General features: G+C 45.7%; 1 protein-coding gene across 1 annotated transcript; it reads left to right on the top strand.

The window, feature by feature from the left end:
• Positions 1-11901: 11901 nt before the first annotated feature.
• On the top strand, positions 11902-37075 carry PLPP7 (phospholipid phosphatase 7 (inactive)). Its single transcript, XM_073555944.1, has 2 exons — positions 11902-12437; positions 36602-37075. Exons 1-2 carry the CDS (start codon positions 11963-11965, stop codon positions 36964-36966), a joined length of 840 nt encoding a protein of 279 aa, XP_073412045.1. The 5' UTR covers positions 11902-11962; the 3' UTR covers positions 36967-37075.
• The last annotated feature ends 35014 nt before the right edge of the window (positions 37076-72089 follow it).

The raw sequence follows: 72089 nt of genomic DNA on the forward strand, positions 1-72089 counted from the left end.
CAGAAATTTGCCATTTGAATTGACTTTAGTTTTGTGCCATGTCTATGATCTGCTTTTTTTTCCACAAAATTAGACAACTGAATGAACATCCTCCAAGGCCGGTGATTCCATAATTTTTGCCAGAGGTTGTATACAGCACAAGACACAACTAGGAGCAGTAACAGAGCCCCTATGGGTTGTCACCTGGATTTTCAGAGCCACTAAATAAACAATACATCTAGCTATGCAGTGATACATTCCTCTGTTTAGGCTTTCCTGTAATACATCTGAGTCAACAAAAACAGACCGTAGATGAGATGGGGGACTGTAACCCCTGAATGGCTCCTGTATCCAGAGCCAAGATACGCTGGGGGCTGGGGGACACTAATGGCAGCTGAAATCCATTCAGTCACTTTTATATGCTCTGGATGGGAGATGGTAATTTGAGGACGGCAGTGAGTTGCAATGTCAAATCAAGAAAAATGGTGGCATCCTCCCGCCGCAGCAGCGTGTCGCTCCCTGGGAACGCGCATAACGGTGACAAGAATGACATTAGGTGCCTCAGCCATCTTCATAAACTTCTGCTATAATGCGCCCGATGGAATTCGTTAATGGGACACAGTTTGACATATGGCTCCCCGTGGGCTGGGACTGACAGGCAGGGAAGGAGACTTGTTCTGTAAGTTCCACCTGGAGAACAGGCTCAGTTATCACTCAAGCAGTGAGTGTCACTTTAAGAGATTGATATCACATGGCTTGTAGGGCGATTATATCATCTCATGTCTTCCAGTAAAGTCCCATTAATCTGGGATCAATGGAAGGGGCAGTTCTCAGCACCCCACCAAGGAATCAGGACTGAACTGCAGTACCAGACTTAGCCACTACCAAATGTATGGCGCTGTGCCCAGTATAAAGAAGGGTCATCTTCCAGCCGGCTGATTGGATCTTCACCAATCTGATATATCTTAAAGTAGTAACCTAAACTTTTGTTTTTTTTCTCAGTAGCTCACTGCTCCTCTCCCTCCAACATCCTGATTTTCAGTGGGCGACACACTCTTAAAGATTGACCATTTGAACCAGCGCGTGGTTGCGCCTCTGGTCTGAATTGTGCTATACCACACTGCAAGCAGAGGCAATGTTTCCTTTACACTATCGGAGGAGTGCAGGGGCACTGAAGAGCTGCGCTTACAAGCTGTAAAGCAAACAGTTTGCATAAGAGTCTGACCACCGCTGACAGACGGCAGAAGTGGCCAGTAGCATAGGCAACAAGCAGAAAGCTATAAAATTAGAAATCCCTCCAGTGTTCAGAGCGCAGATGATTTTTAACAAGAGGAAAATTGCAAAGTTGCTAATTTTTACAGGCACTTTGCAATTTACCACTGGAAGACCACGTGGGCTGTTACGTGGCCTCTAATCTTCTTTACTAACCCAAGTGGCCATACATGTGGTAGTACGTACATGTAGAATGGCACTATAGATACTCAGAGAAAGCTGTGAGAGACCAGAAGACTAACTGCATAGCTAGAGAAATGGCTGATGATGGCTGAGGGAGTAGGAGTGCAGCTCTGAAGCTTCCTGGGTGTGACCGCACCTGTTGGTTCTATGATCTATCTCACGTGTCAGTATAGCTAGTGTGAATCCCCCCCCCACTCATGATGTTATAGGCTAGTGTGAATCACCCCCACTCATGATGTTATAGGTTAGTATGAATCCCCCCACTCTTGATGTAATAGTGTGAATCCCCCCACTCATGATGTTATAGGCTAGTGTGAATCCCCATACTCATGATGTTACATGCTAGTGTGAATCCCCCCACTCATGATGTTATAGGCTAGTGTGAATCCCCTCACTCATGATGTTATAGGCTAGTGTGAATCCCCCCACTCATGATGTTATAGGCTAGTCTGATTGCCCCCACTCATGATGTTATAGGCTAGTGTGAATCCCCCCACTCATGATGTTATAGGCTAGTGTGAATCCCCATACTCATGATGTTATAGGCTAGTGTGAATCCCCCCACTCATGATGTTATAGGCTAGTGTGAATCCCCCCACTCATGATGTTATAGGCTAGTGTGAATCCCCCCACTCATGATGTTATAGGCTAGTGTGAATCCCCATACTCATGATGTTATAGGCTAGTGTGAATCCCCATACTCATGATGTTATAGGCTAGTCTGATTGCCCCCACTCATGATGTTACAGGCTAGTGTGAATCCCCATACTCATGATGTTATAGGCTAGTGTGAATCCCCCCACTCATGATGTTATAGGCTAGTCTGATTGCCCCCACTCATGATGTTACAGGCTAGTGTGAATCCCCATACTCATGATGTTACAGGCTAGTGTGAATCCCCATACTCATGATGTTATCGCTAGTGTGAATCCCCCCACTCATGATGTTATAGGCTAGTGTGAATCCCCATACTCATGATGTTATAGGCTAGTGTAAATCACACCACTCATGATGTTATCTTTAGTGTGAATCCCCCCCACTTATTATGTTTCCGTAGTGAAGATGAGGAACCCACAGAGTTTCCGGTCTGATCCCATTTGCTTTTCTACATAAGAAGCTGGGACTCGTGGTGTTCACCTATATACCAGATTCCCCGCTGATTACCGCTAACAATGACCAGTCACATAATGGCGGCTAATGCAGTTACACGCCATTATAATAAGTCAGATGCTGTCTAATCATAAAATGTCCGGAGATCCCTGGAGTTCCTCTCTATAATCACATACCCGCAGGAGCAGGACTAATCACATTATGTACATTGCTCTCTGTTATCAGCCAATCTCAGCCAAGGAATATGCTGTGTGCTTCAGGGGTTTACAGCCTCTAGATACAGTCACAAATGTTCTCATTCACTGACAGCAAGCAAAAGAGTACACAAGAGTACTTCAAATAACTGAGTATTTTACGTCGCTGTCTCTTATAATGGATACCTGAACTCTGCCCACTCCAATAAAGATAACAGCGATTGCTGCCTCATGTGCAGCATTGTAAATCCCACAATACTGCATTATTAAAACATCCAGAAAGTAATCACCAGTGGATTATGCCAATGTGATTAAAATGAGGGGAGAAGATGCTGAGCTGTAGTAACATCGCTGCCAGTATCACATGGACCGTAGGAGGCAAACTGAAAAGCAGGAAAACCTCCAGCGCTGCACTCACTATTCTGCTGGTGCAGTCACTGTGTACATACATTACATTACTGATCCTGTACTAATCCTGAGTTACATCCTGTATTACACTCCAGAGCTGCACTCACTATTCTGCTGGTGCAGTCACTGTGTACATACATTACTGATCCTGAGTTACATCCTGTATTATACCCCTGAGCTGCACTCACTATTCTGCTGGTGCAGTCACTGTGAACATACATTACATTAGTGATCCTTAGTTACATCCTGTATTATACCCCAGAGCTGCACTCACTATTCTGCTGGTGCAGTCACTGTGTACATACATTACATTACTGATCCTGTACTGCTCCTGAGTTACATCCTGTATTATACTCCAGAGCTGCACTCACTATTCTGCTGGTGCAGTCACTGTGTACATACATTACATTACTGATCCTGTACTGATCCTGAGTTACATCCTGTATTATACCCCAGAGCTGCACTCACTATTCTGCTGGTGCAGTCACTGTGTACATACATTACATTACTGATCCTGTAGTGATCCTTAGTTACATCCTGTATTATACCCCAGAGCTGCACTCACTATTCTGCTGGTGCAGTCACTGTGTACATACATTACATTACTGATCCTGTACTGATCCTGAGTTACATCCTGTATTATACTCCAGAGCTGCACTCACTATTCTGCTGGTGCAGTCACTGTGTACATACATTACATTACTGATCCTGTACTGATCCTGAGTTACATCCTGTATTATACTCCAGAGCTGCACTCACTATTCTGCTGGTGCAGTCACTGTGTACATACATTACATTACTGATCATGTACTGATCCTTAGTTACATAATGTATTAGACTTGTATTAGGCTGCTGTCAAGATCCATTTTTGGATATGTGGCAGCTCTGGTTCCACTGTGATTTAAATGTTGCTGTTTTCCTTTCAGACCAGCGGGGGTTAATGTCAGTTTACCTTGCTGGCAGCTTTCTGAAACTGCAGAGTTGCTAGGTCAGCTGATGTGGGTGGTGACCACTCCCACCATCCTTTAAATGGTCACCTGATTTATCATCTGACTGTCGGTAATAGAGCAATCTACAGTGACTAAGCCTGGAGTAAGGAGCTCTCTGGTTGCAGTGGTGAACCTGCTGGTTTCATGAGTTCATGATCCTGGTGCCTTTATTCTGCTGTGGTGCTTTGCAGCAGAGAAAGGTGTAAATCTAAGTGGTGTTATTACCCCGTCAGTCTCGTGTTTGTCACTGTCCCCTGTGTTGTACTATCTGCAGTGGTGAGGCTAGTGCCAATGCACTAGCCAGGGCAGTGTGAGGTGACAGCGATGGACAAGGTTCCTGATGGTGGTGGGGGGAAAGACCCACTTAGGGCATTAGGGGAGTGCACGGTCAAACTCAGGTTTGAGCACGAGGTGATCATTCCTCATTTCCCTATCGGTAGGGCCTTCCTCACCCCTTTACCATCCATCCCGATGTTTGTGTGTCATGCCGTCCGCCGACCACCTCCCCCCGTTGGATCGTCGGATATCGTGACAGCTGCACTCACTATTCTGCTGGTGCAGTTGCTGTGTACATACATTATATTATTTATCCTGTACTAATTTTGAGTAGAGATGGGCGAAGCTGAACAGTAAAGTTCAGGGTCTGTATCGAACACCTTCTGTTCGGGTAGGGACCCTGAGCACGGACATCTCCAGGATGTCCGTGTTAGTATTCGGGTTCGGCATCCCAAACACCGGGTGTTTATCGCTCTCAGTCATCTGCATGACAGCACAAGAAACAGCGGCGGCTCTGATCGGCAATAAGAAATTTCTCATGGTGAACTCACTGAGCTCAGCGCTGCACCATTAGATTTTTCTCAGGGTGCTAGCAGTGATCTCACTGTCGCCGTAGCTCATTGGCCCAGCTGGGAAGTCAGCCTCAGTGACCTGTGTTAACCTCGATCACGTCATAGCTAATCACTGACACTGCGCTCGCAGCAGCTCATTCTCCCATGGTTTTCAGTCTGAATGGTCGCATCTTGGCAATACTTAACGCAGTCATGGATTGCAGCGTGGCACAGTACGTCGGACAGGTGAGGAATATGGTTGTTTTTTACTTTTGTTTTTTTTATGAGATCAGGTCTTCAATGAAATGGGCGTTTGGTGTGTTTGTTATTTTTAAATAAAGTAAAACGGTGTCTTTTTATTTCAAATAAAGGACTTTATCCTTACTGTGTCTTTATTTACCATATAACTATAGAATTAGTAATGGATAGGTGTCTCATAGACACCTGTCCATTACTAACCCGTGAGCTTGATGTTACCTGACAATACAAAGGTGACATCAACCCTACAAATATGAACCACACTTGCCACCACTACAAGGCATGTGGGAAGAGCCAACCAAAGCGCCAGAGTTTGTGAATCTAATAGATGTGCCTTTTATTGGTGACTGCGGGCTGCCATTTTTAGGCTGGGGTGTCATAATCCATGCGGGATCAGGACAGATAAAAGCACATGTAACCTTTTTTTTTCTTAAGCTGTGCTTAAGTGTGGTTTTTGCCCCCAGTGGCCATTTGGATTATTGCACTGTGGTGTCGTTTGTTCTGTTTGCCCCTGGTGGTGGTGAGCGTCATTGCACTCTAGTTTCTTTAGTTAAGTGCACAAGATTATAATGCAGGTGTGATTGCTAGCTCTGCTATAAAAGAGTCACAGGTGTTGCAATCAGCGTTGGTGATAGTGTTCATTTCAACCATCCTTGGTGGAGGAAGGAGCTGGAGAGCGTTCCTTGCAGCACTGTCTTAAGCCCTGGTGTGGAAGGAGTCATAGGGGATTTCCTTGTAGCTCTGACAGAGCTTGGTGGCAGCGATTCAGGAGGAGAGCTGCATTCTTGTGGTGGACTCTGTTGCCAGGAGCAAGTGCAACAGAGTAAAGCTAAGTGGTGTTTCCCTGTTTGTGTTTTTCCTTCGTGTGTATTAGTACAGTGGTGGGGCCAGTGCCTGCGACAGGTATCCTGAGCGGCGCCTGGTGCGGAACCGGCCTAGGGAACGTTAGGAGCGTTAGGGACACTGACTCAGGGGAGTGCAGAAGGTCTCCACATACACTTTCCCTATCACAGGGCCCACCATTGTAACTGTTTTCCCTTCCCCTTGTCTTGTTGTTTTAGTTATCGGCCTGCAGGCCGTGTCACACAAGACAGTATCACGTGCCGCGTCTTGTTGTTTTAGTTACCGGCCTGCGAGCCGTGTCACACAGGACGGGTCCACGTGACATTATCACCAACTGATAATTTTTTTTTTCTCTGCTGAGCCATGGACCCAGTTCAGACCTTTGCCCAAATGCTTCAGACCCTTACTGATGAGATTAGGGGGCTGCACGGTGAGATGGTGCAGCAACTGCAGCAGTTGGTGGGCTTTGGGGGCTTGGTTCAGAGACAGGCTCAGCCAGAACCCAAGATATCCCTCCCTGACAGATTTTCTGGAGGGAGAGATCAATTCTTGGTGTTTCAACAAGCCTGTACGTTGTATTTCAGGCTGCACCCTCGTTCATCAGGGAGTGAGGAGCAACGGGTGGGAATCATTATGTCCCTTCTTAAATGGGATCCATAATCCTGGGCTTTCTCCCTACCGGACGATTCTCAATCTTTAGAGTCCGTGGACGAGTTCTTTGCGGCTTTGGCGCTTGTGTATAGGGATCATGATGGCGTCGCCCTGGCGGAATCCCGAATCCGTAGGTGTAAACAGGGAGCCCGGGTCGCTGAGGAGTACTGCTCAGAGTTTAGGAGATGGGCCACTAACACTCTGTGGAATGACCCTACACTTAGGAGTCAATTTGGGCAGGGTTTGTCTCCAAAGTTGCAGGATACTCTGGTGCAGTACGCCACCCCCTGGTCACTGGAGGCCGCCATGTCCCTTGCCATCCGGGTGGATAGACGCCTTAGGGAAAGACATATACAAAAAGTGCCCCCTGACGTCCTTGCTAGGGAGGAGGACCCACCAGTGCGGACGGAGGAACCCAGACAGCCAGGTGTTGTTGATCCAAAAAAGGGGGTGTCTGCGGCTCGTCGTGGTGGGGGGTATGCTTTTCCTGTGGGAAGCCTGGCTATTTTATGAGAGCCTGCCCAGTTCATGCCAAGTCTCCAGACGAACCTATGCAAGTAGGAGTAGCTAGGTTGTATTCGGAGCTGCCTACGGTTCGGGGGGTGGTGTCGGCATGTTTGTACTGTGGATAGACTGGTCATGTCTTGAAGGCATGCCCATTGCACGTCAAATTATCTGTGCCATCTGAGAAGCCGCATTCCCCTGGTCGCTTGGAGGGAGGTGACCAGGGAGTATACATTTCCTCCATTTTGCCCTCCCAAGGTACTATGTCAGCAGAGGTCTTGGCTAGCGGGGTACCGGAGGTGATACCGGTGCTTGTGGACAGCGGAGCAGGAGTCAGTCTGGTGGATGCTCGCTTTGTCCAGACTCATGGTCTGAGGTGTAGGACGCTAGCCCAGCCTATAAGCGTCCAGGCCATAAACTCTGTTCCACTGAGCCAGGGGAGCTTGACCAAGGTCGTAGAGAATATCCATCTGCATATAGGACATCATGAGGAGTCCTTATCGTGCTACGTCTTGGAGGGAATGCCTATTGTTTTAGGCCTCCCTTGGCTGAAAAGACACAACCCGGTAATAGATTGGCGGGCGAGGGAAGTGGTCAGCTGGGGGCACTCGTGTAAGGGCTGCTGCCTAGGAAGTACTGTCTCTGCCGTCTCTCTTCAATGGACCCCTTCCTCTCCGGTGAGAGCAGCAGATGTGCTGCAGGAGAGTAGGGGCAAGTCTAAACCCTCGCCATTGGCCAACCCTGGGAGGTGCAGACCTCGTGGTGGAAGGGGTTGGAGGGTGGTGTACCCCTTGGTGAAGTGCAGGGGTGTGAATGTGGTGACACAGGGGGACGCCTCTGTTGTCAATCCCAGAAAGAGTTCTCCAAGAGGGGACAAACGAACGAGTGGCAATAAACGTTCAGGTCCGGACCTGTGTGTGAACGAGTGTGTATGGGTGGCCACCAAAAAACATCCAGTGGAAGTGTGTTGTTGAGTGTTACCAGCTCATACCAAACATACACATACACAACCCGTTCCCCAGGTCAGCGCTTCGGAGATGTTTGTTGCCTCCAGAACATACGATTCCAATACCAGCGGGCTCGTTTGTCATCAACCTCACATGCAGGTAGTTGCTGGGGTGAACTCTGGGTCTGGGTGTCCCCGCTGTAGGTGGTTCCCTGATGGCGAGCGGTCTTGAGGGTCCAGAGACCCCTCATTAAGGTGAGGGTACTGTCATAATCCATGCGGGATCAGGACAGATAAAAGCACATGTAACCTTTTTTTTTTCTTAAGCTGTGCTTAAGTGTGGTTTTTGCCCCCAGTGGCCATTTGGATTATTGCACTGTGGTGTCGTTTGTTCTAAGTTTGCCCCCGGTGGTGGTGAGCGTCATTGCACTCTAGTTTCTTTAGTTAAGTGCACATGATTATAATGCAGGTGTGATTGCTGGCTCTGCTATAAAGGAGTCACAGGTGTTGCAATCAGCGTTGGTGATAGTGTTCATTTCAACCATCCTTGGTGGAAGAGAGAGCTGGAGAGCGTTCCTTGCAGCACTGTCTTAAGTCCTGGTGTGGAAGGAGTCATAGGGGATTTCCTTGTAGCTCTGACAGAGCTTGGTGGCAGCGATTCAGGAGGAGAGCTGCATTCTTGTGGTGGACTCTGTTGCCAGGAGCAAGTGCAACAGAGTAAAGCTAAGTGGTGTTTCCCTGTTTGTGTTTTTCCTTCGTGTGTATTAGTACAGCGGTGGGGCCAGTGCCTGCTCCACCCAGCTCCCTAGCAAGGGATAGGTGTAGGGTTTGCTAGGGCGACAGGTATCCTGAGCGGCGCCCAGTGTGGATCCGGCCTAGGGAACGTTAGGAGCGTTAGGGACACTGACTCAGGGGAGTGCAGGAGGTCTCCACGTCCCCTTTCCCTATCGCAGGGCCCACAGTTGTAACTGTTTTCCCTTCCCCTTGTCTTGTTGTTTTAGTTACCGGCCTGCGGGCCGTGTCATACAAGACAGTATCACGTGCCACGTCTTGTTGTTTTAGTTACCGGCCTGCGAGCCGTGTCACACAGGACGGGTCCACGTGACGGGGGGGACCAATATCCATGACCACTTACCAGCCTGAGAATACCAGCCCTCAGCTGTCTGCTTTAGTTTGGCTGGTTGTCAAGAATGGGGGAAACCCCACACCATTTTTTTTATTTAAATAATTAAAAAACAGCAAGTAGACCCCTCTATTCTTGATAACCAACCTTGCTAATGCTGACAGCTGAGGGTTGCAACCTGCAGCTGTCAACTGTGCCATGCTGGTTATCATAAACACAGGCGAATCCACGTCATTTTTTTTTAATGTATTTATTTATAGCACAGGCGCCGGCTGATGAATACTCCCGGCTACCGCTACTGTTATTAGCGGCAACGGGTGTAGGTTGATGGGAGTAGTAGACAGTTTACTTCCGGTCACAGCTTCCAGATCACCCTGCCAGATGACAGCGTAATAATCTTACCGCCGATCAGAGGCGGTGTTTCCCGTGCTGTTATACAGATGACAGCATGGCAAACAATGGATGTTCGGGCCCCCCATTCATGTGAATGGAGTCCGAGTTCGGGTACTGGTCTGGTACCTGAACCAAATTTTTTTTAATTGTTCTGCCGAACCACTGTGTCATGGTCACGTGTGACTGGACACACCGCCTCCAGCAAGGCGAATTTATATGACACACGTGACCCTGGATACACCGCCTCCAGCAGGGCGAATTTAAATAATAGAACGTGCAGCCGGACACACCGCCTCCAGCAGGCGAATTTCAGTAGTACACGTATGTCTGGATACACCACCTCCAGCAGGGCGAATTTCAGAATAAAGGGGAAAACCAGGAAAACAATTACAATGGTGGCCCTGCGATAAGGAACGGGGACGTGGAGACCTTCTGCACTCCCCTGAGTCAGTGTCTCTACACTCCTAACGATCCCTAGGCCGGTTCCGCACCGGGCGCCGATCAGGATACCTGAAATCCCTAGCTCGCCCTGAATCAATCCCTTACTAGTGAAGTGGACAGTGCAGAAACTAATCCCACCACTGCACTAAAACACACATTGAGGAAAGTGACAAACAGGGAAACACCACTTAGCTTTGCTCTGTTGCTAATGCTCCAAGCAACAGAGTCCAACACCTGAGTGCATTTTTTCCTCCAACCCGGATCCAACACCTGAGTGCAGCTTTCCAGCAACAGAGTCCCGCATCTGAGTGCAGCTTTACAGCAACAGAGTCCAGCATCCGAGTGCAGCTTTCCAGCAACAGAGTCCACCATCTGAGTGCAGCTTTCCAGCAACAGAGTCCAGCATCTGAGTGCAGCTCTCTTCCAGCAACAGAGTCCAGCATCTGAGTGCAGCTTTCACCATAGCTGCCACTCCACCAAGCTTTGCAAAAACTCCTTGCTGACACCATAGCTGCCACTCCACCAAGCTTTGCAAGAACTCCTCGCTGACACCACAGCTGCCACTCCACCATGCTTTACAAGAACTCCTCGCTGACATCATAGCTGCCACTCCTCCAAGCTTTGCCAGAAATCCTCGCTGACACCATAGCTGCCACTCCAGGATTCTGACTGAGCTGCCAGTAACTCTCTCTAGCTCCTTTCTTCACCAAGGATGGTTGGAAAACACCAATATCACCAACAGTGAGTGAGAACAGCTGACACACCTTTATAGTTAGGAGCCAGAATCTCACACCTGTTAGAGATTCCCGTGCAATATCGCTCACCACCACAGGGGGCAAACTAGAACAAAAGACACCACTGTGTAATAACCCTAATGGCCACCGGGGGCAAAACCAACTCTAAGCAACCAGCTCAAAGGAAAAAAAAGGTTACTTATTCAAAACCTGTCATATCCAACCTGGATCATGACACACTGGACCCAAACATCCACAGGTTTACCCATCACTAATCCTGAGTTTATTCTTTATTATACTCCAGAGCTGCACTCATTATTCTGCTGGTCACTATTAGAAACTTTCACCAAGCTTGTGGACAATTGGACTTTACATAAAGTCAAAATCACAAGGGCATGCTTTGACGAGATACTGAACAAGCAGGGCATGCTGGGAGATTTTAGCGCTTAAGCTGCATTGGAGCCTTTATGTTTTATAGTTTAGCCCTTTAGTTGTCCAATTTGGGTCTCGTTTTTTGGGGTTGCATTGCTACAGTTGCTGGCCGCCTTCATCTCCAATGTTTTGGGGTCTCTTGTTCTATAAAGTCATCCTTCTATTTCGATCAGTTTCTCGGAAAGCTGAGTGCCAACCAATATGGAGATTTGTCCTTCAGGAACTATGAAAGCTCCCTTAGTACTCTTCCCACAAGATGTCGTCCTGGTGGCCATGTTGATTGTCACCTAGCTTTCCCCAAAATAAGACGTAGATAAACCCTGAACTAACACGACCCTCGCTGAGCCAGACAGCTGCTTCTGTTCATCAGCACTTCATATGAGCTGCAGTGCTGGCACCAACCAGTAACTACAAATCCCAGAATCCTTGTGCCGTGGGTTTAAATAACCTAGGGGGCCTTGTTCAGCCTCAGGTTACTTTACAAGTGTCTCATTCCCCATTGGACGGCTCAGCTGCCGGGGCCCCTGTGATAGGCAGACATGTCAGGGGCCGTCAGGACTGTGGATAAACACACGGGGCATTCTGCCTTTACTAAATATAACCCGGGACATGTGGTAGGGAGCAGTCACTTCCCTCCTCATACAACATAGCATCTATAGTACACGCCGCCTCTTTATGCCCACAGCTTTGGGGGGTTCTGTGAAGATGCCAGCCCCCCAGAGACGGCCTAGAACCCGGGACCGGAACAATGTGCTGGCCAGACCGGAGTTCATATCTCTGAACCAGCCAACGACTACACCCCAGGAGGGCAGAGGCTTTAACAGGAAGCAGAGTGGGCAGTATGGTAGTAACGCCACCGAGGGTGCCCGCGAGAGGCGGCAGAGCCAGCAGCTACCAGAGGAAGACTGCATGCAGCTCAATCCATCCTTCAAAGGCATTGCTTGGAACTCGCTCATGGCCATTGATATAGCCATATCCAAGAGGCTGGGTGTCTGTGCCCACAGCACATCTTCATGGGGCAGCGCTCGCTCTATGGTGAAGCTCATCGGGATAACTAGCCATGGCTTGCCCTGGATCCTGGGAACGGTGATCTGCCTGTGGAACAGCAATACGTTGGCTGGTCAAGAGGTCCTGGTGAACCTGCTGCTGGGTAAGACGTGGCATCCAACCTTGAAAAGTGAGCATGGCTGGCACCAGGGCATGTGCTCTGGATACTCGGTGCCAGCGGTGTCAACCAGCCACTTTGCTTCGGTTGGTATATTTAGATACAGGGCAATGAACTTGTCCTTTGCCCCAGGTGAAAAAGCTCTAGCTATGGATCTACTTCCAGATCTACCTCTGCTTGCTGGCGGTGTATGACAACATTTTTAATTTGTGTGCAGAACTAGTCATGCTCTCAGCTGAGGATTTGTTACAATGTGTGCAGTTTGTATATCCCTCTGAACACACCAGCAGCACAAATCTCTATCCTGCGACAATTTGTTGCAATGTACAGGTGCATCTCACAAAATATCATTAAAAAGTTAATTTATTTCAGTTCTTCAATACAAAAAAAAGTGAAGCTCATGTATTATATAGTCATTACACACAGAATGATCTATTTGAAGTGTTTATTTCTGTTAATGTTGATGATTATGGCTTACAGCCAATGAAAACCCAAAAGTCATTATCTCAGTAAATTAGAATACTTTATAACACCAGCTTCAAAAATGATTTTAAAATCCGAAATGTTGTCCTACTGAAATGTATGATCAGTAAATGCACTCAATACTTGGTCGCGGCTCCTTTTGCATCAATTACTGCATCAATGTGGCGTGGCATGGAGGCGATCAGCCTGTGGCACTGCTGAGGTGTTATGGAAGCCCAGGTTGCTTTGATAGCAGCCTTCAGCTCGTCTGCATTGTTGGGTCTGATGTCTCTCATCTTCCTCTTGACAATACCCCACAGATTCTCTATGGGGTTAAGGTCAGGCGAGTTTGCTGGCCAATGAATCACAGTGATACTGTTTGTAAACCAGGTATTGGTACTTTTGGCAGTGTGGACAGATGCCAAGTCCTGTAGGAGAATGATATTTCCATCTCCAAAAAGCTTGTGGGCAGAGGGAAGCATGAAGTGCTCTAAAATTTCCAGGTAGACGGCTGCGCTGACTTTGGCCTTGATAAAACACAGTGGACCTACACCAGCAGATGACATGGCTCCCCAAACCATCACTGATTGTGGAAACTTCACACTACACCTCAAGCAGCTTGGATTGTGGCCTCTCCACTCTTCCTCCAGACACTGGGACCTTGATTTCCAAATGAAATGCAAAACTCACTTTCATCTGAAAACAACACCTTGGACCACTGAGCAACAGTCCAGTTCTTTTTCTCCTTGGCCCAGGTAAGATGCTTCTGGCGTTGTCTATTGGTCATGAGGGGCTTGACACAAGGAATGTGACACTTGTAGCCCATGTCCTGGATATGTCTGTGTATGGTGGCTCTTGAAGCAATGACTCCAGCAGCAGTCTACTCCTTGTGAATCTCCCCCAGATTTGTGAATGGCCTTTTCTTAACAATCCTTTCAAGGCTGCGGTTATCCCGGTTGCTTGTGCACCTTTTTCTACCACACTTTTTCCTTCCACTCCACTTTCCATTAATATGCTTGGATACAGCACTCGGTGAACAGGCAGCTTCTTTAGCAATGACCTTTTGTGGCTTCCCCTCCTTGTGGAGTGTGTCAATGACTGCCTTCTGGACATCTGTCAAGTCAGCAGTCTTCCCCATGATTGTGGAGCTACTGAAACAGACTAAGGGACCTTTTTACATACTTAGGAAGCCTTTGCATGTGTTTTTTTGTTAATTATTCTAATTTACTGAGATAATGACTTTTGGGTTTTCATTGGCTGCCTGTAAGCCATAATTATCAACATTAACATAAATAATCACTTTAAGGCTGTGTTCACAAGTTCATGATTTTTCGCGTTTTTGGTGCGTTTTTCCACGGCAAAAACGCACCAAAAACGCATACATTATTAGAATGAAATCCGCAATTTTTGTGCTCCTGATGCGTTTTTTTCCGCAAATAAAAAGCATTGTTGAAAAAAAGCAGCATGTTCATTATTTTTGCAGAAAATCTGCGGATTTCATTGTATAAGGATACTCCGGGAAAAAAAAAAACGCTAAAAAAATGCACCAAAAACACGCAAAAAAATGCGAGAAAAACACGATAAAACCGCAAATAAAAAATTGCGGATTTCCTGGGAAGGAGTCAGGTTTTTCTCAGGAAATTTCCTCATACGTGGGCACATAGCCTAAATAGATCACTCTGTGTGTAATGACTCTATATAATATATGAGCTTCACTTTTTGCATTGAAGAACAGAAATAAATTAACTTTTTGATGATATTCTAATTTTGTGAGAAGCACCTGTATCAGTCCAGATTCCACAGAGGATTATATATACTGGATACAACTGGAACAAACCCTAAGATGTGAAAAGTATTAGGTCTGTACATGTTTTTAGCCTCTCACTGTAAATTAGAAAGTTCACTGACAACAAGCAGGAATCTAAATTATAATAAAGAATTGAAACAAAAAGTTACAGAATTTTTGATTTTTCAGTAATTCAGGCTTCTGATTTGGAAAAAGTTGGGTGACAACCAATATGGTTGCCGTGCTATCTCCTACAGAACCTGGCAGCCTTTGCCCTACAGCTTTGGGGCCGGACCAGCACATAGACTCAGTGCACATCGGTGACATCAGAATGCTTTACTCTCTAGTCACATCCCAAGCTGCAGTTACAGCAGTGCATTGTGGGAACTCAGATGATAGTTACAACAGGGACAGCTTTGGATGTGAATAGTCAGAAGTACTCACAAACAGGCGTTGTGATCTGTGTCATCCCTCTGAACTTGGACACAGGACACCTTTCCGCCTTGTATGTTGTATTCATGGGGCAGAGGAGATAAGCGTCAGCTGCACACCTCCGCCTCCGATCATCTCCAGGGGAGCAGAAGCCTCAGCCTGATATCTAATATCTGTGTCCATCCTAGTGCGGCTGGCGCTGACTGATCACACAGTAAGCTGTAAATCCACCCTCCCCTCTATGTCAGCATCCTTCAATGACATCATCCTGGTGTCTGTGACATCACAGCAGAGTGGCACAGCCTAGGCACAGAACAAGACCCTTCCCCAGGTTTTTTTGCTCACTCTCAAGGCCTGGCGCAACTGCATACTGCACCCAAAAAATCTGCCCTAGAAGAACAAGAGTCTGTGTGATAGGGCGGAGTGGCCAAATCCAAGCAGTACCATCCAAATGCCTGAGAAACCTGTTTACATTGGTCATATGGCAGTGCCTTCTTCTGCCCTTATGTAGTGTCCACATAACAGCACCATATTATATAGTGACTACATCACAGTACCATATAGTGGCCACACAAAAGTGCATACTGCTCCACACATGGCAGTGCCACATAGTACTCACATAACATCACCACATAGTGGCCACATAAAAGTGCATACTCATATACAGAACTCAAATAAAAGTGCTATATAGTGTCTACATATTAGACCCATATAGTGCCCACATAACAGTGTCAGTGGACAGAAAGTGTATACTCACATACAGCACTAAAAAGTGCCCATATAACAGAGCCATATAATAGTCTCAGAACAGTTTTATACATTGTCTATATAGTAGTGCCATTTTCTGATTTTTCTCTTTATAGGTATATTTATGAGTAAAATGTAAATTGCTCTTTTATTCTATAAACTACTGACAACATGTCTTCAAATTTCCAAGCACTAAATTTTGTATTTATTTTCAGAAAATGAGAACTGGTCAAAATAACAAAAAATGCAGTGCTTGCAGCCATCAAATAATGCTAAGAAAACAAGGTCATAATCATTTAGAAATAACAATACTAATGCCTTAACTCAGGAAGAGTTCACAAATCAATATTTTGTGGAATAACCATGATTTTTTTTTTTAATCAAATCAATTTTTATTAACGAGATTCAAACAAAGAAGCAGAGTGCAGACATTACAATGTCCAACAAGGTCATATATTTTCAATCACAGCGCATCCCCTCCCTCCCCACCTTCCCCCCCCCCCCCATATAGAAACATCAGCAACAAATACTCAACTCAGATGTACATCCCCCTTTCGGGATAATAACCATGATTTTTAATCACAGCTGTCATGCATCTTGGCATGCTTTCCACCAGTCTTTCACACTGCTTTTGGGTGACCTTATGCCACTCCTGGTACAAAAATGTAAGCAGTTCTTCTTTGATGGCTTGTGACTATCCATCTTCCTCTTGATTACATTCCAGAGGTTTTCACTGGGGTTCAGGTCTGGAGATTGGGCTGGCCATGACAGGGATTTGATGTGGTGGTCCTTCAGCCACACATTGATTGACCTAGCTGTGTGGCATGACGCATTGTCCTGCTGGAAAAACCAGTCCTCAGAGTTGGGGAACATTGCCTGAGCAGAAGGAATCAACTGTTTTTCCAGGATAACCTTGTATGTGGCTTGATTCATACGTCCTTCACAAAGATTAACCTGCCCAATTCCAGCCTTTCTGAAGCATCCCCAGATCATAACCAATCCTCCACCAAATTTCACAGTGGGTGCAAGACACTGTGGCTTGTACACCTCTCCTGGTCTCTGTCTAACCATTAGACAACCAGGTGTTGGGCAAAGCTGAAAACTACACTCATCAGAGAAGATTACCTTACTCCAGTCCTCTATGGTCCAATCCTTATGGTCTTTGGCAAACTTCAGCCTGGCTCTTCTTTGCTTCTAATTGATGAAAGGCTTTTTTCTAGCTTTTCATGACTTGAGCCCTGCCTCTAGGAGCCTGTTACGAAATGTTCTTGCCGTGCACTTCACCCCAGCTGCCATTGCCATTCCTTTTGTAGGCCACTTGATGTCATCCTGCGGTTGCTGAGTGACATTCGACTAAGATGACGGTCATCCCGGTCAGTGGAGAGTCGTTTTCGCCCTCTGCCGGTCTGTAGCTTTGTTGTCCCCAATGTCTGCTGCTTGACCTTGTTGTAATGGACTGCCGTCTTAGAATCTTTAAGGATGGAGGCAACATGACGCTAAGACGCATGAAAGCTGTGATTAAAAATCATAGTTATTCCACAAAATATTGATTTGTGAACTCTTCCTGAGTTAAAACATCAGATACATGATTATGAACTTGTTTTCTTATCATTATTTGAGGTCTGCAAGCACTGCATTTTTTGTTCTTTTGACCACTTCTCATTTTCTGAAAATAAATACAAAATGAAGTGCTTGGAAATTTGAAGACATGTTGTCAGTAGTTTATAGAATAAAAGAGCAATTTACATTTTACTCAAAAATATACCTATAAAGAGAAAAATCAAACTGAAAATTTTGCAGTGGTCTCCAAATTTTTGCCAGAGCTGTATATATAAATATATACCCACAGCAACATCTTATAGTTTTTGTATACAGTACATCCAACACTTTTCCATATAACAGTGTCATATATTTTCCACCTAGCAGTGCCATATATTGTCTATCTAACACTGCCATATATTGTCCACCTAACAGTGCCATATATTATCCATGTGATAGTGCCATATATTGTCCATATAAAAGTGCCATATATTGTCCACCTAATAATGCCATATATTATCCATATAACAGTGTCATTTATTGTCCATATAACAGTGCCATATATTGTCCATATAATAGTGTCAAATATTGTCCATATAACAGTGTCATATATTGTCCATATAACGGTGTAATGTATTGTCCATATAACAGTGCCATATATTGTCCACCTAACAGTGTCATATATTATCAATGTAACAGTACCATAGATTGTCCATATAATGGTGTTACAGTTGTGGCCAAAAGTATTGACACCCCTGCAATTCTGTCAGATAATACTCAGTTTCTTCCTGAAAATGATTGCAAACACAAATTCTTTGGTATTATTATCTTAATTTAATTTGTCTTAAATGAAAAAACACAAAAGAGAATGAAGCAAAAAGCAAAACATTGATCATTTCACACAAAACTCCAAAAATGGGCCAGAAAAAAGTATTGGCACCCTCAGCCTAATACTTGGTTGCACAACCTTTAGCCAAAATAACTGCGACCAACCACTTCCGGTAACCATCAATGAGTTTCTTACAATGCTCTGCTGGAATTTTAGACCATTCTTCTTTGGCAAACTGCTCCAGGTCCCTGATATTAGAAGGGTGCCTTCTCCAAACTGCCATTTTTAGATCTCTCCACAGGTGTTCTATGGGATTCAGGTCTGGAATCATTGCTGGCCACCTTAGAAGTCTCCAGTGCTTTTTCTCAAACCATTTTCTAGTGCTTTTTGAAGTGTGTTTTGGGTCATTGTCCTGCTGGAAGACACATGACCTCTGAGGGAGACCCAGCTTTCTCACACTGGGCCCTACATTATGCTGCTGTTGGTAGTCTTCAGACTTCATAATGCCATGCACACGGTCAAGCAGTCCAGTGCCAGAGGCAGCAAAGCAACCCCAAAACATCAGGGAACGTCCGCCATGTTTGACTGTAGGGACCGTGTTCTTTTCTTTGAATGCCTCTTTTTTTCTCCTGTAAACTCTATGTTGATGCCTTTGCCCAAAAAGCTGTACTTTTGACTCATCTGACCAGAGAACATTCTGCCAAAACGTTTTAGGCTTTTTCAGGTAAGTTTTGGCAAACTCCAGCCTGGCTTTTTTATGTCTCGGAGTAAGAAGTGGGGTCTTCCTGGGTCTCCTACCATACAGTCCCTTTTCATTCAGACGCCGACGGATATTACGGGTTGACACTGTTGTACCCTCGGACTGCAGGGCAGCTTGAACTTGTTTGGATGTTAGTCGAGGTTCCTTATCCAACATCCGCACAATCTTGCGTTGAAATCTCTTGTCAATTTTTCTTTTCCGTCCACATCTAGGGAGGTTAGCCACAGTGCCATGGGCTTTAGACTTCTTGATGACACTGCGCACGGTAGACACAGGAACATTCAGGTCTTTGGAGATGGATTTGTAGCCTTGATATTGCTCATGTTTCCTCACAATTTGGTTTCTCAAGTCCTCAGACAGTTCTTTGGTCTTCTTTCTTTTCTCCATGCTCAATGTGGTACACACAAGGACACAGGATAGAGGTTGAGTCAACTTAAATCTATGTTAACTGGCTGCAAGTGTGATTTAGTTATTGCCAACACCTGTTAGGTGCCACAGGTAAGTTACAGGTGCTGTTATTTACACAAATTAGAGAAGCATCACATGATTTTTCGAACAGTGCCAATACTTTTGTCCACCCTCTTTTTTATGTTTGGTGTGGAATTATATCCAATTTGGCTTTAGGACAATTCTTTTTGAGTTTTTTAATTTAAGACAAATTAAATGAAGTTAATAATAACAAAGAATTTGTGTTTGCAATCATTTTCAGAAAGAAACTGAGTATTATCTGACAGAATTGCAGGGGTGTCAATACTTTTGGACACAACTGTATATATTTTCCATATAACAGTACTATATATTGTCCATATAAAAGTGCCATATGTTGTCCATATAACAGTGCCATATATCGTCTATAAAACAGTGCCATATATTGTCCACCTAACAGTGCCATATATTATCCACCTAACAGTGCCATAGGTTGTCCATATAATGCTAGTTTGTCACTAGCGTATGGCGGAGCTGTGGAGGGATGCGGACTTCCTCCGTGAAGCTCTGCCCACTGCCACACCTCATCCGTTCAGCTCCGCCTACGTCGGCATGCGGCCTGCGTACCCTATCTTTAGCATTGGGTATGCAGGCCATGCCGATGTCTGCAGATGCCTCTGCATGCGTCGTTTTGACGGTGCAGCGACCTGCGCCGAACGCAACGTGTTGCATTTTTCCAGATATTTTTCATATAACAGTGCCATATATTGTCCATATAACAGTGCCATGTATTGTCCCTATAATAGTGTTATATATTGTCCATATAACGGTGCCATATATTGTCCATATAACAGTACCATATATTGTGTATATAAAAGTGTCATATATTGCCCATATAATAGTGCCATATATTGTCCATATAATAGTGTTATATATTTTCCATATAACAGTACTATATATTGTCTGTATAAAAGTGCCATATATTGTCCACCTAACAATCTAATATATAAAGCTCAAAGTGTATATGTATGTATGTGTGTGTGTGTGTGTATGTGTGTGTGTGTGTGTGTGTGTGTGTGTGTGTGTCCGGGATAGGCATCCGCACCGTCGCAGCTACAGCCACAAAATTTGGCACAGTCACACGTCTGGACACCGAGAGCGTCCTAAGCTATGTTGTGAGGTGAAATTTTAACCCCGCGCATTCCAATTCACCAAACAATTTTGCCCCTATCTACATAATGGGGAAAAAGTGTGTGCGCGTCAAGCCCCGCCCCTCATTATGATGTCATAATGCCCCTATCTACATACTGGGGGAACAGTGTGTGCGTATCAAGCCCCGCCCCTTATTATGATGTCACAATGGTTGCCATGGCGACGCTGATGTCATCATAGGTTGCAAGCCCCGCCGCTCATTATGATGTCATAATGGTTGACTGTGGGATGGAGGATATGTATGACGGGTATATGGGCATGGGACTATGGGATGGCGAATATGTATATGGGCACGGGACTATGGGATGGAGGATGTGCGATGGGTATATGGGCACTGGACTATGGGATGGAGGATATGTATGATGGGTATATGGGCACGGGACTATGGGATGGAGGATATGTATGATGGGTATATGGGCATGGGACTATGGGATGGAGAATATGTATGATGGGTATATGGGCATGGGACTATGAGATGAAGGATGTGTGATGGGTATATGGGCACTCGACTATGAGATGGTGAATATGTATGATGGGTATATGGGCACGGGCCTATGGGATGGAGGATATGTATGACGGGTATATGGGCACGGGACTATGGGATGGAGGATGTGTGATGGGTATATGGGCACTGGACTGTGGGATGGAGGATATGTATGACGGGTATATGGGCACGGGACTATGGGATGGACGATATGTATGATGGGTATATGGACTATGAGATGAAGGATGTGTGATGGGTATATGGGCATGGGACTATGGGATGGAGAATAGGTATGATGGGTATATGGGCACGGGCCTATGGGATCGTGGATATGTATGATGGGTATATGAGCATGGGACTATGGGATGGAGGATAATTATAATTTGTTATAACTAACCACAGCTAGTTACTATGCACGGGCAGCGCCGGGCTCTTCAGCTAGTGCCATATATTGTCCATATAACAGTGCCATGTATTGTCCACATAACAGTGTCAAATATTATCCATATAACAGTGCCATGCATTGTCCATATAACAGTACTATATATTGTCCACCTAAAAGTTCCATATATTGTCTAGATAACAGTGCCATATATTGTCCATATAACAGTGCCATGTGTTGTCCATATAATAGTGTTATATATTGTCCATATAACAGTGCCATATATTGTCCATATAACAGTACTATATATTGTCCACCTAACAATGCAATATATTGTCCATATAACAGTGCCATATATTGTCCACCTAACAGTGTCATATATTATCCATATAAAAGTACCATAGATTGTCCATATAATGGTGCCATATATTGTCCACCTAACAGTGCCATGTATTGCCCATATAATAGTGTTATATATTTTCCATGTAACAGTACTATATATTGTCCATATAAAAGTGTCATATGTTGTCCATATAGCAGTGCCATATATCGTCTATAAAACAGTGCCATATATTGTACATATAACAGTGCCATATATGTCCATATAACAGTGCCATATACTGTCCATATAACAGTGCTATATACTGTTCATATAATAGTGCCATATATTGTCCATATAACAGTGTCATATATTGTCCATGTAACAGTGCCTTATATTGTCTATATAACAGTACCATATATTGTCCATACAACGGTGCCATATATTATCCATATAACAGTGCCATATATTGTCCACCTAACAATTCCATATATTGTTCATGTAACAGTGCCATATATTGTCCACCTAATAGTGTCATATATTGTTCATATAACAGTACCATATACAGTATTCAGCTCCCTGGAACTTCTCAACATTTTCCCATATAACATTCTTCAAACATAAAGATACCAAATGTAAATTTTTAGCAAAGAATCAACAAGAAGTGGGACATAATTGTGAAGTTGAACGAAATTTATTGGTTATTTTAAATTTTTGTGGAACTTCAAAAACTGAAAAGTGGGGCGTGCAATATTACTTTCAGTGCAGCAAACTCACTCCAGAAGTTCATTGTGGATCTCTGAATGATCCAATGTTGTCCTAAATGACTAATGATGATAAATATAATCCACCTGTGTGTAACCAAGTCTCCGTATAAATGCACCTGCTCTGTGATAGTCTCAGGGTTCTGTTTGAAGCACAGAGAGCATCAAGAAGACCAAGGAACACAACAGGCCGGTCTATGATACTGTTGTGGAGAAAGCCGGATTTGGATACAAAATGATTTCAAAAACTTTAAACATCCCAAGGAGCACTGTGCAAGCAATCATATTGAAATGGAAGGAGTATCATACCACTGCAAATCTACCAAGACCCGGCCGTCCCTCTAAACTTTCATCTCAAACAAGAAGAGAGAAGACTGATCAGAGATGCAGCCAAGAGGCCCATGACCACTCTGGATGAACTGCAGAGATCCACAGCTGAGGTGGGACAGTCTGTCCATAGGACAACAATTAGTCATACACTGCACAAATCTGGCCTTTATGGAAGAGTGACAAGAAGAAAGCCATTTCTGAAAGATATCCATAAAAAGTGTTGTTTAAAGTTTGCAACAAGCCACCTGGGAGACACACCAAACATGTGGAAGAAGGTGCTCTGGTCAGATGAAACCAAAATCAAACTTTTTGGCAACAATACCAAACGATATGTTTGGCGTAAAGGCAACACAGCTCATCACCCTGAACACATCAACCCCACTGTCAAACATGGTGGTGGCAGCAACATGGTTTGGGCCTGCTTTTCTTCAGCAGGGACAGGGAAGATGGTTAAAATTGATGGGAAGATGGATGGAGCCAAATACAGGACCATGCTTGTAGAAAACCTGTTGGGAGTCTGCAAAAGACCTGAGACTGGGACAGAGATTTGTCTTCCAGCAAGACAATGATCCCAAACATAAGGCAAAATCTACAGTGGAATGGTTCACAAATAAACGTATCCAGGTGTTAGAATGGCCAAGTCAAAGTCCAGACCTGAATCCAATCGAGAATCTGTGGAAAGAGCTGAAAACTGCTGTTCACAAACGATCTCCATCAATCCTCACTGAGATCAAGCTGTTTGCCAAGGAAGAGTGGGCAAGAATTTCAGTCTCTCGATGTACAAAACTGATAGACATATCCCAAGTGACTTGCAGCTGTAATCGCAGCAAAAGGTGGCGCAACAAAGTATTAAGTTACAGGGACCAAATAATATTGCACGCCCCACTTTTCAGTTTTGAATTTCCCCAAAAATTTAAAATAACCAATAAATTTCATTCAACTTCACAATTGTGTCCCACTTGTTGTTGATTCTTCACCAAAAATTTATATTTGGTATCTTTATGTTTGAAGCATGATATGTGGGAAAAGGTTGAAAAGTTCCAGGGGGCCGAATACTTTCGCAAGGCACTGTATTGTCCATATAAGAGTGCCATATATTGTCCACCTAATCGTGTCATATATTGTCCATATAACAGTGCCATATATTGTCCACCTAATAGTGTCATATATTGTCCATATAACGGTGCCATATATTGTCCAAATAACATTGCCATATACACTCACTGGCCACTTTATTAGGTACACCATGCTAGTAAGGGGTTGGACCCCCTTTTGCCTTCAGAACTGCCTCAATTCTTCGTGGCAGAGATTCAACAAGGTGCTGGAAGCATTCCTCAGAGATTTTGGACCATATTGACATGATGGCATCACACAGTTGGCGCAGATTTGTCGGCTGCACATCCCTGATGCGAATCTCCCGTTCCACCACATCCCAAAGATGCTCTATTGGATTGAGATCTGGTGACTGAGGAGGCCATTTGAGTACAGTAAACTCATTGTCATGTTCAAGAAACCAATCTGAGATGATTCGAGCTTTATGACATGGCGCATTATCCTGCTGAAAGTAGCCATCAGATGTTGGGTACATTGTGGTCATAAAGGGATGGACATGGTCAGCAACAATACTCAGGTAGGCTGTGGCGTTGCAACGATGCTCAATTGGTACCAAGGGGCCCAAAGAGTGCCCAGAAAAAATTCCCCACACCATGACACCACCACCACCAGCCTGAACCGTTGATACAAGGCAGGATGGATCCATGCTTTCATGTTGTTTGCGCCAAATTCTGACCCTACCATCCGAATGTCGCAGCAGAAATCGAGACTCATCAGACCAGGCAACGTTTTTCCAATCTTCTACTGTCCAATTTCGATGAGCTTGTGCAAATTGTAGCCTCAGTTTCCTGTTCTTAGCTGAGAGGAGTGGTACCCAGTGTGGTCTTCTGCTGCTGTAGCCCATCTGCCTCAAAGTTCGACGCACTGTGCGTTCAGAGATGCTCTTCTGCCTACCTTGGTTGTAACGGGTGGCAATTTGAGTCACTGTTGCCTTTCTATCAGCTCGAACCAGTCTGCCCATTCTCCTCTGACCTCTGGCATCAACATGGCATTTCCGGCCACAGAACTGCCGCTCACTGGATTTTTTTTCTTTTTCGGACCATTCTCTGTAAACCCTAGAGATGGTTGTGCGTGAAAATCCCAGTAGATCAGCAGTTTCTGAAATTCTCAGACCAGCCCTTCTGGCACCAACAATCATGCCACGTTCAAAGGCACTCAAATCACCTTTCTTCCCCATACTGATGCTCGGTTTGAACTGCAGGAGATTGTCTTGACCATGTCTACATGCCTAAATGCACTGAGTTGCCGCCATGTGATTGGCTGATTAGAAATTAAGTCTTAACACACAGTTGGACAGGTGTACCTAATAAAGTGGCCAGTGAGTGTATATGCTATTGTAAGGTGACATTAAGCCTGGTTAATAATAGAGAGGTATCAATAAGACACCTAGCCATTGTTAATCCAATAGTTTAAAAGGGTTAAAAAAATAATACAGACATTAAGAATAAAGTCTTTTAATTAAATAATTAAACACACAGGTTTACCATCTTTATTAAACTCCCAATCCAAGCGAAGCCCTTGTTCTCCTGTAAAAAATTAAAAATAAAAATGCAACAATATCCCATACCTGTTCGCCATACAGTCAACTCCCACGCTGCAAGACATCTCAAGGGGTTAAATAGTTTACAACCGGGAGCGGTGCTAATGCTACTGCCCCGGCTGTAAACCACTGTGTAAGGAATGAACAGCTGCCTGCGCAGCCTCCCTGCCTTACTGGAGATGAACTCAGTAGCGTGGGAAAGCTTCTGAACTTTTTCCCACGCTGCCGAGTTCACCACAGGTCAAGCGGGGAGTCTACACATCACGTCAGCGGTAGTCACTGAGGCTGCACAGACTCTCTGCCTGACCCGCGGTGAACTCGGCAAAAATGTGGGAAAATGTTCAGAAACTTTCTCACGCTACTGAGTTCATCTCCGGTCAGGCGGGGAGGCTGCGCAGGCAGCTTTTCATTCATTACACAGTGGTTTACAGCCGGGGCGGTAGCATTAGCACCACTCCCGGTTGTATACTATTTAACCCCTTGAGATGGATTGCAGCATGAGACTTGCCTGTACGGCAGACACAGGTATGGGATATTGTTGCTTTTTTGTGTTTGATCTTTTTTACAGGGGAACAAAGGCTTAAATTGGATTGGGAGTTTAAAAAAGATGGTAAAAATGTGTGTTTAATTATTTCATTAAAATACTTTATTCTTAATGTGTGTGTTTTATTAACCCTTTCATACTGTAAGATTAATAATGGATAGGTGTCTTATTGACACCTCTCCATTATTAACCAGACTTAATGTCACCTTACAATAGCAAGATGACATTAACAACTTATTACTCCATATGCCACTGCTACACGGCAATGGGAAAAGAGTAGCTAAGTGCCAGAATTGGCGCATCTTACAGATGCGCCCTTTCTGGGGTGGCTAGGGGCAGAAGTTTTTAGCCGGGGGGCAAATAACAATGGTCCCTTTCTAGGCTATCAATATCTGCCCTCAGTCACTGGCTTTCCCTCTCTGGCGGAGAAAATTGCGCGAGAGCCAACGCAATTTTTTTCCGTGAATTAATTCTTTAATTTAACACCTAGAGCTCCAATATTTTACACACACACACTAATAACATTCTTAGTTAGGGACATAAATAAATTTAACTGATATGCAATGGTTTACTGTATATAAGCCACGTCTCATATCCTGTAGGATTCTGCAATGATTTTACAGAAGCTGACAATTGAGTTATCACCTATTCTGCTATCTATATGAAATATATATATATATATATATACAGTATGTGTCAGACATACATATATTTCTATATATATATATATATATATACACAGTATATATATATATACACATATATATCTAATATATAAAGCTCAAAGTGTGTATGTGTGTGTGTGTGTGTGTGTGTGTGTGTGTCCGGGATAGGCATTCGCACCGTCGCAGCTACAGCCACAAAATTTGGCAGAGTCACACATCTGGACCCGAGAGCATCCTAAGCTATGTTGTGAGGTGAAATTTCAACCCCGCGTGTTCCAATTCACCAAACAATTTTGCCCCTGTCTACATAATGGGGAAAAAGTGTGTGCGCATCAAGCCCCGCCCATCATTATGATGTCATAATGCCCCTATCTACATAATGCGAAAACAGTGTGTGGGTATCAAGCCCCACCCCTCATTATGATGTCACAATGGTTGCCATGGCGACGCTGATGTCATCAAGCCCCGCCGCTCATTATGATGTCATAATGGTTGACAATGGGATGGAGGATGTGTGATGGGTATATGGGCACTGGACTGTGGGATGGAGGATATGTATGACGGGTATATGGGCACGGGCCTATGGGATGGTGGATATGGTGGATGGTGGATATGTATGACGGGTATATGGGCACTGGACTATGGGATGGAGGATGTGTGATGGGTATATGGGCACTGGACTATGGGATGGAGGATATGTATGACGGGTGTATGGGCACGGGACTATGGGATGGAGGATGTGTGATGGGTATATGGGCACTGGGCTATAGGATGGAGGATACGAAGGATACGAAGACTGGAAAGCATGTATTTGGAAGTCGCCTTGCTACACTTGTAAGGAGAGCTTTAAACTAGAACAACATGGGAAGGGAAGCAAAAGACCAGAAAAAGCCATACACCTGACAAATGCTATTGAGAACTCTGCTATTAGAAGTGGAAAGGAAGAACAAAGACGAAAGAATCTAATTAATAAAAACATTGGAGAAAGAGAAACCAATCACAAACTAAAATGTTTCTATACTAATGCACAAAGCATGGGCAACAAACAAGGAGAATTGGAACTACTAACACAGGAAAAGAAATATGATGTCATTGGAATCACTGAAACTTGGTGGGACAATACACATGATTGGAATACAAGACTAGAAGGATACAACTTATTTGCAAGAAACAGATTTGATAAGCGAGGAGGGGGTGTCGCATTGTATGTTAGAAACGCGTATATCTGCACAGAGATTGAAGCTTCAGAGACTGGGAGTTCTGTGGAAACTGTTTGGGTAAGAATACAAGGACAGAACAATGGAAAGGACACCATTGTAGGCATTTACTACAGGCCGCCTGTGCAAGCTGAAGATATGGATGAACTCTTTATGCATCAAATGGCCAAGTTCTCCAAAAAATATGACATAGTTGTCATGGGAGATTTCAACTATCCAGACATTTGTTGGGAATCTCTCTCAGGCAAAACTAACAGGTCAAGGAAATTCTTATCCTCTGTTGCTGACAACTTTATCTTCCAAAAGGTAAGGGAGAAAACAAGGGGAACTGCTACCTTGGATCTAATCCTTATAAACAGGGAGGAAATGGTTGAGGAGGTAAAAGTGGCTGGGACCCTAGGAGGTAGCGACCATGCTATTTTAGAATTTTGGATAACTAGAGGCGGAAGACCTGTGAAGACTCAGACAACAAGGTTAGATTTCAGAAAGGCAGATTTTAAAGGATTCAGAAAGAGAATTGGAGGGATCCAATGGCTGGATATCCTTAAAGACAAAAATGTCCAGGAAGGATGGGAAATCTTGAAAAATGAAATTCTCAAAGCACAGTTGTTAACAATTCCGAAAAGAGGGAAGAATAGGAAGCATTTAAGGAAACCAGGATGGATGAACACAGAACTTAAGCACATGCTAAAAAGGAAGAAAAAAATGTTTATAAAATGGAAAGAGGGAGGCATATCTAAAGAAGAATATAATGCTGTCTGCAGAACCTGCAGGGCACAAATCAGATTAGCTAAAGCTGAAAATGAATTGAGGCTTGCAAGAGATGTCAAAAGCAATAATAAAGGATTTTGGGGATATGTCAAAAGTAAAAGAAAAGTCAAAGATGCTATAGGATTTTTACAGGATGAAAATGATGAACTGGTAAGACAGGATGTTGAGAAGGCTGAACTTTTAAATTCCTATTTTGCATCTGTTTTCTCTCAGAAAGGAAATGTAACATCAACTGTTATTCACTGTCCTATTAAGGGAATAGAAGAATCCAGGATATCTATAAACAGAAAGATAGTGAGGAAACACTTAGCTAACCTAAATGAATTCAAGTCTCCAGGTCCAGATGAATTACATCCCAGAGTACTGAAGGAGATAGCAGAAGAAATTTTCGAACCCCTCTCCATAATCTTTGAAAATTCTTGGAGAACAGGAGAAGTGCCAGAAGACTGGAGAAGAGCAAATGTTGTTCCTATCTTCAAAAAGGGGAAGAAGGTGGACCCAGGCAACTATAGGCCGGTGAGTCTGACTTCTATACCAGGAAAGATCTTTGAACAAATTATTAAACAACATGTATGTCAATACCTGGATAAGAATGAAGTGATTAAACAGAGTCAGCATGGGTTTGTAACTAATAAGTCATGTCAGACTAACTTAATTTCCTTCTATGATGGTATCACTGATTGGGTGGATCAAGGAAATGGTGTAGATATAGTATATCTTGACTTCAGCAAAGCATTTGACAAAGTCTCTCATACAATCCTTATTGAAAAAATGACTAAGTATGGAATGGACAAGGCAACTGTTAGGTGGATTCATAACTGGCTTAGTGATCGGACACAAAGAGTGGTCGTAAATGGCTGCACATCCAGTTGGAAGAATGTCTCAAGTGGGGTACCACAGGGCTCTGTCCTGGGCCCTGTATTGTTCAACATCTTTATCAACGATTTAGATGAAGGAATTGAGGGTAAACTGATTAAATTTGCTGATGACACAAAGCTAGGAGGGATAGCTAATACTAGAGAAGAGAGAGAGAGGATTCAAAAAGATTTAAATAAACTGGAGAAGTGGGCAGCAACTAACAGAATGGTTTTTAACAGGGAGAAATGCAAAGTACTACATCTGGGCAATAAAAATGAAAAAAGCATATATAGAATGGGAGGAATAGGGCTAAGTGACAGCACATGTGAAAAAGACTTGGGTATACTAATAGATAACAGACTGAATATGAGTCAACAGTGTGATGCAGCAGCAAAAAAGGCAAATGCAATTCTAGGATGTATTAACAGAAGCATACAGTCTAGATCACGTGAAGTCATTATTTCCCTCTACTCCTCTTTGGTCAGACCTCATCTGGAATATTGTGTCCAGTTTTGGGCACCACATTTTAAAAAAGACATCAACAAACTGGAGCAAGTTCAGAAAAGAGCGACCAGAATGGTGACCGGTCTGCAAACCCTGTCTTATGAGGAAAGGTTGCAGGATTTGGGAATGTTTAGTTTGCAAAAGAGAAGACTGAGAGGAGACTTAATAGCTGTCTACAAATATCTAAAGGGCTGTCACATTGTAGAAGGATCAACTTTATTCTCATTTGCACAAGGAAAGACTAGAAGCAATGGGATGAAACTGAATTGGAGGAGACACAGATTAGATATTAGAAAAAACTTTTTGACAGTTAGAGTGATCAATGAGTGGAACAGGCTGCCACGAGAAGTGGTGAGTTCTCCTTCAATGGAAGTCTTCAAACAGAGGCTGGACAGACATCTGACTGGGATGATTTAGCGAATCCTGCTTTGAGCAGGGGGTTGGACCAGATGACCCAGGAGGTCCCTTCCAACTCTACGATTCTATGATTCTATGATTCTATGATTCTATGATTCTATATGTATGACGGGTATATGGGCACGGGACTATGGGATGGCGGATATGTATGATGGGTATATGGGCACGGGACTATGGGATGGAGGATATGTATGACGGGTGTATGGGCACGGGACTATGGGATGGAGGATGTGTGATGGGTATATGGGCACTGGGCTATGGGATGGAGGATATGTATGACGGGTGTATGGGCACGGGACTATGGGATGGAGAATATGTATGACGGGTATATGGGCACGGGACTATGGGATGGAGGATGTGTGATGGGTATATGGGCACTGGACTATGGGATGGAGGATATGTTTATGGGTATATGGGCACGGGACTATGGGATGGCGGATATGTATGATGGGTATATGGGCACGGGACTATGAGATGAAGGAAGTGTGATGGGTATATGGGCACTGGACTATGGGATGGAGGATATGTATGACGGGTGTATGGGCACGGGACTATGGGATGGAGGATGTGTGATGGGTATATGGGCACTGGGCTATGGGATGGAGGATATGTATGACGGGTGTATGGGCACGGGACTATGGGATGGAGAATATGTATGACGGGTATATGGGCACGGGACTATGGGATGGAGGATGTGTGATGGGTATATGGGCACTGGACTATGGGATGGAGGATATGTTTATGGGTATATGGGCACGGGACTATGGGATGGCGGATATGTATGATGGGTATATGGGCACGGGACTATGAGATGAAGGAAGTGTGATGGGTATATGGGCACTGGACTATGGGATGGAGGATATGTATGACGGGTGTATGGGCACGGGACTATGGGATGGAGGATGTGTGATGGGTATATGGGCACTGGGCTATGGGATGGAGGATATGTATGACGGGTGTATGGGCACGGGACTATGGGATGGAGAATATGTATGACGGGTATATGGGCACGGGACTATGGGATGGAGGATGTGTGATGGGTATATGGGCACTGGACTATGGGATGGAGGATATGTTTATGGGTATATGGGCACGGGACTATGGGATGGCGGATATGTATGATGGGTATATGGGCACGGGACTATGGGATGGAGGATATGTATGATGGGTATATGGGCATGGGACTATGAGATGAAGGAAGTGTGATGGGTATATGGGCACTCGACTATGGGATGGCGAATATGTATGATGGGTATATGGGCATGGGCCTATGGGATGGAGAATATGTATGATGGGTATATGGGCACTGGACTATGGGATGGAGGATGTGTGATGGGTATATGGGCCCTCGACTATGGGATGGCGGATATGCATGATGGGTATATGGGCACGGGCCTATGGGATGGAGGATGTGTGATGCGTATATGGGCACGGGACTATGGGATGGAGGATAATTATAATTTGCTATAACTAACCACAGTTAGTTACTATGCCCGGGCAGCGCCGGGCTCTTCAGCTAGTATATATATACCTATACTATGTGTATACATGTATTCTATCTATCCTATTTTAACCTGTCAGTGTGATTTTACAGTATAGCGCACTGAATTGCCGGCTTTCCTAAAGGACAGTGGTGCGTATTTCTCACAAGTCACATGCATGGTCCGTGTGTAACCCGTTTTTTTCTCGCGCCCATAGACTTGCATTGGTGAGTCTCGGTTGTAATACGGTGCATATCTCAGCATGCTGCGATTTCACCCGCACGTATAAAACGAGCGAGAAAAAAAACAGATGATGGGAGCTACCCCATAGATTAACATTGGTCCGAGTGCTATGCGATTTTTTTTTTTTGCTTAGCACTCGTCCGTATTCTACGGTAGTGTGATTCCGGCCTGAGCCACATTCACACGTTCACTATTTAAAATCAGTATTTGTGAGCAAAAACCAGGAGAGGAACAATCAGGAGAAGTAGAATAGAAACATGTCACCACTTCTGTATTGTCACCCACTACTGATGTAAAATACTGACCAAATACTGATTGTGTAAATGTGGCCTATGCTTCCGTATAGGCCTCTGGGTGTAAACAAGAATGTTCCCTTTCACTGACAACAAGCAGAGGTTTTAAAAATGGAAAAGAATTTAAAACAAAAAGTTTGAAGGATCCTTTATTGCTCTAGTGACAGGTGCCCCCCTGGGTGGAGGGTCCCTGCTCAGCTGGATCCCATGCATATACGTTGCGTTCCTCTTCCCTCGGCAGCCCCCTTTTTCAACAGCTCTTGTTTTCTAGAACATTCCGTCCTGAAGCTGCAACACCCCCCCTCCCGTGTGACAGTGAGCAGACTCATCGTCATGTCATGGCGCCTCTGTTTATACCATCACATTCAATAGTTCACTTTCACTGCACAAATTCAGGCTGCAAAGACGGTGAATCCCCCAACAACCTCCCCTGATCCTGGTTATTTGGGTCACAGCAGATCAGGAGTGGGATTAGGAGATCTGTGAGTGACTGCACCACTTGCAGCTATTTCTGGGGGGTTGACCGCCTAAAGTGCTGACACCCTCAAAATTATCCGCTGCTGAATCACAGGACAAAGTGTTCACTGAGGGCGCACAGATGATGTCCTGTATGTGATGCAGAGTGCACAGAAGAGGGGAGATCACCAGATACATGTTACCTGCACTGATGATACATTGTAACCAAAGCCCAGGGGTGTACATAGAAATCATGGGGCGCCAAAGCAGAAGTTCAAATTAAGCCCCACCCCAAAATAAAATAATATTCGGCGGGGTCACAGAAGATCATATTTCAAAACTTTGCAACCCTTATAAAGTAATTTTACTATTACATTTAAAGCCCCCAGATTCCTCTTTCATTGCCCCATAGAGTATGGTGACAACAAAATGCCCCGCAAACACAGCATGATACCCACAGAGTGAATTCCTCCACAATGCCCTCCACACGCACGGTGTGATGACCATACTGTATCCCCCCTTCCCGGCAAAGTATGATGACCCCAACACAGCGTCTATATTATAATGCACCCCATAGGCAGCCTCTATATTATAATGCACCCCCATAGGCAGCCTCTGTATAATAATGCACTCCCATAGGCAGCCTCTGTAATATAATGCACCCCCATAGGGAGGCCTCTGTATTATAATGCACCCCCATAGGCGGCCTTTGTATTATAATGCACCCCTATTACAAAAATAATAAATCCAATACTCACCTCTCTTCCTCCCGGCTCCTGCGCTGCTCCGAGCTCCCACTCATCTCCTGACAGCGGGCGCCGGGCAGTGACGTCAGCGCGCCCGCTGTCAGACGCTGAGAGGGGGATGATGGGAGAAGGAGCGCTCACTCCTTCTCTCATCAGTGCGGTCAGCTGTAACGGCTAGATGCCGATACAGCTGACCCTGCTATCACGGGCGAGGGGCCCACTGCTAGCACAGGGCCCCCCCACCGCCTGCTCAGGGGCCCCACAGCGTCTGGGCGGCAGAGCAGGGAGATCGATTCTCCCTGCTCTGCCGCAGAATGTAACTGTATCGGCACGCTGCGCACACCAATACAGTTACAGTAGCGTAGCTCCGGGTGGGCCACCTCAGAGCACGGGGCCCGGGGCCATGGCCCCCTCTGCCCCCCCTGTAGCTATGCTACTGTGTCTGTTGCATCTTAAAAACATCCCCAGAATTTGACTTTTTCTCACCTTTCAAACTGCAAAAACTCTTACTGTTGCTCTTATTCATTCTCGTCTGGATTACTGCTATTCTTTACTGATTAGTCGCTCTCTAACCAAACTTTCTCCTCCTTAATTTGTCCTGAATTCAGCAGCCAGGGTCGTATTTCTGTCCATCCGTTTAACCGATGCTGCCGCCTTGTGCCAGTCATTACACTGTTAGCCACTCCACTACAGAATACAATATAAACTTATCTCTCTCACCCACATAGCTCTCCACTGTTGTGTCCCCCTATATTTCATCCTTTATTTCTGTCTATCACCCTACACTTGCTATCTTCTCTACAACTAATCTAAGACTATTAACCTGCAAATATGGGTTTAACCTACAGGTGAATAGCGTTCTTCACCTGCCTGGCGCCTGCACGTAGCCAACCACTGCAGGGAGAAAATTATGTTTATTTTCCCCAGCAGCATCCGGTTTCAGACACGACGGCGACGCTGATACCAGTTCAGTCACGGCCTTCAGTATGTAAAGTAGCATCTGTAATTGCTCTCCTGGCCCTGACCGACAGCCGGCCCCAATGCAGAGCAGCCAGGGCTGGTGGTGCAGTTACAGCGGCCGCTCTGTATACTCAGAGCAATGACTGATCCTGTGCCGGCTCCGCCTCCATGACTGAAACTGAATAAAGTTTATTTTCTCCCCACAGCAGTCGGCTATGTGCAGGTACTCGGCAGGTGAGGAACGCTATTAACCTGCAGATTATCCCTGTATCTGCGGGATAATAGCATTTTTTTTCTGGTCACAGGTTCCCTTTAACCCCTTCACCACCTTGCGATTTTCTGCTTTTGTTTTTTGCTCCCCTCCTTCCCAGAACCATTACTTATTTATTTTTTAATTAATATAGCTATATAAGCTTGTTTTTTTGTTGGAGGAGTTGTACTTTTGAATGATATCATTGATTTTACCACACAGTGTACTGTAAAAAGGGAAAATAATTACAAGTGTGGTGAAATTGCAAAAAAAATGCAATTCAATAATTGTTTTTTGTTTTTTTTTATTTACCATATTAACTAAATGCTAGAACTAACCTGCCTTTATGATTCTCCAGGTCATTACGAGTTCATAGACACCAAACATGTCTAGGTTCTTTTTTATTTAACTGGTGAAACAAAAATCCAAAGTTTGTAAGAAAAAAAAGTCATCTTCTGAAACTGGTGATCTGGGGCTGGGTGAGGGCATACTTTTTGCGTGCCGAGCTGTCGTTTTTATTGATATCATTTTGGGGTAGATACAATGTTCTGATCTCCTGTTATTGCATTGTTGCGGCGACAAAAATAAGTAATTCTGTTATTTCATTTTTTGTTCTCGTTACGGCGTTTACTGATCAGATTAATTTACTTTCTATTTTGATAGATTGGAGATTTCTGAATGCAGAAATACTAACTAAGTGTATTTTTTTTATTAATTTGATATTTCGAATGGGGCAAAAGGGGAGTAATTTGGACTTTTATGTTTTTTAAAAAATTTTAAATATTGTTTTAAAACATTTTTTTTTTAACTTTGCTTCAATAGTCCCCTTCGGAGACTTGAGGCTGTGATCAGTTGATCGTTTATGCTATACATTGCAGCGCTGTGTAGCATAAATCATAATATCCTATTCATAGGGGATTCATAGTGACAGGCACGGGGGTCTTCTGCAGAACCTCAGCTGTCATGACAACCCATCGGTGTCCTGCGATTATGTGACAGGGGCGGCGATCGGCATGTCTTGTGATGCGCTTCCGGTTAGCACGTGTTAAATGCCGCTGTCAGAGATTTTTATCAGCCGTGGTCGGATCACGATTCCACCCGCGGCTGTTAGATTCACATGACAGCTGATCAAATCAGCTGTCATGTGCCTGGAAAGATGTGGGCTCCGGCGATGAGCCCGCATCAAATGAAGGGACACAACCTTGAACGTACCTATATTTCTAAGGCCATGGAAGGGGTTAATCATAATCATCTGTCTCCACATCCTCCATGCACCCAAAAGCACTTGGCAACTGCACTTAGATCCTGACTGATGACTGGATCATGCAGTTTTATATGAAAACCCTTATTTATTGTAATGATGGTGGACCGTACATAACAGCACGTTCTACCTACTGTGTCCCCTTAGGTCCTTATAGATTGTAAGCAGCAGGACCCTCACTGCTCCTGTAACTGGTGACATGTTACATTGTATTGTTTTATTGTCTGCACGAGTCCTCACTCAATTGTAAAGTGCTGCAGAATATGTTTGTGCCATATAACTAGAATTATTATTATTATATATTGTATATGGATCTATGGAGGTCAGGATTAATTATATTCTCCTTTTTTTCTGGCAGCACTTCTTCTTGACATCCTCACAGTAGCTGGACTACAGAAGCTGATGAAACGTCGGGGCCCATATGAGGTGACGCCTGGCATCTTGGATTACCTAGTTCTCGATGTCTATGCCTTCCCAGCTGGACACGCTAGTCGAGCCACTATGGTCTCCAAGTTCTTCCTCAACCATCTAGTTCTTGCCATCCCTCTGCGGATTCTCCTGGTCCTTTGGGCCTTTAGCGTTGGACTTTCTCGTATTATGATTGGCCGGCACCATATCAGTGATGTCATGGGCGGATTTGTCATCGGCCTTCTGCAGTTTAACTTTGTGGAGATACTTTGGCTCTCGTCGAGCACTTGTCAGATGTTGTCCTCGTTATGGTGAACATGGAGATATTGGACTTCTTGACAAATAAGTCTACAAGGACTTGGCGTGACGTTATTTTTTCTGTCTTGGAATAGAAATGATTAAATATCTTGGCTGTCTTAATTCATCTCCGGATATCCAGTTCTGATGTTTTTTTTGACCCAGTGTAACCACAACACACGACCCCAAATGGATCCATTTTTGTGGGGCATGTAGGAATAAAATGTGTGGTGCACTAAGACCTGCCCCATCCACCAGGCATGCACCTCGCACCGAGACAGTCTGTGGCAGTCTACATTTATATATGTTAGATAGTATAGGACAACCCCCCATCATCCAAAACTACTATACGTCACCTAATGGAAGGCAATAAAACAGAAGGAAAAACTATCCAACATGTCATATCTATTTATATCTATATCTCCCCCCACTGTGTATGACATCTGGCCCCTCGCCCACCATGTATAACATCCGTCCCTGTCTCCCCCCTGGTGTATCCACCTCTCACCCCCCGCCATGCCGTCTTCCTTTACTAACTTGACAGAATGGCCGGTGGTGCAGACCAGCGCGGTGCTATAATAGGAACACTGGGGTAACAAGTCCGCTCCTATCATTTCTTCCTCCTGAATCTTCCCCTATCACCTGTGAGGGAAATTATTGAGAAGTGGAAGGAACCGCAGCAGCTCAGCCATGAAATGGAGACCACGTACAATTACAGAGTGGGGGGCCGAGTGCTGTGGAGCAGAGGGCAGAAAAGTTACCATCGCCCTGCTGAACCCAAAACTGCAGTGTCCAGACGTCCTTTGGTATCAGCACAAACACTGATTCCCCCACTGGGAACTTCATGGCCAAACAGCTGCATGCAGCTGTACATGACCAAGCACAATGCCGAGCGTCGGATAAAGTGGTGTAAAGCTGCCACCACTGGACTCTGGAGGAGATGTGTTCTGTGGAGTGACAGGTCACACTTCTCTATCAGTGTCCGGTGGACGAGGCATACTAATGTTTATGGATGGATAATGGGAGGATAGAAAAGCTCCTGGAGGTGGCGGGGGCACATACTTTGCTTCATGTAGTGTATCTAGCTACCTGTCAGTACTGCTGTCAGCCATCCTGTATGCTCTCACATTCTAATACCTCTGCTACTGAGCACAGAGTCATTTACCTGTTATTTCCCTCTGGTGATTATATTCTTGGTGGGGGGTTTCAGATAACGTCCTGCCTTTGTGTCCTGACATACAAATTCCGCCATCATATCAGTCAGTATTGTGACATCATACTGACGCCCTGTGACATCATCGGATGCCCTGTCGCACCACCTGGGCTCCACAGTGACAGAGTGTAACAATCCCTGAGCCATCAGTAAAGGGTTTAAAAAGATTATTCCTATTCACTGACTGCAAGCAGATGTATTTAAAGTGGTTAATAATTGATACAAAAAAGATAAATGGAAAAATTGCAGGTTTTCTTTTTCCAGTGATTCTGACATGACCCTGGATGGGTACAATTGATTTCAGAGGTCGCACATTTAACCCCTTATTGATCATGTACAGAACTAGTAAGCAGCTTACAGTTACAGAGAGAAGCAGGATTGCAAACCCTGACATATGGTGCTGCTGCCAACCTCGCTTTCTGCCTGCAAGCGGCTTATTTGGTAGCCGGGTGGATAATTAAATGATAAATTATCATTTGCGGGTCCAAAGCTCTGGTTGTACATGTAGATAATGCCCCTTCCCCGTGACCTCCAATATCTAAAATGGATAATAAATCAAAAAAAGGGCAGCACTACCAAAATTAAATAGTTGGTGCAAAACCTATTCAGCAGTGTCCAAACAGCCAAATTAACAAAAGTAAAAAAATAGGCAGCACTCAAATTAAATGTGAAAAAAAGTGGATACTTTACTGATCCTCAAGTGGCAACGTTTCAACGGTGACCCGTCTTTATCAAGCTTGATAAAGACGGGTCACCGTTGAAACGTTGGCACTTGAGGATCAGTAAAGTATCCACTTTTTTTCACATTTAATTTGAGTGCTGCCTATTTTTTTACTTTTGTTAAAATGGATAATAGCTAGTGAGGTCAAATAAAGGAGAAAATGGTCCAAAATGTAAATGGGAAAAAGCAGCCCCAACATTACAGCTTCCCTATGATCTCGAAGAGAAGAGTAACGGATGCAACCCGGACATTTCCCCCATATTATGCCGCCATATCCGCAGCCCCTTCCTGTGCAGATAAACCACAAGCTGCATCTTATCTCCTGAGGACAGGAATGATCAGACCCGAAGCCGCAGAACAAGGACCTCAGCCTGAGTGATTTTATCACATCTGTGTATACATGTCTGTCATGTTAGATACTCTCTGCTGAGCTGTGTATCTAATCCGATACTGTGTGCTGAGCTGTGTATCTAATCCTATCCTGTGTGATACTGACTGCTGAGCAGAGTATCTAATCCTATCCTGTGTGATACTGTCTGCTGAGCCGTGTATCTAATCCTATCCTGTGTGATAATGTCTGCTGAGTCGTGTATCTAATGCTCTCCTGTGTGATACTGCCTGCTGAGCCGTGTTTCTAATCCTATCCTGTGTGATACTGCCTGCTGAGCTGTTTATCTAATCCTATCCTGTGTGATACTTTCTGTGGCGCCCCCAGGAGTATGGCCGCCACAGTGGCTTTGCCCTCCTACAGGGAGGGTAATGCCAGGCTTGGAAGCAGTGAAGGGTCTCTCTCGCAGTTAACCTATACATGCAACACAGTTCCACTCCAGGCCAGCAGGGGGGACTCTGAATGGGAATTGAAGGGAGGAGTGCTCTCTGAGGGCCAAGAGGAAGGAGTGGTCAGTTAGTGTGAGGAGGGTAAAGTCTGCAGACGTGAGGGAGAAGCGCGGACATTGAGCGGAGAGGAAAGGCTCATCTCCAGTGAGAGCGCATGAACTGGAGCCTGGTCTCCACGGTTGTATGGATACTAATGGTCCTGCAACAGACACCAGAGGAGTAGGAGGCTGTAAATGCCCTACTCCCATCTAAGACTCGGAGGCACAACAGCACGGAGTGAGCCAAGAGAGGAATAGCGGCTACAGCTGTCTACCATACGAGGAGTGCTAGTAGAAGAGAATTAGGAGGAACTTCAGTGTAACTCAGTACTAGGAGTACTTCACTCAAATAAGCACTAGGGAAGGAGACTGCACAGGCCATCTGCTGAGAGAGAACCCCTGAGCTGCTTCCAGGCTAGCCTGCTCCAGTACCATCTGTAATCAGGACCCTGGACTGCATTTATCAAGTAAAGGTACAGAAATTGCACCCCGCTGTGTCTTTGTCTGCTTCCTACCCTTCCGGCACTGCTACATCCCCGTGCCAACCACATCTACACTGCCCTGGGACTACAGCTTCACCTGTGGGGAGCTTTTACATCTTTGCTGCACCATACCATCAGTCCCAGTGGATCTGCATGCAGTGTCGACTTAACATCTCACTTGCCGAATACCACAGGTGGTGTCACGAATAGAGTTGAGCGAAACGGGTCGAACAATTTCAAAAGTCGCCGACTTTTGGCAAAGTCGGGTTTCATGAAACGAAACCCGACCCTAGGATGAGGTCGGCCACGAGGTCGGCGACTTACGCGCCAAAGTCGCGTTTCAAAAGTTTGTTTAGCGCTCTTTTTCAGCCAATCAGGATCCACGGACACTGTGGGCAACGTGATGACATAGGCAGGGGTCGCCACCATCTTTCAGAAGGGCATGCAAGTGATTGGCTTGCTTTGGTGGGTGTCACAGGGGTTATAAAAGGGCGTGCACGCCGACCGCCATCTTACTTCTGCCGATCTTAGCATAGGGAGAGGTTGCTGATTCTGTAGGGAGAGCGTTAGGCAGGGAAGAAGAAAAAAAAACTGCTTCTGCTGCTAGCGATTTTCCCTGTGCAACACACCAGTCACTGTGTGTGCAGTGCAAGGGGAGGCTATATTGTGGTGGATCAGCGGTGTTGGTTGTTAGGCTGCCTTCTAAGGCTTCCTGACAGCTGCATTGCTGTTTCCCCACTGCTCTGCAAACTGCTTTTTTAAAAGCAATCCCAATTTTTTTTTTTGTCCTGCTAAGGTACTGAGCGTGCATTTATTCACACCATACAGCGGTGTACGCTCCTCACACAGTACCGTGTAACGGATGTTATCACAGCCACAGTGAAGCTATCTGTGTGTCACTGTGGAGGACTTGTTCCGTTCTTACAGACCTACACTCTAGGGAGATTCCTATTCTGCCCAATTCTACAATTCACTTTTTTCACACCTGTGCCATCGAGCCTGTGACATAGCGCTCTGATATTCAGTGGGCCTCACACAATCCAAAAGTGTCCAGTGTCCACAAGTGTCTGCAGAAATTCAAAATCTCCCTTAACCTGTAGTCACTTTTTTCACACCTGCTGCATCGAGCCTGTGACATAGCGCTCTGATATTCATTGGGCCTCACACAATCCAAAAGTGTCCAGTGTCTGCAGAAATTCAAAATCTCCCTTATCCTGTAGTCACTTTTTTCACACCTGCTGCATCGAGCCTGTGACATAGCGCTCTGATATTCATTGGGCCTCACACAATCCAAAAGTGTCCAGTGTCCACAAGTGTCTGCAGAAATTCAAAATCTCCCTTATCCTGTAGTCACTTTTTTCACACCTGTGCCATCGAGCCTGTGACATACCGCTGTGATATTCAGTGGGCCTCACACAATCCAAGTGTCCAGTGTCCACAAGTGTATGCAGAAATTCAAAATTTCCCTTATCCTGTAGTCACTTTTTTCACACCTGTGCCATCGAGCCTGTGACATAGCGCTGTGATATTCAGTGGGCCTCACACAATCCAAGTGTCCAGTGTCCACAAGTGTCTGCAGAAATTCAAAATCTCCCTTATCCTGTAGTCACTTTTTTCACACCTGTGCCATCGAGCCTGTGACATAGCACTGTGATATTCAGTGGGCCTCACACAATCCAAGTGTCCAGTGTCCACAAGTGTCTGCAGAAATTCAAAATCTCACAGAATTTCAAAATCTCCCTTATCCTGTAGTCACTTTTTTCACACCTGTGCCATCGAGCCTGTGACATAGCACTGTGATATTCAGTGGGCCTCACACAATCCAAGTGTCCAGTGTCCACAAGTGTCTGCAGAAATTCAAAATCTCACAGAATTTCAAAATCTCCCTTATCCTGTAGTCACTTTTTTCACACCTGTGCCATCGAGCCTGTGACATAGCGCTGTGATATTCAGTGGGCCTCACACAATCCAAGTGTCCAGTGTCCACAAGTGTCTGCAGAAATTCAAAATCTCCCTTATCCTGTAGTCACTTTTTTCACACCTGCTGCATCGAGCCTGTGACATAGCGCTGTGATATTCAGTGGGCCTCACACAATCCAAGTGTCCAGTGTCCACAAGTGTCTGCAGAAAATCTAAATCTCCCTTATCCTGTAGTCACTTTTTTCACACCTGTGCCATCGAGCCTGTGACATAGCGCTGTGATATTCAGTGGGCCTCACACAATCCAAGTGTCCACAAGTGTCTGCAGAAAATCTAAATCTCCCTTATCCTGTAGTCACTTTTTTCACACCTGTGCCATCGAGCCTGTGACATAGCGCTGTGATATTCAGTGGGCCTCACACAATCCAAGTGTCCAGTGTCCACAAGTGTCTGCAGAAAATCTAAATCTCCCTTATCCTGTAGTCACTTTTTTCACACCTGTGCCATCGAGCCTGTGACATAGTGCTGTGATATTCAGTGGGCCTCACACAATCCAAGTGTCCAGTGTCCACAAGTGTATGCAGAAATTCAAAATCTCACAGAAATTCAAAATCTCTCTTATCCTGTAGTCACTTTTTTCACACCTGTGCCATCGAGCCTGTGACATAGCGCTGTGATATTCAGTGGGCCTCACACAATCCAAAAGTGTCCAGTGTCTGCAGAAATTCAAAATTTCCCTTATCCTGTAGTCACTTTTTTCACACCTGCTGCATCGAGCCTGTGACATAGCGCTCTGATATTCATTGGGCCTCACACAATCCAAAAGTGTCCAGTGTCCACAAGTGTCTGCAGAAATTCAAAATCTCCCTTATCCAGTAGTCACTTTTTTCACACCTGTGCCATCGAGCCTGTGACATACCGCTGTGATATTCAGTGGGCCTCACACAATCCAAGTGTCCAGTGTCCACAAGTGTCTGCACAAATTCAAAATTTCCCTTATCCTGTAGTCACTTTTTTCACACCTGTGCCATTGAGCCTGTGACATAGCGCTGTGATATTCAGTGGGCCTCACACAATCCAAGTGTCCAGTGTCCACAAGTGTCTGCAGAAATTCAAAATCTCCCTTATCCTGTAGTCACTTTTTTCACACCTGTGCCATCGAGCCTGTGACATAGCACTGTGATATTCAGTGGGCCTCACACAATCCAAGTGTCCAGTGTCCACAAGTGTCTGCAGAAATTCAAAATCTCACAGAATTTCAAAATCTCCCTTATCCTGTAGTCACTTTTTTCACACCTGTGCCATCGAGCCTGTGACATAGCACTGTGATATTCAGTGGGCCTCACACAATCCAAGTGTCCAGTGTCCACAAGTGTCTGCAGAAATTCAAAATCTCACAGAATTTCAAAATCTCCCTTATCCTGTAGTCACTTTTTTCACACCTGTGCCATCGAGCCTGTGACATAGCGCTGTGATATTCAGTGGGCCTCACACAATCCAAGTGTCCAGTGTCCACAAGTGTCTGCAGAAATTCAAAATCTCCCTTATCCTGTAGTCACTTTTTTCACACCTGTGCCATCGAGCCTGTGACATAGCACTGTGATATTCAGTGGGCCTCACACAATCCAAGTGTCCAGTGTCCACAAGTGTCTGCAGAAATTCAAAATCTCCCTTATCCTGTAGTCACTTTTTTCACACCTGCTGCATCGAGCCTGTGACATAGCGCTGTGATATTCAGTGGGCCTCACACAATCCAAGTGTCCAGTGTCCACAAGTGTCTGCAGAAATTCAAAATCTCCCTTATCCTGTAGTCACTTTTTTCACACCTGCTGCATCGAGCCTGTGACATAGCGCTGTGATATTCAGTTGGCCTCACACAATCCAAGTGTCCAGTGTCCACAAGTGTCTGCAGAAAATCTAAATCTCCCTTATCCTGTAGTCACTTTTTTCACACCTGTGCCATCGAGCCTGTGACATAGCGCTGTGATATTCAGTGGGCCTCACACAATCCAAGTGTCCAGTGTCCACAAGTGTCTGCAGAAAATCTAAATCTCCCTTATCCTGTAGTCACTTTTTTCACACCTGTGCCATCGAGCCTGTGACATAGTGCTGTGATATTCAGTGGGCCTCACACAATCCAAGTGTCCAGTGTCCACAAGTGTATGCAGAAATTCAAAATCTCACAGAAATTCAAAATCTCTCTTATCCTGTAGTCACTTTTTTCACACCTGTGCCATCGAGCCTGTGACATAGCGCTGTGATATTCAGTGGGCCTCACACAATCCAAGTGTCCAGTGTCCACAAGTGTCTGCAGAAATTCAAAATCTCCCTTATCCTGTAGTCACTTTTTTCACACCTGTGCCATCGAGCCTGTGACATAGCACTGTGATATTCAGTGGGCCTCACACAATCCAAGTGTCCAGTGTCCACAAGTGTCTGCAGAAATTCAAAATCTCCCTTATCCTGTAGTCACTTTTTTCACACCTGCTGCATCGAGCCTGTGACATAGCGCTGTGATATTCAGTGGGCCTCACACAATCCAAGTGTCCAGTGTCCACAAGTGTCTGCAGAAATTCAAAATCTCACAGAAATTCAAAATCTCCCTTATCCTGTAGTCACTTTTTTCACACCTGTGCCATCGAGCCTGTGACATAGCGCTGTGATATTCAGTGGGCCTCACACAATCCAAGTGTCCAGTGTCCACAAGTGTCTGCCGAAATTCAAAATCTCCCTTATCCTGTAGTCACTTTTTTCACACCTGTGCCATCGAGCCTGTGACATAGCACTGTGATATTCAGTGGGCCTCACACAATCCAAGTGTCCAGTGTCCACAAGTGTCTGCAGAAATTCAAAATCTCACAGAATTTCAAAATCTCCCTTATCCTGTAGTCACTTTTTTCACACCTGTGCCATCGAGCCTGTGACATAGCGCTGTGATATTCAGTGGGCCTCACACAATCCATGTGTCCAGTGTCCACAAGTGTCTGCAGAAATTCAAAATCTCCCATATCCTGTAGTCACTTTTTTCACACCTGTGCCATCGAGCCTGTGACATATCGCTGTGATATTCAGTGGGCCTCACACAATCCAAGTGTCCACAAGTGTCTGCAGAAATTCAAAATCTCCCTTATCCTGTAGTCACTTTTTTCACACCTGTGCCATCGAGCCTGTGACATAGCACTGTGATATTCAGTGGGCCTCACACAATCCAAGTGTCCAGTGTCCACAAGTGTCTGCAGAAATTCAAAATCTCCCTTATCCTGTAGTCACTTTTTTCACACCTGTGCCATCGAGCCTGTGACATAGCGCTGTGATATTCAGTGGGCCTCACACAATCCAAGTGTCCACAAGTGTCTGCAGAAAATCTAAATCTCCCTTTTCCTGTAGTCACTTTTTTCACACCTGTGCCATCGAGCCTGTGACATAGCGATGTGATATTCAGTGGGCCTCACACAATCCAAGTGTCCAGTGTCCACAAGTGTCTGCAGAAAATCTAAATCTCCCTTATCCTGTAGTCACTTTTTTCACACCTGTGCCATCGAGCCTGTGACATAGTGCTGTGATATTCAGTGGGCCTCACACAATCCAAGTGTCCAGTGTCCACAAGTGTCTGCAGAAATTCAAAATCTCACAGAAATTCAAAATCTCCCTTATCTTGTAGTCACTTTTTTCACACCTGTGCCATCGAGCCTGTGACATAGCGCTGTGATATTCAGTGGGCCTCACACAATCCAAGTGTCCAGTGTCCACAAGTGTCTGCAGAAATTCAAAATCTCCCTTATCCTGTAGTCACTTTTTTCACACCTGTGCCATCGAGCCTGTGACATAGCACTGTGATATTCAGTGGGCCTCACACAATCCAAGTGTCCAGTGTCCACAAGTGTCTGCAGAAATTCAAAATCTCCCTTATCCTGTAGTCACTTTTTTCACACCTGCTGCATCGAGCCTGTGACATAGCGCTGTGATATTCAGTGGGCCTCACACAATCCAAGTGTCCAGTGTCCACAAGTGTCTGCAGAAAATCTAAATCTCCCTTATCCTGTAGTCACTTTTTTCACACCTGTGCCATCGAGCCTGTGACATAGTGCTGTGATATTCAGTGGGCCTCACACAATCCAAGTGTCCAGTGTCCACAAGTGTCTGCAGAAATTCAAAATCTCCCTTATCCTGTAGTCACTTTTTTCACACCTGTGCCATCGAGCCTGTGACATAGCGCTGTGATATTCAGTGGGCCTCACACAATCCAAGTGTCCAGTGTCCACAAGTGTCTGCAGAAATTCAAAATCTCACAGAAATTCAAAATCTCTCTTATCCTGTAGTCACTTTTTTCACACCTGTGCCATCGAGCCTGTGACATAGCGCTGTAATATTCAGTGGGCCTCACACAATCCAAGTGTCCAGTGTCCACAAGTGTCTGCAAAAATTCAAAATCTCCCTTATCCTGTAGTCACTTTTTTCACACCTGCTGCATCGAGCCTGTGACATAGCACTGTGATATTCAGTGGGCCTCACACAATCCAAGTGTCCAGTGTCCACAAGTGTCTGCAGAAATTCAAAATCTCCCTTATCCTGTAGTCACTTTTTTCACACCTGCTGCATCGAGCCTGTGACATAGCGCTGTGATATTCAGTGGGCCTCACACAATCCAAGTGTCCAGTGTCCACAAGTGTCTGCAGAAATTCAAAATCTCCCTTATCCTGTAGTCACTTTTTTCACACCTGCTGCATCGAGCCTGTGACATAGCGCTGTGATATTCAGTGGGCCTCACACAATCCAAGTGTCCAGTGTCCACAAGTGTCTGCAGAAAATCTAAATCTCCCTTATCCTGTAGTCACTTTTTTCACACCTGTGCCATCGAGCCTGTGACATAGCGCTGTGATATTCAGTGGGCCTCACACAATCCAAGTGTCCACAAGTGTCTGCAGAAAATCTAAATCTCCCTTATCCTGTAGTCACTTTTTTCACACCTGTGCCATCGAGCCTGTGACATAGCGCTGTGATATTCAGTGGGCCTCACACAATCCAAGTGTCCAGTGTCCACAAGTGTCTGCAGAAATTCAAAATCTCCCAGAAATTCAAAATCTCCCTTATCCTGTAGTCACTTTTTTCACACCTGTGCCATCGAGCCTGTGACATAGCGCTGTGATATTCAGTGGGCCTCACACAATCCAAGTGTCCAGTGTCCACAAGTGTCTGCAGAAATTCAAAATCTCCCTTATCCTGTAGTCACTTTTTTCACACCTGTGCCATCGAGCCTGTGACATAGCACTGTGATATTCAGTGGGCCTCACACAATCCAAGTGTCCAGTGTCCACAAGTGTCTGCAGAAATTCAAAATCTCACAGAATTTCCAAATCTCCCTTATCCTGTAGTCACTTTTTTCACACCTGTGCCATCGAGCCTGTGACATAGCGCTGTGATATTCAGTGGGCCTCACACAATCCATGTGTCCAGTGTCCACAAGTGTCTGCAGAAATTCAAAATCTCCCATATCCTGTAGTCACTTTTTTCACACCTGTGCCATCGAGCCTGTGACATATCGCTGTGATATTCAGTGGGCCTCACACAATCCAAGTGTCCACAAGTGTCTGCAGAAATTCAAAATCTCCCTTATCCTGTAGTCACTTTTTTCACACCTGTGCCATCGAGCCTGTGACATAGCACTGTGATATTCAGTGGGCCTCACACAATCCAAGTGTCCAGTGTCCACAAGTGTCTGCAGAAATTCAAAATCTCCCTTATCCTGTAGTCACTTTTTTCACACCTGTGCCATCGAGCCTGTGACATAGCGCTGTGATATTCAGTGGGCCTCACACAATCCAAGTGTCCACAAGTGTCTGCAGAAAATCTAAATCTCCCTTTTCCTGTAGTCACTTTTTTCACACCTGTGCCATCGAGCCTGTGACATAGCGATGTGATATTCAGTGGGCCTCACACAATCCAAGTGTCCAGTGTCCACAAGTGTCTGCAGAAAATCTAAATCTCCCTTATCCTGTAGTCACTTTTTTCACACCTGTGCCATCGAGCCTGTGACATAGTGCTGTGATATTCAGTGGGCCTCACACAATCCAAGTGTCCAGTGTCCACAAGTGTCTGCAGAAATTCAAAATCTCACAGAAATTCAAAATCTCCCTTATCTTGTAGTCACTTTTTTCACACCTGTGCCATCGAGCCTGTGACATAGCGCTGTGATATTCAGTGGGCCTCACACAATCCAAGTGTCCAGTGTCCACAAGTGTCTGCAGAAATTCAAAATCTCCCTTATCCTGTAGTCACTTTTTTCACACCTGTGCCATCGAGCCTGTGACATAGCACTGTGATATTCAGTGGGCCTCACACAATCCAAGTGTCCAGTGTCCACAAGTGTCTGCAGAAATTCAAAATCTCCCTTATCCTGTAGTCACTTTTTTCACACCTGCTGCATCGAGCCTGTGACATAGCGCTGTGATATTCAGTGGGCCTCACACAATCCAAGTGTCCAGTGTCCACAAGTGTCTGCAGAAAATCTAAATCTCCCTTATCCTGTAGTCACTTTTTTCACACCTGTGCCATCGAGCCTGTGACATAGTGCTGTGATATTCAGTGGGCCTCACACAATCCAAGTGTCCAGTGTCCACAAGTGTCTGCAGAAATTCAAAATCTCCCTTATCCTGTAGTCACTTTTTTCACACCTGTGCCATCGAGCCTGTGACATAGCGCTGTGATATTCAGTGGGCCTCACACAATCCAAGTGTCCAGTGTCCACAAGTGTCTGCAGAAATTCAAAATCTCACAGAAATTCAAAATCTCTCTTATCCTGTAGTCACTTTTTTCACACCTGTGCCATCGAGCCTGTGACATAGCGCTGTAATATTCAGTGGGCCTCACACAATCCAAGTGTCCAGTGTCCACAAGTGTCTGCAAAAATTCAAAATCTCCCTTATCCTGTAGTCACTTTTTTCACACCTGCTGCATCGAGCCTGTGACATAGCACTGTGATATTCAGTGGGCCTCACACAATCCAAGTGTCCAGTGTCCACAAGTGTCTGCAGAAATTCAAAATCTCCCTTATCCTGTAGTCACTTTTTTCACACCTGCTGCATCGAGCCTGTGACATAGCGCTGTGATATTCAGTGGGCCTCACACAATCCAAGTGTCCAGTGTCCACAAGTGTCTGCAGAAATTCAAAATCTCCCTTATCCTGTAGTCACTTTTTTCACACCTGCTGCATCGAGCCTGTGACATAGCGCTGTGATATTCAGTGGGCCTCACACAATCCAAGTGTCCAGTGTCCACAAGTGTCCGCAGAAAATCTAAATCTCCCTTATCCTGTAGTCACTTTTTTCACACCTGTGCCATCGAGCCTGTGACATAGCGCTGTGATATTCAGTGGGCCTCACACAATCCAAGTGTCCACAAGTGTCTGCAGAAAATCTAAATCTCCCTTATCCTGTAGTCACTTTTTTCACACCTGTGCCATCGAGCCTGTGACATAGCGCTGTGATATTCAGTGGGCCTCACACAATCCAAGTGTCCAGTGTCCACAAGTGTCTGCAGAAATTCAAAATCTCCCAGAAATTCAAAATCTCCCTTATCCTGTAGTCACTTTTTTCACACCTGTGCCATCGAGCCTGTGACATAGCGCTGTGATATTCAGTGGGCCTCACACAATCCAAGTGTCCAGTGTCCACAAGTGTCTGCAGAAATTCAAAATCTCCCTTATCCTGTAGTCACTTTTTTCACACCTGTGCCATCGAGCCTGTGACATAGCACTGTGATATTCAGTGGGCCTCACACAATCCAAGTGTCCAGTGTCCACAAGTGTCTGCAGAAATTCAAAATCTCCCTTATCCTGTAGTCACTTTTTTCACACCTGCTGCATCGAGCCTGTGACATAGCGCTGTGATATTCAGTGGGCCTCACACAATCCAAGTGTCCAGTGTCCACAAGTGTCTGCAGAAAATCTAAATCTCCCTTATCCTGTAGTCACTTTTTTCACACCTGTGCCATCGAGCCTGTGACATAGTGCTGTGATATTCAGTGGGCCTCACACAATCCAAGTGTCCAGTGTCCACAAGTGTCTGCAGAAATTCAAAATCTCCCTTATCCTGTAGTCACTTTTTTCACACCTGTGCCATCGAGCCTGTGACATAGCGCTGTGATATTCAGTGGGCCTCAAACAATCCAAGTGTCCAGTGTCCACAAGTGTCTGCAGAAATTCAAAATCTCACAGAAATTCAAAATCTCTCTTATCCTGTAGTCACTTTTTTCACACCTGTGCCATCGAGCCTGTGACATAGCGCTGTAATATTCAGTGGGCCTCACACAATCCAAGTGTCCAGTGTCCACAAGTGTCTGCAAAAATTCAAAATCTCCCTTATCCTGTAGTCACTTTTTTCACACCTGCTGCATCGAGCCTGTGACATAGCACTGTGATATTCAGTGGGCCTCACACAATCCAAGTGTCCAGTGTCCACAAGTGTCTGCAGAAATTCAAAATCTCCCTTATCCTGTAGTCACTTTTTTCACACCTGCTGCATCGAGCCTGTGACATAGCGCTGTGATATTCAGTGGGCCTCACACAATCCAAGTGTCCAGTGTCCACAAGTGTCTGCAGAAATTCAAAATCTCCCTTATCCTGTAGTCACTTTTTTCACACCTGCTGCATCGAGCCTGTGACATAGCGCTGTGATATTCAGTGGGCCTCACACAATCCAAGTGTCCAGTGTCCACAAGTGTCCGCAGAAAATCTAAATCTCCCTTATCCTGTAGTCACTTTTTTCACACCTGTGCCATCGAGCCTGTGACATAGCGCTGTGATATTCAGTGGGCCTCACACAATCCAAGTGTCCACAAGTGTCTGCAGAAAATCTAAATCTCCCTTATCCTGTAGTCACTTTTTTCACACCTGTGCCATCGAGCCTGTGACATAGCGCTGTGATATTCAGTGGGCCTCACACAATCCAAGTGTCCAGTGTCCACAAGTGTCTGCAGAAATTCAAAATCTCCCAGAAATTCAAAATCTCCCTTATCCTGTAGTCACTTTTTTCACACCTGTGCCATCGAGCCTGTGACATAGCGCTGTGATATTCAGTGGGCCTCACACAATCCAAGTGTCCAGTGTCCACAAGTGTCTGCAGAAATTCAAAATCTCCCTTATCCTGTAGTCACTTTTTTCACACCTGTGCCATCGAGCCTGTGACATAGCACTGTGATATTCAGTGGGCCTCACACAATCCAAGTGTCCAGTGTCCACAAGTGTCTGCAGAAATTCAAAATCTCCCTTATCCTGTAGTCACTTTTTTCACACCTGCTGCATCGAGCCTGTGACATAGCGCTGTGATATTCAGTGGGCCTCACACAATCCAAGTGTCCAGTGTCCACAAGTGTCTGCAGAAAATCTAAATCTCCCTTATCCTGTAGTCACTTTTTTCACACCTGTGCCATCGAGCCTGTGACATAGTGCTGTGATATTCAGTGGGCCTCACACAATCCAAGTGTCCAGTGTCCACAAGTGTCTGCAGAAATTCAAAATCTCCCTTATCCTGTAGTCACTTTTTTCACACCTGTGCCATCGAGCCTGTGACATAGCGCTGTGATATTCAGTGGGCCTCAAACAATCCAAGTGTCCAGTGTCCACAAGTGTCTGCAGAAATTCAAAATCTCACAGAAATTCAAAATCTCCCTTATCCTGTAGTCACTTTTTTCACACCTGTGCCATCGAGCCTGTGACATAGCGCTGTGTTATTCAGTGGGCCTCACACAATCCAAGTGTCCAGTGTCCACAAGTGTCTGCAGAAATTCAAAATCTCCCTTATCCTGTAGTCACTTTTTTCACACCTGTGCCATCGAGCCTGTGACATAGCACTGTGATATTGTCAAGGTGAAAATATATTTTCTTATATAACTTTTATACTTTTATACTGTGAAACAATAAGTTTTTCCTAATTGCTTGCTAATGCAAATGTAACTGTATTAAAGATGGCTGCCAGTGTTCACTTTCACTTAAATTCAGTGTCTAAAGAGTTAAGTTAAGTTTCATTTCTCCTAAAAAAAGATAACTCAGGAATGTGAAGAAGTAACCATCGGGAGACTTTTTGACGAATCAGAGAGAGACTGGACACTAGATGTATACTGCATAAACCCCGCCTAATGCACGCCTTCCCCTAACACTCAATATAGTATTGTGTATTTGTAAATAAAGCCAGTTGTTGTACTGCTCCTGACAGGTGTGGATGCGGGACATTAGCTAAGACTGAATCAGCTGCGTGTCTGAGTCATTCTTAATTGGTACCAGATGTTTTGCGCTCGCACAATGATTTGGAATGACTGGTGAATGAGGATTTATTGTCGTTTACGACCCCGACAATTTGGAGCCCAACGGGGGGCGTGGACAGTGATCCGAGGCTCCTCTGGACCCATGCCTGGATGTCTGTGGATGATACCTGTAGTGGCTGACCTCGAGGACTGATCACCCTCCAAAACACGGTAAGTGAGATCATATACACTGTATGTGTCACACTTGCTAGTGTCTCAGCCGTTATTGGTTTGTCTGTGGTCTCCTTGGGTCTGAGGGGTGACCGGTCGAGTGGTGAGACTGAGTGCGATCCTGTGCCACGCTCTGAACCAGCAACTGAGAGACGTCGCATTCTGCGCGTCCTCGTGTACACCACACCTCCTCCACCGGTCATTGTACTCCATTCAACCACCCTACCCGTGACTATTGTCTAGTAGTGAAGTGGAGTGATAAATTGAGCTAGTTGCAGATTGTGGGGCAACTTAGAGGAAGGGATAGGAGACGCAGCCTCTGTGATATTGTACCAGCTAGGTAATTAAGACGTCCCGAGAAGGGACCACCTGTATTTCTGTGGAGGGCTCTCACTAGGAGACCGCCTCCCGACTGTTGGAATATCGTGGCAGGATAATCTGTTAATCACTGCTGTTCAAGGTTAGGGAAAGGAAATATTGAGCGCGAGGCTCTTTTCCTAGTACGTCGAACGTGAGGCTCCGTACTGTGGAACATCAGTGTTGATATCGCTACCAGTGGTTTTTCTGCAGAGAACCATAGTATTCTGTAAGAGTCATGCTGCGTATCTTAAAGCAGAAGAAGTCTGTGCCCCACAAGTTAGATGAGGATGCTGTGGAGGTCAAGGCAATAGTAGCGTCACGGGAAGGCAAGAAGGCAGTCAAGAATGTTGAGAGATTGTATAAGCATGTAGGATTGCCCTCGTCAGGGAGATTACAGCCGGCTATGTGGCATAATCTCATAGAGAACAAACGAGGCATGTTGAAAGATAAAGGATTGTTAGAACAAGCACAAGCTCATCTGCGAGTTGCGCGAGGCTTGAAGAATGAAGGATGGAAAGAGATTGATGGGGAAGGAGGATCAGACAATGCGGAACCTGTGTTTGGTTATAAAATGCCTTTGAACTGTGATCTTATAGATTGTAAAATGGCCGCCGTGCCACTGATGATGAAAATGCAGTCCCAACCACCGCCCTATAATGGCGACAAGACGAGCTCTCCAGAAGCGTGGGTGTGTCCTGTTTGTGGCGTGCAGAATCCAACCTGGGTGGAAACCTGCCGTGTGTGTGGGGCGGGCCGTCCTTGGGGTTCCACCCAGACCATGGACAGAAGTGGGGCATGCCACGCCTCCACCGGCAGCCATCTTGGTGCACCCGGAATTCCTCCCCAGCCACTATGTCCGCTGGTAACACTTTCCGGCGAGTACTATCAGGGACCACCACTTCCTGAGAAACCTCCGGCACCGACCGATGCTGTTCCCACCTCTAATGTTCCTGTTTCTGTTCCGGCCTCTGGGCCTAGTCTCCCGGTGCAACCCACTGTGATATTTGTAAATACACCTGGTCAAGGTCCCTTCACTCTTGATGCCCTGACCGGCAGTACGGCTTTCCGGTCCGTAATGCGTATGAGGCGCCAAGCTATCGGAGATGATGAGGGATCAGAAGATTCTGACAATCAGGTTGCTACAATTCCCCCTGCCCCGCCTCTGCTATTAGGTCCGTTCGAATCCCCCCGGCCCGAAAGGAGCCCACTACCTACCCCTCTCAACAAATCCTCTAGGTTGCCCCATGACCCTGAAATCTGGTTCCCCTGTCATTCACGCTATTACATCACACCTCAGGGCTCCCAGGTTCTTTTCTCAGTGGGGTATGGGGACATAGTTACCCACCAGGTAGGAGCCATAGTGAACCCAGCTAACTCTACCCTGTCGCATAGAGGTGGTTTGGCCCAACAGATAGCTAAAAAGGGAGGCCCAGCCATAACCCAAGAGTGTCAGGCCTACCTTACCAATTATGGCCCCTTGCATCCAGGAGACGCTATGTCCACCCAGGGAGGGAATTTGCCCTGTGATATAGTGTTACACACTGCAGGCCCTATATAAGATTACAGGACACCCGAGCATTGCCGTACAATATTGCAGACCGCCTTACAGACAGTGCTTATCTTTGCAGGATGGCTAGGGAGAGATACACTTCCTCGTAGAACTTTGGCTATACCATTGATATCTTCAGGACTCTTTGGATACCCACTGGGCCCCTGTATGAAGGAACACGTTGAAGTCATCAAGAATTGTCTCCAATCAACCCCAGATCTCGATTTACAAGAAGTTAGGATCGTCTGTTACCATGAATCCGGATTAGAGGGCATCATGCCCTTGGTAGCTGAATACATGATACCACTGATGCACACAGGTATAAAGCCCCTGGATGAGGTAATACCCACAGCACCCCCAACTGCCCCGAAGGATGAGGCAGTGACACATGACGAAGAAGAAGAAGGGCTGAAGCTGAAATACAAACCCTTCACTCCGGTACAAATTGATGCTATTGTTAACAAGTTACCTGACCCGGACAAATTTCCCATGCAGTATGTAAGGAAACTGGAACAGACTAGGAGCATCTACGGGGCTACATGGTCTGATCTATCAGGCATCACCTCAATCAAAGCCTCCGAATATTTTCTCCCCACCATCATGAAGGAATTGGACCCCACTAAAGCAGGACCTCTCAACAAGTTCAAGTCTGGAAAGGAGTTTATCGCTCAACTCACAAAGTGGGCCCAGGATCGTCTCTGTGACGAAGCAGGATCAATACAGGATATACAACAAGAATCTGGTGAAGCTGTGGAGAAATACGCTGCCAGACTAACTATGCAGTTTGAAGACTTGGGTTATTCAACTCATGTGAAGACGCAGGCAGCCTTGTTGGTCCGTGCTTTTATTGATGGTCTGGAAGATCCACTGAAGGATAAGGTCATGAAGCTTCGTCCCGAATTACCTGATGGTCCCCTAAAACAGGCCCTCACTGTTGTGAAGAGTTATCAGAAAATGCTTCAAAGGGAAGAAAAAGAAGCAGAAAAGGAAGCAGAGAAGGAAGCACAGAAGGACAAAGGCAAGAAGAAACCAGCCATGTATATGGCAGAAGCCTCAGAAGTACCTGTTATGGTGTATCAGGCTCAGGATCGGTATGGATCACCACGCTTGAGGCCAAGAGGGTCCCAGGGCCAAAACTACAGGGACAGACCAGTTCGTGATGACCAAGGGAGACCTCTGTGTTGGGAGTGTGCCAGCCCTGGTCATATGAGAAGTTGTCCTCGCAGGGGGCACCCTCAGAGACCTCTTCCTCCTCCACACTCATGAAGTTCAGGCCAACCGGTGCCCACTTTTCCCGCCACCTGTACTTCCTCGTCTTGTGGTACAGTGACCCTGGAAGTGGACAATCAACCTCTCAAGTTCTTAGTGGACACTGGGGCGGCCACCTCTGTTATCTCGTCATCTCAGCTGCCTCCTACAATCTCCCTGTCTTCAGATTTCCTCACATGTATTGGAGTTGAAGGTCAACAAACCTCATCACCACTCACTGTTCCCGTCCCAGCTGGCCCATTCTCTGGTGTCTTTGCCAAATTTCTGGTGTCTGAAACCTGCCCCGTCAACCTTCTAGGAGCTGACCTCCTTCAAAGGCTTCACGCTACCATCATCTTCGGTGATCAAGGGATGGAATTGCAATTACAAGATCCTGCCTCACAACAAGGCACTGAAGATCGTTGTGTCCTTAAGGCTTTCCCTCTGATGATGATGACTCTGCAAACGACACCTTCCCCGGATTTGCCCAATCTACCTACCACTCTGTGGTCAACTGGACCTGAGGATGTGGGTCTGCTCAAAGTGCCTCCAGTAAAAGTCCACCTCAAACCTGGGCACCCATACCCCAGACTACCTCAGTATCCGCTTAAGGCTGCCCAAGAGCGGAGCCTTGGAGTTCAGATTACCTCCCTCTTACATTCTGGAGTGCTAATCAGATGTGTTTCACCCTGTAACACACCCCTGTTTCCAGTGAAGAAGAAGACAGCTCCTGGAGACCCTCCGAAGTACAGACTTGTACAGGACCTCAGAGCAGTCAATTCAGCCACCATCTTGGAAACTCCTGTGGTACCCAACCCAAACACCTTGCTTTCTCAAGTGCCTACTTCAGCAACACTCTTCACCGTTATTGACCTGGCTAATGCTTTCTTCAGTGTCCCGCTTCATGAAGACTCACAGTTTTTATTTGCCTTCACGTTTCAAGGATCTCAGCTGACCTGGACCAGGACACCACAGGGTGCCCAGAACTCCCCTAACCAGTTCACTCATGCTATGAAGATGACCCTGGATCCGTGGGTGTTACAGAATCTTCATGTCACGCTTCTCCAGTATGTTGATGACCTACTCCTCTGTGGAACTGAAGAGAATCTGTTTGCTGCTTCTGAGTCCTTGCTCCTTTTTCTTCATTCTGCCAACTGCAAAGTCTCAAAGGCCAAGGTCCAGTGGTGCAAAGAGAAAGTCGTCTTCCTCGGACACTGCATCTCTCAAGGCTCGAGACACCTCACCGAGGACAGAAAACATGCAATCGAGGATATCCCTTATCCAAAGACATACTCTGCTATGCAGTCTTTCTTAGGACTCATTACCTACTGCAGACAGTGGATTCCGGATGCTTCAAGACTCATGCAACCTTTGTATGATTGCCTCAAGACTGGAGGACCGGACTGGGATCATGCTGAAAATCCGTATATCTATGCTCAGCAAAAGGACTGTTTCCTGGCTCTCAAGGAAGCTGTTGTCAGCGCCCCTGCTCTGGGTCTCCCTGACTACACTCAGCCGTTTCATCTCTTTGTTTCAGAATCTGAAGGACATGCCTCTGGTGTGCTGGCACAGAAACATGCTGATCGTTTCCGTCCTCTGGCCTACTACTCAGCCAGGCTAGACCCTGTTGCCAGAACTTCTCCTTCCTGCCTCAAGGCTGTGCATGCAGCCCATGTTCTTCTGGATAAGTCTGCTGACATAGCACTTGGTCATGACTTGGTCATTCAAGCTGGACATGATCTCTCTGCTGTCCTCCAACAAACATCTCCTAAGCATCTAACGAGCCAAAGACATCTCAGACTTCAGTGCTCTCTACTTCTGCCCTCCAACATCACCTTCCAGAAATGTACTACCATCAACCCAGCCACTTTGCTTCCACATTCTAGGGGGGAGTTCCCTGACGGGTATAAGGATTTACCAGACGGGAGGTCACCTGATGACCCGCATGACTGTGTAAAAGCACTGGAACAAGAAGCCTCTGCACCACAAAATGTGGTAACTCAAGAACTTCTCAACCCTGATTTGCAACTATGGACTGATGGATCTCGATTTTCAGACTCTTATGGCAAGTTCCACACTGGATATGCGGTCACCACTGAAACAGAAGTCCTTCTGGCTGAAGCCTTGCCACCTCACCTTTCGGCTCAAGAAGCCGAACTTGTGGCCCTACAACAAGCATGTTATCTAGCAGAAGGGAAGACGGCCAATGTCTACACTGACTCAAGATACGGCTATGGAATCTGTCACGATTTTGGATTCCTGTGGAAGTCCCGAGGGTTCATTACGGCTACAGGAACCCCTGTTAAACATGCACTAAGGATTAAAGCCCTGATGAAGGCATTGGAGCTACCTGTACAAATTGCGGTGATCAAGGTCAAAGCTCACGGGAAAGTCAATTCGAAGGAGACTAGAGGAAACCATTTAGCAGATCAAGCTGCCAAAGCTGCTGCCATAAAGAATGTCTCAGCAAAGTGGGAAGAAGAAGAAACAGCACCAGAAAAACCCTGTTGGGAAGGCACTGATACACCTGTGATGCCTGTGCTTACCAGAGCACAAACAAGAGAACAGGCAACCAAAGAAGCTACCCAAGCCGAAGAAGAACGAGACTTTGAGAAGTCCGAAGCCCGAAGAAAGAAGAGGGAGTTGATAGAAGACATGGAAATGGAATACCCTGCCACCGGATCTGTCTGGAAGCCAGCCCGACCACCTGAAGAGAGATTGTGGGAAGAACAAAAGTTGACCTCTAAAGAAGAAAAGAAGCAGTGGGAAGCTGCAGGAGCCATTCATGGGAATCGTAGTTCTGCCGGACAATACCAATTTCCTAGACTCTATAAGGTGGATGGGAAACCCTGTCTACCCAAAAGAATGTATCCAGCCGTTGCAGCATGGGCTCATGGATCAACTCATCGAGGAAAGAACCAAGCTCTGGCCTGTATCAAGAAGCTCTACTGGGCCCCAGGAATCTCTACCACTGTCACAGCCTACTCAAGAGCCTGCCCAGTCTGTGCCATCTGTAACCCAACAGCCACCGCCAAGGTTCCACTTCAGCATCTTGCCAAACCAGACTACCCTTGGCAGAGAATCCAGGTTGATCATATTCAGATGCCCAAGTCAGGAAAGTATGAGTATGTCCTAGTGGCTGTGGATATGTTCTCAGGATGGCCCGAAGCCTACTCAGTGACCAACATGACTGCCAAAACTACAGCTAAGAAGCTCATCACTGAAATTTTGTGCAGATTTGGAATTCCCGAAGTTGTTGAATCAGATCAAGGCCCAGCCTTCACTGCCAATGTCTACGAGGAATTGTGGCACATGTTAGGGACAGATTTGGGTCTGCACACCCCCTATCACCCCTCCAGTTCAGCCAAAGTTGAGAGAATGAACTCCACAATTAAGACCCAGTTGCTTAAAATGAGCCAGGACCACCCACTCCCATGGCCAGATTTGCTCCCCGTGGTCCTATACCATATCAGACACACCCCACAGGGAAAACACGGCCTGACTCCCTTTGAGATTCTTTTTGGTGCTCCACCTAAAATAGGAGACATTAGGCCACAAGAGTTGTCTGAGACAAATGATAAAGTTGTACAATTTGTGATTGCATTGTCTAAGGAACTGTCTAACACCCACTCTACAGTTTCTGCTTCTCTTCCAGAATCCACAGGTGACGTGGTCCATGACTTTGTGCCAGGAGACCTGGTGTATGTGAAAAAGTTTGTGCGCAGAGATTGTCTCCAGCCGAGATTTGAAGGACCCCACACGGTGATCCTGGTCACCCCCACTGCAGTAAAACTTGAAGGAAAGAGCACCTGGATTCATGCTTCACACTGTAAAAGAGACCGAACCAGTGTTTAGTCACAGTAGTGACTGAAGGGAAATGTTGCTGTTGTTTTTGACCTTGGGACTGGGGGCCATCCTCGCCCCTACCTCTTCGGCCCCTATTGTAAATAAGAATTCTGGTCCCTTTATTCTCTGGGTAAACCTGACAGCCCCGGTGAATATCTGGCGATTTGATTTCTGTGATGTAGTCAAGTGCCTTGAGACTGAACGGGTGGTAGAGGGGATCATCCAGTTCTATATGTGTGTTACCAGACAAGACAACAATAATTGTCATTATTGGACAGATGCTGCCTGGAGTACGGGGAATGATTGGGGATATAAACCTAGCGAAGCCATGTTCCCCAAGGATGGGACGGGTAGGAGTCTTCGTGAGAGAATGCATCTAACAGCCCTTCTGCAACCATTTAGGGGCTGTAAATGGGGTAGAAGCTGTCACCCCCTTCTCCTAAATCTTGAAAGCCCTCAATCTGCTGATCTGCAGACGTTCGTACTAGGAAGGCATTATAATTATGTATTTAGTGCTGGACCTTATGCGTATTTAGGCCATATACGGCTTCAGGATATTAGCTTCAGACCAACCAAGGCCCCCGTTACCAGTACACCTAAAATAGGCCCAGGTGAGCGTTTGCAAAATGTAGTTAATGAAGTGATCCCCATTCCAGGTCTCAGTTGGCAAGAGGTTTTCTCCATAGAAACACAAACAGCCCCAAGGAAAAATTTGTGGTTAGAATGGGTGAGGTACAATGTAAAAGTCCAGAATATCTCTGTAGGATGTATTGCTTGTGCTGCTGCGAATACACACCTATACACACATGCATTGCTTTTCCCTGATGACAACACCACTGCCTGTGTCATGAATTTGTTGAAAGGTTTGAAGCCCACTGATTGCCCAGATTACGTCCCACTAATTCATAAGGAACCCAAACTAAAGGTCCCAGGAGAAGTAACTGTATTAGCTGACAATTACACCTGCTATAATTCCCACGACACCACAGGTACACCAGTAGGGATCTTCGAGACAGGTTTCTGCAAAGAGAATAGTTCTCTAGATACTGACTTGTTAATCAAACATACACAATATATGTATGACATTTATTGGTTATGTGGAGATGGTAAGCTCCGTCCTAGGTTGCCAAATGCCTGGACAGGCCAATGCACCCTTGTTAAACTAGCTATGCAGTTCAAGATTCTACCCTGGGATCCAAAGATACCTGATGAACCTACCAGGAAAAGGAGAAGCCTCGATCAGCTCCATATGAGTTATGAAGAAGATCCACTAGTATATATTGATGCTATTGGAGTGCCAAGGGGGGTGCCTGACCAATTTAAAGCCCAGAACCAGATCTATGCTGGCTTTGCTTCTATAATCCCACAGGTGCAGATTAATAAAAATGTTGAATGGATCAATTACATATATTACAGTGAACAAAGGTTTGTCAATTTCAGCCAAGATGCCTTCCAAGGTATAGTTGAAGAATTGGGCCCTAACACTAGAATGACACTCCAAAATCGACTAGCCCTTGATATGATATTAGCTGAGAAAGGAGGAGTTTGTGGGATGGTGGGAGAGGAGTGTTGTACCTATATCCCTCAGAACTCTGGAGTGAATGGAAAAACCATGATAGCCCTTAAAAAGATAACTGGGTTAGCAGCAGAATTGAAAACTAATGCTGGAGTAGACACATCTTTCTTTTCCGGCTGGTTGGGTGGACTCAAGGGATTCCTTCAACAAGCTTGTATAGTACTGATTGCCCTCCTTGTAATTGGATCGATAACTCTTTGTTGTGTTATTCCCTTGTATAAAAAGGTTATTGCCAAAGCAACTCCGACTGGCACCTTCCTCAATCAAGAAGTAGACCCACCAGAGTACGATGGTACTGATCTAGGGGAGATCCCTAAGTATATTCCCCTCAAGAGAGTAGACAAAACCCCCCATTCTCAGATGATGTTAAGAGACTTAGTTTAGGGACAGCGGGAGAACTCCATGTGAGGTTAGTGAAGGGTTCAGGTGCCTGGAGGCCTCTCGCTAGGGGAGAGCTTCTGAGGTGTCTGGATGAAGAAATCCACCTCCCCTTTTCCCATCGCATGGACAGTCTCGAAGGATCTTTCATTAAGGGAAAAACTTAGTGTTTAGGGGGGATTGTCAAGGTGAAAATATATTTTCTTATATAACTTTTATACTTTTATACTGTGAAACAATAAGTTTTTCCTAATTGCTTGCTAATGCAAATGTAACTGTATTAAAGATGGCTGCCAGTGTTCACTTTCACTTAAATTCAGTGTCTAAAGAGTTAAGTTAAGTTTCATTTCTCCTAAAAAAAGATAACTCAGGAATGTGAAGAAGAAGTAACCATCGGGAGACTTTTTGACGAATCAGAGAGAGACTGGACACTAGATGTATACTGCATAAACCCCGCCTAATGCACGCCTTCCCCTAACACTCAATATAGTATTGTGTATTTGTAAATAAAGCCAGTTGTTGTACTGCTCCTGACAGGTGTGGATGCGGGACATTAGCTAAGACTGAATCAGCTGCGTGTCTGAGTCATTCTTAATTGGTACCAGATGTTTTGCGCTCGCACAATGATTTGGAATGACTGGTGAATGAGGATTTATTGTCGTTTACGACCCCGACAATATTCAGTGGGCCTCACACAATCCAAGTGTCCAGTGTCCACAAGTGTCTGCAGAAATTCAAAATCTCCCTTATCCTGTAGTCACTTTTTTCACACCTGCTGCATCGAGCCTGTGACATAGCGCTGTGATATTCAGTGGGCCTCACACAATCCAAGTGTCCAGTGTCCACAAGTGTCTGCAGAAATTCAAAATCTCCCTTATCCTGTAGTCACTTTTTTCACACCTGCTGCATCGAGCCTGTGACATAGCGCTGTGATATTCAGTGGGCCTCACACAATCCAAGTGTCCAGTGTCCACAAGTGTCTGCAGAAAATCTAAATCTCCCTTATCCTGTAGTCACTTTTTTCACACCTGTGCCATCGAGCCTGTGACATAGCGCTGTGATATTCAGTGGGCCTCACACAATCCAAGTGTCCACAAGTGTCTGCAGAAAATCTAAATCTCCCTTATCCTGTAGTCACTTTTTTCACACCTGTGCCATCGAGCCTGTGACATAGCGCTGTGATATTCAGTGGGCCTCACACAATCCAAGTGTCGTGTCCACAAGTGTCTGCAGAAATTCAAAATCTCCCAGAAATTCAAAATCTCCCTTATCCTGTAGTCACTTTTTTCACACCTGTGCCATCGAGCCTGTGACATAGCGCTGTGATATTCAGTGGGCCTCACACAATCCAAGTGTCCAGTGTCCACAAGTGTCTGCAGAAATTCAAAATCTCCCTTATCCTGTAGTCACTTTTTTCACACCTGTGCCATCGAGCCTGTGACATAGCGCTGTGATATTCAGTGGGCCTCACACAATCCAAGTGTCCAGTGTCCACAAGTGTCTGCAGAAATTCAAAATCTCCCTTATCCTGTAGTCACTTTTTTCACACCTGCTGCATCGAGCCTGTGACATAGCGCTGTGATATTCAGTGGGCCTCACACAATCCAAGTGTCCAGTGTCCACAAGTGTCTGCAGAAAATCTAAATCTCCCTTATCCTGTAGTCACTTTTTTCACACCTGTGCCATCGAGCCTGTGACATAGCGCTGTGATATTCAGTGGGCCTCACACAATCCAAGTGTCCAGTGTCCATAAGTGTCTGCAGAAATTCAAAATCTCCCAGAAATTCAAAATCTCCCGTATCCTGTAGTCACTTTTTCACACCTGTGCCATCGAGCCTGTGACGTAGCGCTGTGATATTCAGTGGGCCTCACACAATCCAAGTGTCCAGTGTCCACAAGTGTCTGCAGAAATTCAAAATCTCACAGAAATTCAAAATCTCCCTTATCCTGTAGTCACTTTTTTCACACCTGTGCCATCGAGCCTGTGACATAGCGCTGTGATATTCAGTGGGCCTCACACAATCCAAGTGTCCAGTGTCCACAAGTGTCTGCAGAAATTCAAAATCACCCTTATCCTGTAGTCACTTTTTTCACACCTGTGCCATCGAGCCTGTGACATAGCACTGTGATATTCAGTGGGCCTCACACAATCCAAGTGTCCAGTGTCCACAAGTGTCTGCAGAAATTCAAAATCTCCCTTATCTTGTAGTCACTTTTTTCACACCTGCTGCATCGAGCCTGTGACATAGCGCTGTGATATTCAGTGGGCCTCACACAATCCAAGTGTCCAGTGTCCACAAGTGTCTGCAGAAATTCAAAATCTCCCAGAAATTCAAAATCTCCCTTATCCTGTAGTCACTTTTTTCACACCTGTGCCATCGAGCCTGTGACATAGCGCTGTGATATTCAGTGGGCCTCACACAATCCAAGTGTCCAGTGTCCACAAGTGTCTGCAGAAATTCAAAATCTCACAGAAATTCAAAATCTCCCTTTTCCTGTAGTCACTTTTTTCACACCTGTGCCATCGAGCCTGTGATATAGCGCTCTGATATTCAGTGGGCCTCACACAATCCAAAAGTGTCCAGTGTCCACTAGTGTGTGCAGAAAATCTAAATCTCCCCTGTCCTATAGACACCTTGTACCTTGTTTTACATTACTATATAGTTTGTTGGATTTTGTCTACATTTCTACCAAAAATGAGGAAGGCTGGTGGAAGAGGCCGTGGAATTGGGCGGGGGTTGGCAGCTGGTAATGATGGTGTTGGTGGTGGATCTGATGGTAGTGGCAAAAGCAAAATAGGACCGAATGCAGGAGGTGTTGAGCCTGCGTCATCGTCTGGCTCCATAAGGCTTCGAAGCCTTAGTTTTCTAGGAGTTGGCAAACCGCTTTTAACGCCAGATAATCAGGAAAAAGTTTTGTCTTACATTGCTGACTCAGCCTCCAGCTCTATCGCCTCCTCTTCTGAAGTTGTAAAAAGTAAAAGCACTGAGTCGTCATTGGAGGCTCATGTTCATGAACCACACCTTTCCTTGTGTCCTTCACCACAACCAAGATTGAAGGATGACGCAGGCCATACTACTAATTACTCCATGGAGCTGTTTTCACATACCATGCCTGGATTATCAAGTGAAATGGTGAATTACCCAGGCCAAAATGAATCTGACATGGAGTGCACTGATGCACAGCCGCTGATAGATGATTCTGCTGGTACATTCACTCAGAGCACTACATTGTCCTCGCAGTGTACAGAGCCAGATTCTGACCCTGATGAGACTCAGGTGCCCCTTCCCGCACATTATACCACCATACACGGTGACACAGAGGAAGGTGCACATGACATTGAAGAGGAGGTGATGGATGACCCAGTTGTTGACCCAGATTGGCATCCATTGGGGGAAGAGGATGCTGCTTCCAATAGCTCAGATGAGGAGCATCCACAGCAGACATCAACATCGCAACAGCTGTTATCTGGCAGGCCCGGAGCACTCCAAAGACAGGTTCCAAAAATCAAAAGAGTTGCTGGACAGATTGTCCAGAGGGTCAAAACATCACAGCGTGCTAGGCCGCAAAATGTCTGCCAAAGTAGGAAGAGTGCAGTGTGGCACTTTTTTGAACAAAATCCTCATGATCAGGCCAAGGTTATCTGTAAGAAGTGCGCAAAGACCTTTAGCCGAGGGAAAAATCTGAAAAATTTGAATACCAGTTGCATGCTTAGACATTTAACCAGCATGCACTTGCAAGCGTGGACACAACACCAAACCTCAAGTGCCACATGTGCACATTTCCCTCACTGTAAGCCCACCGGTTAGCACAGCAGCAAATGTTGAGGTGTCGTTGCAAGGCCACAGCAGTCAGGGAATCCCACTGTTATATCAACGAAATACTGAATCTAGGCCATCAGAAAGAACACCAACTCCATCACCATCATCAACCCTCTCTCAGTCCGCCCTGTCCACCGCTACTTCTACCATATGCAGCTCTCAAGTCCAGCTCACCCTCCCAGACACTATGAGTAGGTCAAGAAAGTACTCAGTCTCTCATCCGCGTACACTGGGTTTGAACGCCCACATTGCCAAACTAATCTCGTTTGAGATGATGCCCTATCGGTTGGTGGAAAGCGCAGCTTTCCGCGAACTCATGGCCTATGCAGTACCACGCTATGACCTACCCAGTCGCCACTTCTTCTCTCGCAAAGCCATCCCAGCCCTCCACCATCATGTGAAAGACCGCATTGTCCATGCACTCAAGCAGTCAGTGAGTGGAAAGGTGCACCTCACAACTGATGCATGGTCCAGTCGGCATGGCCAGGGCCGTTACGTGTCCATCACTGCGCACTGGGTTAATGTGGTGGGTGCAGGGTCCACAGGGGACAGCGGTGGTGGGACAGTGCTGCCTAGCCCACGGTATAGGAAACAGTTGGCTGTAGGCGTTCCACCCTCCTCCTCCTCCTCCTCCTCCAGAAGCGAAAGCTCGTCCACAGAGCGCAGTTGTACGAGCACTCCATCTGCAGCTGCCACTGTTGCACACGATGTGTCCCCCTATCGAGCAGCTAGTGGAAAGCGTCAGCAGGCTGTGTTGCAGATGATGTGTTTGGGCGACAGACACACCGCCGAGGTGCTGGCCGAGTACTTGAAGCGACAAACTGAGTCATGGCTGGGCAGTGTACATCTTGAGGCAGGCAAGGTAGTTAGTGATAACGGCCGTAATTTTGTGGCAGCCATAGCCCTTTCAAAACTCAGCCACATACCTTGCTTGGCTCACACCTTGAACCTGGTGGTGCAGTGCTTCCTCAAAAATTATCCGGAGTTAACAGCCCTGCTCCATAAGGTGCGAAGACTGTGCGCGCACATCCGCCGGTCGCCTGTACACTCCGTTCGTATGCAGAAGCTGCAGCGATTGCTCCACCTTCCCAAACACCGCCTCATTATCGACATTGCAACAAGGTGGAACTCCACCCTGCACATGGTGGAGCGGCTGTGCGAGCAGAGGCAGGCCATAATGCATTTGTGGGAGGATACACGGCCAGGCACTTTGAGAGCAGACATGGAGTTGACAGGTGTGCAGTGGTCGAAGCTGAAAGACCTCTGTAAAGTCCTTCAGTGTTTTGAGGAATGCACACGGCTGGTAAGCGCAGACAACGCCATCCTAAGCATGAGCATCCCACTTATGCGTCTGCTCATGCAAACTTTGACGCACCTTAAGGAGCAGGCGTCTGCAGCCAATGTTGACGAGGAGGAAGAGGTGGAGGGAATCCTTGATGACATTCAGCCATTGTCTGCTCAGGGACCTCTCCTGGACGAGTTGGAGGAAGAAGAGGATGATGATGATGGGGATGATTACTTAGGGGAGGAGGATGCATCTCGTGGGGCAAGTGAAAATGTTGGCATGGCAAGGTCTGGTACAGGGTTTGTGCGTGACTGGAGGGATGTGGATTTGCCAGAAAGTGCTCCTCCAACCAGCACTCGCAGTGCATCATTGACACCGGGAACATTGGCCCACATGTCAGATTATGCCTTGCGGATCCTAAAAAGGGACCCCCGCATTGCCAAAATGATGAACGATGACGACTACTGGTTGGCCAGCATCCTGGATCCACGCTATAAAGGCAAATTACAAAACATCATGCCACAGGAGAACCTTGACCTAATATTGGCTAATAAACAAGCAACTCTGGTAAATCGGTTGCTTGAGGCATTCCCAGCACACAGCAGCGGTGATGGTTCTCACACGAGCCGTACGGGCCGGGGGCAGCTTGGCAGAGGTGTTCATGGTGCACACAGCAGAAGTGGCGCTGGAGACAGGGGTTTCATGACAATGTTGTGGACTGATTTTTCAAGTACCGCTCACACAACTGGTAATACAGCATCGATGGAAAGTGACAGGAGACAGCAGTTGTCAACTATGGTTACAAACTACTTTTCCTCCCATATCGATGTTCTCCCACACAGGTCATTCCCCTTTGACTATTGGGCCGCTAAACTGGACACCTGGCCTGAATTGGCACAATATGCCTTACAGGAGCTCGCTTGCCCAGCTGCAAGTGTGCTATCGGAAAGAGTCTTCAGTGCAGCTGGATCAATCCTGACAGAAAAAAGGACCCGTCTGTCAACCCAAAATGTGGATGATCTAACCTTCATTAAAATCAACCATGCATGTGTTTCCAAGGATTTTGTCCCACCTTCCCCGGATGACACATAGGGTGACAGAAAAATGGCTTGCTTTGGTCCACCTCTTCCTGGGACTTGACCTATTTCGCCTTTTGCATCAGCTGAATGTCCAACATCAGCATATGCCACTTTCTAAAACTCCCTAACTGTGCTGCCTCCCCCCCCCCATGGCCGGGGTCACCACCTAGCGCACGACACCGTGCGAGTGCCGTTGCCCTGGACAGGTGGGTAGGCTGACTCTTGGGCGCGGGCACTGGCACAGGGTCCCTCATAGTGCAATCAAGTGTCTCTGACGGTGGTGGTGCACACCCGCCGTCAGGCACACCGCCGTATTATGAGGGGTCCAGTGCCAGTACCGACGCCCATGAGTGGGCCCCCCTTGCTTGGGCAGGGCCCCAGCATTTGCAATCTTTACCTCTCCCTGCTCCTGCGCTGTGTAGTCTGGGCCGTCAAATCCATACTGTGCCTTACACCGTCTGAGCCTGCCTCCTGATGTATAGACATATCTTTTGAATGTGTACGCTATCCATACATGTTATCCGGGGATACGGTACCCTTTCTCACCTTTGTGCAATCACTTGCAAGCCATACTGGGCCTTACACCGTCTGAGCCTGCCTCCTGATGTATAGACATATCTTTTGAATGTGTACGCTATCCATACATGTTATCCGGGGATACGGTACCCTTTCTCACCTTTGTGCAATCACGTGCAATCCATACTGGGCCTAACACCGTCTGAGCCTGCCTCCTGATGTATAGACATATATTTTGAATGTGTACGCTATCCATACATGTTATCCGGGGATACGTTACCCATTCTGACCTTTGTGCAATAACGTGCAAGCCATACTGGGCCTAACACCATCTGAGCCTGCCTCCTGATGTATAGACATATCTTTTGAATGTGTATGCTATCCATACATGTTATCCGGGGATACGGTACCCTTTCTCACCTTTGTGCAATCACTTGCAAGCCATACTGGGCCTTACACCGTCTGAGCCTGCCTCCTGATGTATAGACATATCTTTTGAATGTGTACGCTATCCATACATGTTATCCGGGGATACGGTACCCTTTCTCACCTTTGTGCAATCACGTGCAATCCATACTGGGCCTAACACCGTCTGAGCCTGCCTCCTGATGTATAGACATATATTTTGAATGTGTACGCTACCCATACATGTTATCCGGGGATACGGTACCCTTTCTCACCTTTGTGCAATCACTTGCAAGCCATACTGGGCCTGACACCGTCTGAGCCTGCCTCCTGATGTATAGACATATCTTTTGAATGTGTACGCTATCCATACATGTTATCCGGGGATACGGTACCCTTTCTCACCTTTGTGCAATCACTTGCAAGCCATACTGGGCCTAACACCGTCTGAGCCTGCCTCCTGATGTATAGACATATCTTTTGAATGTGTACGCTAGCCATACATGTTATCCGGGGATACGGTACCCTTTCTCACCTTTGTGCAATCACTTGCAAGCCATACTGGGCCTAACACCGTCTGAGCCTGCCTCCTGATGTATAGACATATATTTTGAATGTGTACGCTATCCATACATGTTATCCGGGGATACGGTACCCTTTCTCACCTTTGTGCAATCACGTGCAAGCCATACTGGGCCTAACACCGTCTGAGCCTGCCTCCTGATGTATAGACATATATTTTGAATGTGTACGCTATCCATACATGTTATCCGGGGATACGGTACCCTTTCTCACCTTTGTGCAATCACGTGTAACCCATACTGGGCGTGAGAACGGCAGGCGAGCTGTTAAGCAAGCTACAGCACCTGTGGTTTGCACACGTAAGTTTTTCATTTTTTTCAGGAATGACGGTTAGGCCTAATTCCGGAACTGCGGTTGACCTGCACTTACTGGAAAATCATCGTTCGCGAGTAATAATTGTAATCAGTGATCCCCATCACTAACGTTGTTCAGCGGGTTATCTGCACCTGTAAGCGACAAACGCTGGCCTTTTCAGTGTAGCGCACATGCAGCCACGGACATGTAAGGGCATGACACACCAGTTATTGGCCAATCTCATGTGCCAGAGCCTCACGTGTCCCTCTAGTAAGCCAGACTCGGACCGCGGGGCATGACGGAGTCTCGTTCGTTAACGGAATTAAGCTTGCAATGTGTGCATCTGTTCTGTAGCTAGCATGGTTGAGGTTGCCCGTGTTGAGTCAAATTACGCCGTAGGCTCCACTCCTGGTGGTGCCCTTCTGGACATTCCTTTAAAGTTCAGCTTTGCAACCATACTGCCCACGTAAAACAAACACTTTGCCTTCATGAACGCTGTTTGGAGGGTCATGACTCGTGGGAATAACGCCGCCCAATCAGTTAACCTGCTAGAGAGATCCTTCGTTGCTCCCAAGCATGACATCACACTCCCTAGGAGGAAGGTAATGCCACTGTGGCGACCGTACTCCTGGGGACGACACAAGCGCACTGATGCCCAGCCACTGCTCGATGAATCTGCTGGTACATTGACCCAGACCACTACATTCCCCTCGCACGCTACCCGGCCTGAATCTGACCCTGATGAAACTCAGGTTACCCTTCCCATATACAGTTCCATCTTACACGGTGACAAAGAGGAAGCTGCAGATGAAAGTGCAGGTTCGGCCCACCCGCCATCAGACACACCACCGTACTATCAGGGGCCCTGTGCCAGTGCCGTCGCCAACGAGTGGGCCCCCCCTGCTTGCTCAGGATCACAGCACTTGCAAGGTTGAAATACTGTGCAGTGAGATGGAAGATGGGGACGACGAGGAGTCCAGACTAGTACAGGGATTCCCTAGCGAGGAGACTTATTTGATTGTTTTCAATGTTGGGACAGCAATTTTTGGGGAGCACTATACTCTGGAGAATGATAGATGGGGCCCACCATACACTGGAACAAAGGTGGACATCAGACACTGGAGCAGCATTTACAGGGCCCATTATACACTAGAGCATTAGAAATGGGGCCCATTATGTTTGGAGCATTATTTGGGCCCATAAGACAGTGGAGCTTCATCCATGGGGACCAACATATACTGTAGCATTATGTGGAGCTCATCATATACTGTTTCAAACATTATATGGGACCAATGATTCTGTATGGCGAAATAGATGGGCCTCGTCATGAGATGTAAAAAGTGAAGTATTTTTCATTGTACTATACCGCTATTTCTCTGCCGTATCGGAGCATGATGAGTTGTGGTATTATGTGTTAAAGGGGCGCTCTTTCGCCCAGGGCACATGAAAACCTGGAGCCAGCCCTACCCCCCCCACAACTTTAGCCAAATAACCCCCATTTTTCAGGCAAGGCAAGGCAAGGAGGAAGCCTTGTGCAGTGCCTGTGACAGATCGCTGATCTGGCACAGTGATCTGTGATGTGACAGATCAGCGATCTGTCACAGGACAGTGATGTCCCACCTGGGACAATGTAATAAAAATTTTTTAAAAAGTGTAGAAATAATTTAAAAATAATCGCTAAATAAATTAAAAAAAAAAAAAAATTCCCTAATCAATTCATTTTTTGGAAATAAAAAAAACCCAATAAAAGTACACATATTTGGTATCTCCGCGTCCGTAACAACCCGCCCTATAAAACTGTCCCATTAGTTAACCCCTTTAGCGAACCCCTTAAAAAATAAAAATAAAAAACGAAGCAAAAAATAATGATTTATTATCATACCGCCGAACAAAAAGTGCAATAACGCGCGATCAAAAAGACGCATATAAATATGCATGGTACCGCTGAAAACGTCATCTTGTCCCAGAAAAAACGAGCTGCCATACAGCGTCATCAGTGAAAAAATAAAAAGTTATAGATCGCAGAATAAAGCGATGCAAAAATAATTATTTTTTATATAAAATTGTTTTCATTGCATAAAAGCGACAAAACATAAAAAAACAACATAAATGAGGTATCACTGTAACCGTACTGACCCGAAGAATAAAAGGGCTTTATCAATTTTACCACACGCGGAACGGTGTAAACGCACCCCCCAAAAGAAATTCATGAAACGCTGGTTTTAGTTCATTCTGCGTCCCAAAAATCAGAATAAAAAGCGATCAAAAGATGTCACGTGCCCGAACATGATACCAATAAAAGCGTCAATTCGTCCCACAAAAAATAAGACCTACATGACTCGGTGTGTCAAAATATGGAAAAATTATAGCTCTCAATATGTGGTGATGCAAAAACTATTTTTACAATAAAAAGCGTCTTTTAGCGTGTGACAGCTGCCAAACATAAAAACCACCATAAATAGTAAATCAAACCCCCCCCCCCCCCCCTTAGTTAGGGAAAAATAATACATTTTTTTTATTTTAT

Source organism: Dendrobates tinctorius, unplaced genomic scaffold (genome assembly GCF_039654945.1).
Source record: "Dendrobates tinctorius isolate UK_male_01 unplaced genomic scaffold, ASM3965494v1 ptg000231l, whole genome shotgun sequence".
Taxonomy (NCBI): Eukaryota; Metazoa; Chordata; class Amphibia; order Anura; family Dendrobatidae; genus Dendrobates; species Dendrobates tinctorius.

Excerpts from the sequence above, each read along its gene's own strand:
- PLPP7 (XM_073555944.1), top strand. The coding sequence starts at position 11,963 with ATGCCCACAGCTTTGGGGGGTTCTGTGAAGATGCCAGCCCCCCAGAGA. Across the intron at positions 12,438-36,601 it reads CCTGGTGAACCTGCTGCTGG|CACTTCTTCTTGACATCCTC; the intron begins GTAAGACGTGGC and ends TTTTTCTGGCAG.